This window comes from Aegilops tauschii, chromosome 2 (assembly GCF_002575655.3).
Source record: "Aegilops tauschii subsp. strangulata cultivar AL8/78 chromosome 2, Aet v6.0, whole genome shotgun sequence".
NCBI lineage: Eukaryota > Viridiplantae > Streptophyta > Magnoliopsida > Poales > Poaceae > Aegilops > Aegilops tauschii.
The window spans coordinates 586,249,225-586,308,621 of record NC_053036.3 but is presented as its reverse complement, the minus strand read 5'-3'; the positions used below and the strand labels follow the sequence as shown (position 1 = coordinate 586,308,621).

The following is a 59,397-nucleotide window of genomic DNA, read 5'->3' as shown; positions in this document are numbered from 1 at the left end:
CAATGCACAAGACCGGCATCACACGGACCACTGATTGCCAGAATTGGGACCCTCCAAATCTAGAGGCGAAGGCCAGCGGGTGCCCGCTAAGGGAGTCCTGGACTAAGGGGTCCTCGGGCGTCCGGCCTGTTATCCATGGGCCGGACTGATGGGCTGTGAAGACATGAAGACCGAAGACCATACTCGTGTCCGGATTGGACTCTCCTTGGCGTGGAAGGCAAGCTAGGCGACCAGCTGTGAAGATTCTTTCTTATGTAACCGACCCCATGTAACCCTAGATCTCTCCGATGTCTATATAAACCGGAGAGCATAGTCCGGATAGGACACATTCATTATCATATACATATAGGCCAGGCTTCTAGGGTTTAGCCATTGCGATCTCGTGGTAGATCAACTCTTGTAACACTCATATTCATCAAGATCAATCAAGCAGGAAGTAGGGTATTACCTCCATAGAGAGGGCCTGAACCTGGGTAAACATCGTGTCCCCCGTCTCCTGTTACCATCGATCCTAGACGCACAGTTCGGGACCCCCTACCCGAGATCCGCCGGTTTTGACACTGACAGTGGTGCTTTCATTGAGAGTTCCACTGTGCCGTCGGCAAAGGATTCGATGGCCCCTTCGATCGTCGGTAATGGCGCCGTTCAGGGAGAAACCTTCCTCCCCGGACAAACCTTTGTGTTCGGCGACTTCGTACTGCGGGCCAACTCGCTTGGCCATCTGGAGCAGGTCGATAGTCACGCCCCTGGCCATCAGGTCAGATCCGGAAGCTTGAACTGTGTCGCAGATACTCGCGGAGACTTGATCTCCGATGGATTCAGGACTGCGGCAGTCGCTCCCCCTCTCTCCGTTGAACATGACTTAAATCTGTCATCGGATCACACCCAGGAGATGGATCCTGCTGCAACGACCTCAAAACCGAAGCAGATCGTGCCCTTCGAGGCCACAAGGTCCACGGCGTTGGAGCCGCACACGGACTCGACATCCTGCAATACTTGCGTCAATGGAACTCCGGACTCGTTTTCGGCTACACGTTCCAGATCAGGCGCGCCTGCGGACACCGAGCTGGATCGGTTATCGATTTTCGAATTTGGCGCCGCAGACTTCTTCCAGCGCTCACCTTTTGGTGACAAGCTAAATTCTTTAAAGAACTTATCCTTGGAGGAGGACTCACAGCCGAACTATGTTCGGGTCGAGCTAGATACGGATGACGAGGAATTTTTCTTCCCACCCGCCACCCACTTCATAGCCACTGTCGATGACTTAACCGACGTGCTTGACTATGGCTCCGAATACATCGACGGTATGGACGACGATGCCGATATGGAGCAAGGCCAAGACCCGCCATTCACCGGACGTTGGACGGCTACCTCTTCGTACGACGTGTACATGGGTGATCCACCCAAAGGATCTGGCGATGACAACGTAGAGCCAGATGCGAATAAAACGTCTGAGACGCAGTCCAAGCGCCGACGCCCCAAGCGCCGTTCTAAGCCTCGCCGCTCAAAAGATAGCAATACTGGCACCGGAGAAAATAGTACTCCGGGCGACGCTGAAAACAAAGAAGACCCTGTCGGAGCTACATCCGAACAGGAGGAACACGACAACAGGCAAGACAACCCTGATGAACAGGCCATAGAAGATGACTCGGAGGACGATAGTTACCGTCCACCCTCCGAGGAGGAGACAAGCCTCGGCAACTAAGACTTCATCGTGCCAGAAGATCCTCTGGAGCAGGAGCGCTTTAAGCTTCAGCTCATAGCCACTGCAAAGAGCCTGAAAAAGAATAGCAGCAGCTTCAAGCCGAACAAGATCTGCTCGTCGACAGATGGACTGATGTCCTGACAGCCGAAGAATACGGCCCCAGGCGCCCAGCCAAGAGCTACCCGAAACGCAGACTGCTACCTCAATTCGATGAGGAAGCACCGGAGCGCACATCTCCCTCGCGTAATGCAGAACGACCACCACGCGGTCGAGACAGGGCGGCCGACCGGCCACCCCGTGGCCGGGATAAAGCGGCAACTCAGACCAAACAACAGCCTGCCCCACCGCTCGTAAAAATAGAGACAAAAGAGTTCGGGGTCACACATACGACCTCCGGCGGATCTTGGGCGATAGAGCAGGACATATAAGATCGATCTACGGATCACGAGGGTGCACCTCGAGGCACGACGACGGCTACCTATTCGGACGTGATAAATCTAACCACGCCCGGGCCGAATACCGCAGACGGACTCCATCAGAGCTACGCCACGACGCGACCCGATACAGGGGCGCCGCACACCCTCTCTGCTTCACAGATGAAGTACTGGATCACGAATTCCGTGAGGGGTTCAAGCCCGTCAATATCGAATCATACGATGGCACAACTGATCCCGCAGTATGGATCGAGGATTTCATTCTCCATATCCATATGGCTCGAGGAGATGACCTCCACGCCATTAAATACCTCCGACTAAAGCTCAAAGGGCCAGCCCGGCACTGGCTTAACAGCCTGCCTGAAAATTCTATCGGCAGCTGGGAGGACTTGGAAAAAGCTTTCCTGGACAACTTCCAAGGAACCTACGTCCGGCCACCAGACGCCGATGACTTAAGCCACATAGTTCAACAACCTGGAGAATCAGCCAGAAAATTCTGAACTAGGTTCCTAACCAAAAAGAACCAGATCGTTGACTGTCCGGATGCCGAGGCCTTAGCAGCCTTTAAACACAACATCCGTGACGAATGGCTACCACGCCACCTCGGCCAAGAAAAGCCGAAGTCCATGGCAGCCCTCACGGCACTCATGACCCGCTTTTGCGCGGGAGAGGACAGTTGGCTGGCCCGTAGTAACAATACAGCTAGCGAGACAGGCCCTTCCGAGGCCAAGAATAGCACTAGCAAGCTCCGGCGCAATAGACACAAACGCCGAAGCAGTGGCAACAACACCGGTGACACCACGGTCAACGCCGGATTCACTGGCTCCAAGTCCGGCCAACAGAAGAAGCCCTACAAAAGGAACAATGAAGGACCTTCCAGCCTGGACCGCATACTCGACCGTCTGTGCCAGATACACGGCACCCCGGATAAGCAAGCTAATCATACCAACAGAGATTATTGGGTTTTCAAGAAGGCTGGCAAGTTAAATGCCGAAAACAAGGAAAAGGGATCACAAAGTGAGGACGAGGACGAAGAGCCTCGGCAGCCGAACACTGGGGGGCAGAAGAAATTTCCTCCTCAAGTCAAAACAGTGAACATGATATACGCTACGCACATCACCAAAACGGAGCGTAAGCGAGCACTTAGGGACGTCTACGCGGTAGAGCCAGTCGCCCCAAAATTCAATCCGTGGTCATCATTCCCGATCACCTTCGATCGCCGAGATCACCCAACTAGTATCCGCCATGGCGGTTCAGCCGCACTAGTCCTCGACCCAATTATTGACGGGTTTCACCTAACACGAGTCCTAATGGACGGTGGTAGCAGCCTCAACCTGCTTTATCAGGACACAGTGCGGAAGATGGGCATTAACCCTCACGAATCAAACCAACAAAGACAACCTTTAAAGGAGTCATACCAGGCATAGAGGCCCGTTGTACAGGCTCAATCACGCTGGAGGTGGTCTTTGGTTCTCCGGACAACTTCCGAAGCGAAGAGTTAATCTTCGATATCGTCCCCTTCCGCAGCGGCTATCACGCCCTGCTCGGACGAACCGCATTCGCTAGATTCAACGCAGTGCCACACTATGCTTATCTCAAGCTCAAGATGCCCGGTCCACGCGGCGTCATAACAGTCAATGGCAATACGGAACGCTCCCTCCGAACAGAGGAGCACACCGCCGCCTTAGCAGCAGAAGTATAGAGCGGCCTTCCCAAGCAGCACCATAGTACGACTGTCGAGCCCTCGGACATCATTAAGAGGTTCCGGACTTCACTGCAACAGGACGGCGCGACTCGTCAAGAGCTTGACTAGCAATTCGGCCCCCGTCCCAGTTCCAATGAGGTAGTGGCATTCGTACCATGCGTACACAATTACGCACTCAAAATTCCATGGACATCGACGGAGGCACAAGATAACCCGGGATCTACAGTTCGGCCAGACAGATCCCGGACACACGTACTTTTACCTTTTTCTTGTTTCAGGTTCCTCTTTCCACGGGCCTGATCGCGAGTCCTTTGGAAGGATTGGCATACAACGGAGGCAAGCAGCACAGGTGTGTAGGGTAACCTTTATACGTTCTTCTTGACGGTATTCATACTTATTTCTCAGGACCCGCATGCTGTGCCCTACTGATTCCGGCATGTTAATAGCCCGGATACTTCTCACACCATCTGTACAAGATACGCCTTGACGTATCCATCCAGTTATAATCAAAATGGTTCGTGGCCCAGCTTCTGTGGTTTTCGCTTCTTACTCCGTTTTATTTCGATCTGCTTATTTGCCGCATCGATACTCTTCTGTATGTTTCATATTCGCTAGGGGCTGCTTATCGCCCCACAATACGGCAGCAAAGTCCGAACACTTCCTATACAAAAGTTCCGCACCCCGAATTTAGCATTGTATGCATTGGCTCCGAATCATGTCTTTGGTCAATAGTTGGGTTGCCCGGCTCCTGTGCTTGCTACCCTACGTTCCGCTCCATCGGCTAGGGTAGTAAAGGGAGAACTACTGCGATTGTGCCCTGGCCTTGACTAGATGAGCACCTCAGTAGAGAAAGCCGAAAACTGACTGTCATGATACGGCGAGAGCCGGTCAGCTGTTCGAGGGTTACAATAATCATTGGAGATTTTTTCCGCGTCATGCGAAGGATCGGCATTTCCTGATCAGATGCTGACAGCACCCTGGCCTGGACCAGGGGCTGCACACTTGCTTAATTATAAAACTCCTATGGCTAAGTGAGGGCGTTCAAGCCATACAGTCCGATTGCCTTGTTCGTTGCGCTAAACAACTCCTCCAAAGGACCATATAATTGGATCAAGATTGTTTAGAATCCATCCCGAACACCTCCGTACTACCTACGTGAGGGCAGAAGCCGACGACTGGCCAACCCTCATCATCGAAGCCAGGTTCAGGGGCTACTGAGGGAGTCCTGGACTAAGGGGTCCTCGGGCGTCCGGCTGTTATCCATGGGCCGGACTGATGGGCTGTGAAGAAATGAAGACCGAAGACCATACTCGTGTCCGGATTGGACTCTCCTTGGCGTGGAAGGCAAGCTAGGCGACCAGCTATGAAGATTCTTTCTTATGTAACCGATCCCATGTAACCCTAGATCTCTCCGATGTCTATATAAACCGGAGAGCATAGTCCGGATAGGACACATCCATTATCATATACATATAGGCCAGGCTTCTAGGGTTTAGCCATTGCGATCTCGTGGTAGATCAACTCTTGTAACACTCATATTCATCAAGATCAATCAAGCAGGAAGTAGGGTACTACCTCCATAGAGAGGGCCCGAACCTAGGTAAACATCGTGTCCCCCGTCTCCTGTTACCATCGATCCTAGACGCATAGTTCGGGACCCCCTACCCGAGATCCGCCGGTTTTGACACCGACACCCGCGAAGGTACTTCGCGCGGATAATCTCCAGCCATAGGCCTCCCTCCTCGGTCTGAATTCGCCAGAGCCATTTGGAGAGGAGGGCAATATTCATCCGCTTGGATAAAATGACCCCAAGGCCTCCTTGGTCGTTAGGCTTACAAATCTCAGACCACTTCACCATGTGGTACTTCTGTTTATTGTTCTCTCAAGCCCAGAAGAATCTGGAGAGGAGTTTGGTGACCTCCTGATGATGGGATTCATGTAGACTATAGAATCCCATGATGTACATCAATAGGCTAATAAGGGAGGAGTTCATCAGAATCACTCGAGCAGCCTTGGAAAGCCACCGTCCCTACCAAGGCTCCATCCTAGGTTGGATCTTGGCAATTATTGGGCGGAAGTCTTTCTCCAGCAGACGAGTGTCACTAATAGGCATGCCTAGGTAAGTAGTCGGGAAGGATCCCAAGCGACAATTGAAGCGGTACTAAAGCCCAATACCTTTAGTCCCGGTTCGTATACCAACCGGGACAGATGGGGCTCCACGTGGCCGCTGCGGCTTGCCCAGGCAGGGGGACCTTTTGTCCCGGTTGGTAGCACCAACCGGGACAAACATGCATCCACGCGTCAGCAGTTCAGGGGCTGGGGGTTTTTTTGAAAGGGGGTGGGGGTTTTGGGGGTTTTGTAGGGTTAATGTAGGGGTTTCATATATTGTGTTAGATAGCTAATAGAGAGAAGTGTCCTCTCTTATCTCCGTGCTTAGTCGATGCTACGTGCTATACGTATAGAGAGGACTCGACATGCTAGCTAGTAAGCAAATGAAGGAAACCATTAAGTACAGAAGATCGTCATGAACATATACAGAGAGAAGTGATCGACCTCTCCTTCTCCGAGAGATTGGTCCAACAACAAGTTTTCGTATATCTATCCGACGCTACTGGCTACATATATATACAATATAAGATCTCTTACAATATAATCCCCAAACATATGAACTCAAGTTCCACATGGTATTCTTCGTCTTTATTGATGACGTGGTCAAGAAAGAATCCCGCCAATTCCTCTTGAATTGCTCGTATGCGATCTTGTGCTAGGAGTTCATCTCGCATCTGGAACATCTAATTTGAAGAAGGGGGTCAATACATATATATGAATGAAACTCAACACAAATGATGGTAATAAAACAGAATATTATTGCTTACGCACTTCATATTGTTTTTTAGAGTAGCCCGCTCACAGGTCGTGTGGCGGATGGACTCGCAAACGTAGTATCCACAGTAATTATTCCCGGGTTCCTGCCACAACCACTTTACAAGAAATAGAGGTCAATCAAACTGATAAGCAAGCATGCTAAATGGTATTGATGGAACTATCGCTAGAATCACTGGGAGATGCGCGGAACTAGCTAGTAGTACTTACTTTCGGGTGTGTAAATCGCAGCTCCCCCGGCAGTCCCGGAGCTTGTGCGGTGAACTTTTTCCAAACCCTGCCAGAAAAAGAAAACAATTACTTGATATCAGGAAATGAACAAAGTTGCCGATATGGTGCGATAATGATCGATTGAACTTACTTCTCGAGCATTTTAGTCATGTCCGCATAGTCCTCGGGATCTTTTCTTCTCGAGTATAAGACGGTTACTAGTCCCTGCTCAAGCTTAATCTCTAAGAGAATATAGTGGAATCTGCGCACGCATGCATAACTCATCAATTACATTACTATAACCTCGAGTAATAAGGGAAACCGAATATGCACAAGACAGTAACACTCACTTGAAGTTGTAAGGAAAGAGTATTATATCTTTGTTTTGATTTATTACCAACGATCGTAGCAAGTTGGCATCGGCTTCTTTGGCATGAAATTTAACCGTAAATTCATCTATGAGATTGGTGTTGATGAACCCAATATCACTGATTTGTCTTTTCTTGCATTCGGCGATCTTCAATCTGCATAATATAGTGAGGATAATTATATATACATGCAATGAAAGAGCTGAGCTATATATAGAGACTTAATGACAGAAGTAGTACTTATAGACAGTAGCAAGTGACCGTTAATTTATCGAGGGCCTTTTGATTGAAAAACTGGAAGAACTCCTCAAATGGAACAGACAACAGATCAATTCCAACGAGGTCGTGCTCCTCTTTAACTCTCAGCGTCAAAGTATCCTTCCCAGACTCTCTGCAGGTTTTTATGTACCAATCATGGAATCTTCGCATCATTGTTGTTAGAGGAGGACTTCCATCTTTGACGAGAGGCTTCCCGTACTGGTATCTGAATTCGTCCACCTCCATTATATCAAAATGTGCATCGTCGTCGTGCATGTAGTCTGCATGATTGGTACCGGGCAAGATCCCCGGATGATTAGCGACGATATCGCTAGACACCTTGAGCGGGGGGCACGATTGGTTCGCTTGTTCGCCGAGCTGGGGAATTTTTCCCACTTCTTTGTTCTGCTAACATTCGATCACTGCAAGTACTTCCCGACCGGGACGCTTCCTTATATGTCCTTTCAATAATGCGCTCATAGTTGGTTTGCGGCGGAGATGGTGGTGGTCGCTTCAGGGCATCCAAAGTGCGCTTCGATTTCACTGGATCGATCTTATCCTCCAGAGGTGGATGTTTCTTAGCTCTTTGCATTTCAAAGAAGTCCCTCACTTGGGCCTGACAGATCTCCGCGTTTTCCTTCTCGGTCATCTCATATGGTAACTTCTCTAGAGGCTTGAGAGATGGACTGAATTTGTATTGCCTCCCGCCTCTGGGTGTACTGCTAGACGCCGGAGCGGCCGGAGCAGCCGGAGCGGCGGCGGCTCTCTTCCGCCCTTGCTGACGAAGCGGAGGAGGAGGCTGGCTGATCAGACGCGCCGGCGCTGGCTGAGAAGGAGGCGGAGTGCCGCCACACGCCGGAGAAGGAGGCAGAGTGCCCTGATCACTCGCCGGAGGAGGAGGCAGAGTGCCCTGACTCGCCGGAGGAGGAGGAGGAGGCGGAGGCGTCCAGTTCGGAAGGTTGATGAGCTCCTTCTGCCATAGACATGGTGTCTTCAGAGCGGAAACCCAGCCGAGTCTCCCCTTCACCGGTATGGTGGTCAAGCTCAAGCTCCTCAAATCCCTCCGTTATTTCATCCACCATCACAGCATCATATCCTTCTGGAATCGGATGGCAGTGAAAAGTTGCGCCGGGTTCAGGAGGTGCAACAGAGCCGACAGCCGCCTTGACTCTGAAGTTCTGCCATTGCGTCATAAGGTGGCAATCTTGAGACTCCGTGATAGCATCCACGTGGTAGCTAGCAGGAGCCGTGAAGACAGGCTCCTGAAGCAGCTCGGTGGAAGCCACGCTGCTTCTCCGCTGAGATGGCGGGGTAGCTTCGGCAGGTCGCTTGCTATGAACTACTTCTCGTTCCTCTAGCGCTTGTACCCTTGGGTGCAGCGCCTGCAGTTGGTTCTGCTCCACATTCCTCTTCCTCTCCTGGCCTTTGTAACCGCCTGCGTCGGGAAACCCATCCTTCCACGAAACGGAGCCTGGCGTGCCTCGTGTCCGTCCAGGGTGCTCAGGATTCCCGAGGGCCATTGTGAGCTCGTCGTTCTCTCTATCGAGAATGAACGTCCCTTGCTGCGCTACGGCGATATACTCCTGAAGCTTCATGACGGGTATTCGCAGTTGCTCGTTCATCCAAACGCACTTCCCTGTTTCAGGGTCCAAGGTTCCCCCAACCCCGAAGAACCAAGTCCTTGAACGGTCTGGCCAGTTCAATGTCTCTGGTTCGACCCCTTTATCAAGCAGGTCATTCTCTGCCTTCTCCCAGAACAGCCGGGCTTTAAGGTAGCCACCTGACCCCGTGCGATGGTGATGCTCCTTATTTGCAGCATTTTTCTTGTTTGTCGCTAACATCTTCTTACTCTTCTCCGATGTCTTGTGGGCCACAAATGCGTCCCAGTGATCTCTGATCTTCTCAAACTGGCCGGTGAATTCTGGAGTCTTGTCTTCGTCGACAACGTTGTTTTCAGCTCATTCTTCCACCTCCTGAATAGATCTGCCATCTTCTTAAGAGCATGAGCCTTGACCAATGGCTCTATAACTGGCTTCTCCGGATCCTCCTCTGGCGATAGGGTGAAATTTTCCTTTAGCGCGGTCCAAAGATTAGCTTTCTGCCTATCGTTGACATAAGACACCCCAGGGTCTTTGTTCTTAGGCTTATACCATTGGTGCATGCTGGTCGGGATCATGTCCCTAACAAGAACCCTGCACTGAGCAGAAAATGCTTCCTTGGTCCGGATGGGTGCAATCGGTTGGCCATCGCGCGCGATTTCTGTGATCACGAACCTTTCATCCTAGCGCAACTTTTTCTTCGGGCCTCGTCTCGTTACAGAAGTTTGGCTCGATCCGGAGGGCTAGAAAAGAAGAAAGAAGAGAGTTAATATGTGTACATATCAAAACAATTAATGCATCAATTAGCTATAGTCAGCACAGGCTTAATTAATATATATACCTGGTCGGACTCCGTTCAGTCATCGGAGCCATCATCACGGTGTGCTTCTTCCACCAGCATTCGGTCACCGGAGCCATCATAATCATGTCCTTCCTCCTCCATTGTTCGATCACCGTAGCCTGCTTCACCCTCTCCTTCCAGACCATCGGTGTCGTTGAGATAGTATGAGACATCACCTCCAGCTGCGATTATGTCCCCCAACACCTGTTCTGTTTCCAAGTCTCGGTGCTCCATAGTTTCTGCAAATATTACGACATGGCAATTATTATACAAAATATGATAGATGGATATATTAGTGGCAAACGTAGACCTAGCTAGCTAATCATAACAAGGAATCATATTAGTGGCCTCGACGCTTCTCTAGGGTTTGGGGTGGCCTCGGCAACACTTCTAGGGTTTGGGTGGCCTCGACGACAACGCTCTTTTAACTTGGTAAATTTGGGTGGCCTCGGCAGCGCTTCTAGGGTTTGGGCCGGATCGCCTCTCTCATGATTGTCCGACGTCCGGACCAACAAGGGATTTAACAAAATGGCGCCATTCTGGATGTGCAGAAAATGGTCTATATTTTTCCTGATCTCATCTACCCTTCTATATGTCACGTTGTCTAGTGTCAAAGAATTCAAGAAAACCATGACTTCATCATTAGCCGGAAATGATAGGCGCATAATGGTACGAAGCTCTTCAAAGTTGTTTTGGAACGGAGTCCCAGATAGGATAATTTGCTTTTTGGTACAAAGTTCAGCAAGAGCCTTCCGAATATTGCTATTTGGAAGGCCTTTGCTGAAATTCGTACCAAAAGGCGGATTATTCTATCCGGGGCTCCGTTCCAGAATAATTTTGGAGAACTTCGTACCATAATGCCCCGGTTACTTCTGGCTAATGATGAAGCCATGTATTTCTTCAATACTTTGACACTAGGCAACCTCTTGACCCCTCGGCAATCCTCGACCCTCGACCCTCGACGACCCGTGACCCTCGAACCCTCGGCCCCTCGACCCCTCGATCCTCGAACCCTCGGCGACCCTCGACCCCTCGGTGACCCTCGACCCTCTACCCTAGCTAGTTCCCGACCCTCGCCCCTCGAACCCTCGGCGACCCCTCCCCCCTCATGTCGAAGTTTTCAGGGAGGGGGTATATCGACAATGACATACCCGATAAAAAATAAGAAGAGAAAGAAGAAGAAAAAAAAGAGGAGAAGAAGAAAGGAATAGAGGAGAAGATCGAAGAAAAAAAAGAAGAAAAAAAGAAGAAAAAAGAGGAGAAGAAGAAAGGAATAGAGGAGAAGAAGAAAAAATAGAATATCTTTTTTTCTTCTTTTTTCCTCTTCTTATTTATTTCTCCTCTTCTTCTCCTTCTTCCTCTTCTTATTTTCCTTTTTCCTCTCCTTCTTTTTGTTCTTCCTTCTTCCTCTTTTCTTCCTTTTCCTTGTTTTACTGTTTCCTCTACACTAACCTAAAATCGATATCTACTAACAACCTAAATAAAATAATAATAAATATATGAAAAAAACATCATATGCACAAAAAAAAATCATATGATCAAATGAACAAAAACATCATATGAACATCATATGAACAAAAAAAATCAAAGAAAGGCCGCCGGACCGTAGCGCGGCGCGGCGCGGCGCGGCGATGGCGTCGGGGCAGGGGTGGCGCGGGGCGGTTACGGCGTCGGGGCGGCGCGGGGCGGCGACGGCGTCGTGGCGGCGCAGGGCGACGACGGCGTCGAGGCGGCGCGCGGCGACGGCGGGGTAGAAGGGCAGCTGGGTGGCGTTCGGAGGGATCGAAGAACTAACTAAAACGAAAATTTCACAAGTGTTGACTATATAGTCAGAGCATTGGTCCTGGTTCGTGCCGCCAACCGGGACCAAAGGTCTCTTTTCAGTAGCCCAAAGGGCGGGAAGCAGAGACCTTTGGTCCCGGTTGGTGGTACCAACCGGGACTAAAAGGGGGGGCATTGGTCCCGGTTGGTGCCACGAACCGGGACCAAAGGGTGGCATTGGTCCCGGTTCGTGCCACGAACTGGGACAAATGGCCTTGCACAGCGGCGTGGTGGTGGGAGTTTAGTCCCACCTCGCTATTTGAGAGCGCCCCGCACCTGTTTATAAGCTGCGCCGCCTCTTCCCTCTCGAACTCTAAACTGCAGACCTATGGGCCTAATCCGACACTGATATGCCTGTGGGCCTGCTGGGCCTTCTGCGGGCCTGAATCCTGGCCCAACTAGCTGGGTTTCTAGTCGTATTCACGCCATGGTGGCCCAGTAGGTGGCATTTTTCTAATTTTTTTTCATGTTTTTTATTTTCTTTTTTGCTTTATTTTTTGATTTTGTTTCTACTTACAACAAAATACTTACTGTTGCTATTTTTATTTATTTTATTAAAGTTTATTTTATTTTGTTTCTAATTATTTATTTTATAAAAGTTTATTTTATTTTGTTTCTACTTATTATTTTATTAAAGTTTATCTTATTTTGTTTCTACTTATTTATTAAAGTTTATTTTGTTTCTACTTATTTATTTTATTTTCTTATATATTTATTTTATGAAAATTCTTTTTTGCTTTTAATGTTTTTAACAGAAAATACTTTGATAATTTTAGTTGCATAAATTTTATATAATTTTAGTTTCAATAACACTAGAGGTTTATAAAAGCTTTTTAGTTGATTCCTTTAGTACCGGTTCTAAGGCTGTTACAAAGGCATTTCATTTAGTACCGGTTCTAAGCCTGGTGCCCCACGAGCACCTTTAGTACCGGTTCGTGGCATGAACCGGTAATAGAGTTTTTTAATTGATTCTTTCTGCAGCTGTCTTTTAGTCCCACCTCGCCAAGCGAGAGGCACTCGCAGTGGTTTATAAGCCCTGAGTGCAGAGACGATGAAGGAGAGACGCAATGCTCACCTACATGTTGCTTAGCTTCAGGCCTTGAAATGGTGTAGACTGCACGGAGGTATGTGTAGTTTCTCAAGGCCTGAAGCTAAGCAACGTGCAGGTGAGCATTGCGCCTCTCTTTTATTTTTAATAACTTATTAAAACTCCGGACTTTTTTTGCGTTCAGTATGCACCATGCAAAGCCACGTCATCAATTTTCAACCCTTTCTGACCTCATTTGTTATTTTTCATGCATTTACTGATTTTTTGAGCTATATGACCCTGAAATTGAAAAGCATTTCAAATGAACTCTGAAAAGGTTGAAAGTTGGCATGGCATCATCATTTCACCCACATAGCATGTGCTAAAAAGTTGAGATGGTTACGGCAAAATTGGATGCACTTCGTGTACAAAACGGACAATCTGTTTCGAGGTATCATGGTTTCATACGGAAACTCGTCTGTTACAACAGGCATTTCATTTCTTCACATGTAACTACACTGATGTTCTAGATCAAAGGCATCATCATAATAGTTGTGGAGAGAAAGTCTTCACCTTTTCTTCGCTTGAGTCCTTTGCTTATTGCGCCGTAACCATGGATAATCTTCATCGTTTATCAGGGTGCTTGGGTCAGCCTTGACTTTGAAGGGAGAAATTTCATGAAACTTTTCATAATCTTCGGACATGTATGTCTTGCCCTCCACTCCCACGATGTCTCTTTTTCCTGAAAGAACTATGTGGCGCTTTGGCTCATCGTATGATGTGTTCGCTTCCTTATCTTTTCTTTTTCTCGGTTTGGTAGACATGTCCTTCACATAGAAAACCTGCGCCACATCATTGGCTAGGACGAACGGTTCGTCTGTGTACCCAAGATTGTTTAGATCCACTGTTGTCATTCCATACTTTGGGTCTACTTGTACCCCGCCTCCTAGCAGATTGACCCATTTGCACTTAAACAAAGGGACCTTAAAATCATGTCCGTAGTCAAGTTCCCATATGTCCACTATGTAACCGTAATATGTGTCCTTTCCCCTCTTGGTTGCTGCATCAAAGCGGACACCACTGTTTTGGTTAGTGCTCTTTTGATCTTGGGCGATCGTGTAAAATGTATTCCCATTTATCTCGTATCCTTTGTAAATCAATACAGTCGAAGATGGTCCCCTGGACAATGAGTACAACTCATCACAAACAGCGTTGTCACCTCTGAGATGTGTTTCCAACCAACTGCCGAAAGTCCTGATGTGTTCACATGTAATCCAGTCGTCACACTGCTCCGGGTGTTTGGAGCGCAGACTGTTCTTGTGTTCATCGATATACGGGGTCACTAAGGTAGAGTTCTGTAGAACTGTGTAGTGTGCGTGAGACCAAGAATGCCCGTCCCTGCATATTATTGAGTCCCCTCCAAGCGTGCCTTTTCCAGTCAGTCTCCCCCATACCGCGATTTAGGGAGACCAATCTTCTTAAGGCCAGGAATGAAGTCAACACAAAACCCAATGACATCCTCTGTTTGATGGCCCATGGAGATGTTTCCTTCTGGCCTAGCGCGGTTACGGACATATTTCTTTAGGACTCCCATGAACCTCCCAAAGGGGAACATATTGTGTAGAAATACGGGGCCGAGAATGACAATCTCGTCGACTAGATGAACTAGGACGTGTGTCATGATATTGAAGAACGATGGTGGGAACACCAGCTCGAAACTGACAAGACATTGCGCCACATCACTCCTTACCCTTGGTATGATTTCTGGATCGATCACCTTCTGAGAGATTGCATTGAGGTATGCACATAGCTTCACAATGGCTAATCGGACGTTTTCCGGTAGAAGCCCCACCAATGCAACCGGAAGCAGTTGCGTCATAATCACGTGGCAGTCATGAGACTTTAGGTTCTGGAACTTTTTCTCTGGCATATTTATTATTCCCTTTATATTCGACGAGAAGCCAGACAGGACCTTCATACTGAGCAGGCATTCAAAGAAGATTTCCTTCTCTTCTTTGGTAAGAGCGTAGCTGGCAGGACCTTCATACTGCTTTGGAGGCATGCCGTCTTTTTCGTGCAAACGTTGCAGGTCCTCCCGTGCCTCCGGTGTATCTTTTATCTTCCCATACAAGCCCAAGAAGCCTAGCAGTTTCACGCAAAGGTTCTTCGTCACGTGCATCACGTCGATTAAAGAGCGGACCTCTAGGTCTTTCCAGTAGGGTAGGTCCCAAAGTATAGATTTCTTCTTCCACATGGGTGCGCGTCCCTCAGCGTCATTCGGAACAAATAGTCCGCCGGGACCCTTTCCAAAGATTACGTGTAAATCATTGACCATAGCAAGTACGTGATCACCGGTACGCATGGCGGGCTTCTTCCAGTGATCTGCCTCGCCTTTGAAATGCTTGCCTTTCTTTCGACATTGATGGTTGGTCAGAAGAAATCGACGATGGCCCAGGTACACATTCTTCCTGCATTTGTTCAGGTATATACTTTCGGTGTCAGCTAAACAGTGTGTGCATGTGTGGTATCCCTTGTTTGTCTGTCCTGAAAGGTTACTGAGAGCGGGCCAATCGTTGATGGTTACAAACAGCAATGCGTGCAGGTTAAATTCCTCCTGTTTGTGCTCATCCCACACACGTACACCGTTTCCATTCCACAGCTGTAAAAGTTCTTCAAATAATGGCCTTAGGTACACATCAATGTCGTTGCCAGGTTGCTTAGGGTCTTGGATGAGAACTGGCATCATAATGAACTTCCGCTTCATGCACATCCAAGAAGGAAGGTTATACATACATAGCGTCACGGGCCAGGTGCTGTGATTGCTGCTCTGCTCCCCGAAAGGATTAATGCTATCCGCGCTTAAACCAAACCATACTTTCCTTGGGTCACCTGCAAACTCAGCCCGGTACTTTCTCTCGATTTTTCTCCACTGCGACCCGTCAGCGGGTGCTCTCAACTTCCCGTCTTTCTTACGGTCCTCACTGTGCCATCACATCAACTTGGCATGCTCTTCGTTTCTGAACAGATGTTTCAACCATGGTATTATAGGAGCATACCACATCACCTTCGCAGGAACCCTCTTCCTGGGGGGCTCGCCGTCAACATCACCAGGGTCATCTCGTCTGATCTTATACCGCAATGCACCGCATACCGGGCATGCATTCAAATCCTCTTATGCACCGCGGTAGAGGATGCAGTCATTAGGGCATGCATGTATCTTCTGCACCTCCAATCCTAGAGGGCATACGACCTTCTTTGCTGCGTACGTACTGTCGGGCAATTCATTATCCTTTGGAAGCTTCTTCTTCAATAGTAGCTTCTCAAATCCTTTGTCAGGCACAACATTCTCTGCCTTCCACTACAGCAATTCCAGTACGGTACCGAGCTTTGTGTTGCCATCTTCGCAATTGGGGTACAACCCTTTTTTGTGATCCTCTAACATGCGATCGAACTTCAACTTCTCCTTTTGACTTTCGCACTGTCTCCTTGCATCAACAATGACCCGTCGGAGATCATCATCGGGCACAATATTGTCTGATTCCTCTTGATCTTCAACAGCTTCCCCCGTTGCAGCATCACCGTATTCCGGGGGCACATAGTTGTCATCGTCCTCTTCTTCTTCGCTGTCTTCCATCATAACCCCTATTTCTCCGTGCCTGGTCCAAACATTATAGTGTGGCATGAAACCCTTATAAAGCAGGTGGCTGTGAAGGATTTTCCGGTCAGAGTAAGACTTCGTATTCCCACATATAGGGCATGGACAACACATAAAACCATTCTGCTTGTTTGCCTTAGCCACTTCGAGAAAATTATGCACGCCCTTAATGTACTCGGAGGTATGTCTGCCACCGTACATCCATTGTCTGTTCATCTGCGTGCATTATATATAATTAAGTGTGTCAAAAACCAATACAGAACATCATGGATAGATAAGTGACCAAATTAATAGAACTTCATCATCACATTAAAACCAAAGTACATACATAGTTCTCATTGAACAACATATAGCTCTCCAGAGCATCTAATTAAACCATACATTGAAACTATGTAAAACATTTCAATGCAACAACAAATGCGATCATAATCGCAACCAAGGTAACAATTGATCCAACGGCATAATGATAGCAAGCCTCAGTATGAATGGCATATTTTCTAATCTTTCTAATCTTCAAACGCATTGCGTCCATCTTGATCTTGTGATCATCGACGACATCCGCAACATGCAACTCCAATATCATCTCCTCCTCCTCAATTTTTTTATTTTTTCCTTCAAATAATTGTTTTCTTCTTCAACTAAATTTAACCTCTCGACAATAGGGTCGGTTGGAATTTCCGGTTCACATACCTCCTAGATAAATAAAATCTATGTCACATTGGTCGGCATAATTGTCATAAACAATAAATGAACCAAATAGTTATAGAAGATAATATATACCACATCCGAATCATAGACAGGACGAGGGCCGACGGGGGTGGATACCAAAACCATCGCACTATATAATAACAAGCAATAACAAAAGTAAGAAAATTAGACAACTATCTATCTAAAGTAAGAATTTTTTTCTTTCAGAAAGAAGATAAGAACAAGAGGCTCACCACGGTGGCGCCGGCGACGAGATCGGCGCGGGCGATCGACCGCGGTGAAGACGGGGACGGGACGTGACGGACCGCTAAACCTTGACAAATCTCGGGGAAAATGGATCTTGGAAGTCAAGCTTCGAGAGGAGAAAGCTTAACTAGTGTGGCTCGGGCATTTCATCGAACACCTCATGTGCATAGGAGGTGAGCTAGAGCACCATAAAGCTCTTCCCTCGCCGGCCAGAAAAAACAGAGCAGTGTGGAGTGCTCTGCTGAGGCGAGGGGGTATATATAGCCACCTCATGGGTCCCGGTTAGTGCCTGGAACCGGGACAAATGGGTCCAGACGAACCGGGACAAATGCCCCACGAGGCCCGGCCGGCCCCCTGGGCGCACGAACCGGGACGTATGCCCCTCATGGGTCCCGGTTCGTGACTGAACTAGGACTAATGGGCTGGCCAGGCCCCAACCAAAGCCCTGTTTTCTCCTAGTGGGACACTCAATCATAAGAGAAACTCTACCAGAGTTGCCATATCGTCCGTTGTCACAACACATATAGAGCCCTCCATATATATTTGGAGACCGGCAGGCGGCACGCAAACTCAATGTTGTCGTATCCCAGCCTTTGTAAAATAATTTGTTTGTTCATTCAGACAATTTGATTCCCTTCGAATTTTAAATGTTTAGCACATCATGTAAACATGCACATAGTTTTTTACAAGTTGCATGAACAAAAACATTTAACCGACAACATATACATATCACGAGTTGCCGGCGTGTGCACCGTTCCTTTCTCTGGCGTGTGCATTGTCCCCTTCTTCGAGATTCATGGAGTGCATGACACCACACACGCTTGTCCCAAAATGCTCGCGCCACATTATCTATTGGGTTCGGATCCAACATGATGGACTGATTCTCCTCAGTTATGCAGTCAGTTGTCCTCTGACGCTTTGGAATTTTGAGCTTACGTGCCTCCATCTCATCTTGACGTGTCTCCTCTCTTACATAGCATCTCATCTTGCGGAAATCCATTGGCGGAGACTGGGTGTCATTCCCTGATGAAACTTGGCAAGCACTTAAAACATTTATCATTCTTTGCCACAATTTTTTTTTTGAATTTTTTGATTTCTTTTTAGATTTCACTGTTCATGGTGGTATCGTAAGAGCTAAAACTCGGATGGGCACTTACCAACACTTTTGTCATGAATGCAAGTGACATTGACATATATTTGATGTTTTTCCGAACATTTTGGTATCTTTTTTGCATTTTTCTGATTTAGTATGAATTAGTTATGAAGTTTTTAAAGTGACGGTCAAACGGTCAAAGGGCAAAAGTACAAGATGATCAAAATGGGTTGGGCAAGACCACGTGTTTTCAGAAGTTAGGGGCAATCCTGACGAGGGGGACACAACTAAGGGTATAAAATCAATTATCCCTTTTTTTGTATCAATCCATGTCATAAAAAATGTGTTAGGGGTTGGCTAGTATATTAGGGCATCTCTAGCGGATGCCCAAAAACCTATATATGCCAGGGGGATTCTTTTCTTTGGGGAATTAAGCACTAGCTAGCATATCCCATAATCGTTAATTCCCAAAAAATGTAGCCTTCTATCCCGCAAAAATTTCAACTCTAGCCTATATTGTCGTGAGAGACACATCTCATTGAAAATGGAGGATACTCCCACTCCACCACTCCCAAAAATTTAGCTCTCGTCTAACCACGTCGCCACTACATCAACCCGCAACGCCGGAGGTCTGTCGCTGCTCCGATGACCTAGAAAACTTGATCCTTCGCTTGCCCCGCACCTTCGGCCACCCTCACCAGTGTCGGAATCCCATCAGTCCCGACGAATTCGGCTCCGCCGACATGGTCTCCCCTCCGACCTCGTAGATTTGTGCAACACGTAGCAGGCACCGAGCACCAGGGGGGTCCCAGTGCTTCACCTTCGTGCACTTTTGCAGGCACACCACCGGCTCTTGAGCGCTGCGAAGGCATCCTCTACCACCTGCCAAATGTCGCTGACCTTCTCCTTGAAGGTGTGAACCATCCAGGCAATGTTCTGGTGGGTGTAGGGACGAGGCCCCAGTGGGCGAGGGAGTAGGTCGTGCCACCGCAAACACAAGACCCGGCCATAATCCCCTCCATGACACCCACCACGTCAGGCATGTCGGAGATGGACTTGACGACGGCGATAGCAACAGAGCTGCGGTCCGGCCACCGGAGGAACTGAGGCATGAGGATGGAGCAGATGGCGCCGTAGACGTCGAGGACCAGCGAGTAGCACGTGGAGAGATGTCGACGCCGAAGCACTTGGATACGAGCCAGAGTGGCTCGTCAGTGGACAGACAACACACGGACGCACGCACGCACGCACGGCCACATGCTGCTTTGGGAGAATCCGGTAACTAAGAAAAATTTAGTCCCCTAAAAATAACTTTTTAGAGGATGGGGGAGAAGATGGGGATTAATTTATTTGGATCTGCTATAGATGCCCTTAGGTACCTACTACGTCCCAACACTCTCGTAGGTTTGTCATTGTTTTTATCAATGATCCTTGTCTTACTGCAATATGTTATTTTAGCATTAATTTTGGTGTCCAAATAATATGTTGCTGGTTTGGAGATCCCTTTGATAGTACGGCAAGTAGAACATCGTCCCAATACCCTAATATGTTAAACATAAATCCTTAGGGACATAAAGATACTCCATTCCAACAACCTATTTCATAATTTTGAAGTGTGAGGCAAATTCAAGAAAAAATTGCCTCCGAAGATCAGTATGGAATAAAGTATGTTTTTAGTCATCACAAGTATCCTTTGGTTAATTGATAACATCTTGAAAATTTGTATCACAAATAAGCGCATAGACAAGTGAAGGCATCGTGACATTCGTTTGACATGTATTATGTAGACAATAGACCTAAGAAGATTTATTTATGGTTATTTGATAAATCGAATGATTTTACTCTTGAACTGCTATGTTACTGCTAGGCAGATTTTGGAAGCTAGCCTTTTCCAACAACAAACTAGTGTGGGGTGATGTTAGGACAAAAAAAAAATACCCACAAAAATATCTTGTGCGGGCACACAAAAGTAGAATCATACTACAAATAGAAACCCTCTACTAAAATCTTTAAAAGTAAGAGTATATCCACTAGCAGATGCAAACATAGTAATGCATATGAGAAAACCAACACGCCTCGCTCTTTGTGTGCAACATGGTTCCATTGGTAATATCTTTGGGTCTACTTATGGAGAAAGTGCTTATGAAAGCTGGTCAAATTTCGGAGTTTCCTCTTGTAATTTCCCCTTTATTTACAAATTCTCCCTCGCCCTTCTCCAACCCGAACATGGTGTCATACAATGGCTTGTGCATAGTCTCTGGGAGGCAGAACACGAGTAGCCCACCGATGATACCCAACATGCCAAACACCGCGAATGGCATCCGCTCCCCGAGTAACACTACCATGGGTGCTAGTATGGCACCCATCTTGGAAGCTTGTAACGTACATCCCATCGCCGCAGTACGCACCGTCGTAGGGAACAACTCTGCTGTGTATACAACCAATAGGTTATATGTCGCGGCCATTCCGAAGATTCCTACCACCCCACATGCCATCCTCAGCGCCCTACAATGACATGCAATTGTCTACGGTTAAAGCAAATCTTCTAACTCATCATGTCACGTACATGCAAAAACAAGAAGGATTTAATTACCTCATGGCACCGACGCCGGTAATAAGACTGGCAGATGTACAGAAAACACCGCTGAGAAGCATCGAGCCAATGGCGAGTGGCTTCCGACCCAAGTGTTGGAGGAGCACCGTAGTGAGAAGAAATGCGGGCATTTCGGCGAGAGAGTTAACAGCCACACTGATGTAAAGGTTAATCTTTAGATTGACCACATTGAGGCTCAGCCCGTAGTATACTACCGAACAAAGGAAACTGATGAGCACTGACAGCACCAGCCTGCCCCGCGTCGTTCGTGACCGAAACACGTCTAGGATTGACGACGACTCCTCGATATTCTTGTTGATGTCATCCTCATCGTCGATCTTGAGTGTGATGCCATCTGGGATGCTCTTTCGATTGGTGGACGCAATGTCTCGTATGATGCGCATTGCATCCTCGGCGCGCCTCCGCACAAGGTACCAACGTGGGGACTCAGAGACGAACGGCATGATGGTGAGCACGAAGACGAGGGAGGGCATGGAGGTCACGACATAGAGGAGGCGCCAGGAGGACTGGAACATCGCGGCGATGCCGGCAAGGATCGCGATGCCGCCGGAGAAGAAATAACATGTCGACATGCCAACAACGCCACGATAGGAGGGCCCTACGGGCTCTGTGGCAAGGATGAAGGAGCAAAGGCAAATGCTGCCAGCGCTAAAGCCCGTGAGGATGCGCAAGGCCACGTAGGCCCAATAGTTGGGGGAGAGCGCGGTGAGGAGGCCGAAAATGGCATTGAGGGAGCACACCGCCAAGAGGGATCCCTTCCGACCTAGAGAAGAGTCTGATAAGTGTCCAAAGATGCCAGCGCCTGCAACAAGCCAACCATATGGTTAAGTACATGAAACAACAATGCAAAATAAATTGATAAATAAATAAACAGTTTGACCAAACTTTTTTCGACAAAGGGGTGTATTTTATTGACTCGTAATGTAGCTCTTGGATTGTAATCTAGCTCTCTTTTTTAATGAAGAGAGCTCAAATTGGTGCAAAGTATAAGCCAATGCTCAGATTATGAGTACTAATATTTGTGGAGTTGTAAACGTCAATTTGCTACTCTAAATAAAATCAACATTACTTGCTCCACATACTAGTAACACATACGTTACTGATCTAGTTGCGGTTTAACTTTTTTTAGAGAAAAAGTATATATGCCCGACTTTATAAATAAAACCACCACCAAGAGTATAACAGACGCTAAAGCAACCACGAAAAGAGATGAGCAAATAGAGTATCAGGCCACAAACCTAGGCACGCAGGCCAACATAGTTCACGGCACGCAGGCCAGAGAAGGAACGATAAACAGGCACGTAGGCCAACAACCCACTACCAAAAGAAGAAACGCTGCTAAGATTGAGCTTGGGCGTCCGAGTTTTGCGGTGATAAGGAAACGGCAGAGGCTCAAACCATCCCAAGCAGCACCTCCAGAGCATCACGATCAGCAAGTTTACAATACAACTACAACTATCCTCTTGAACTAGTAATGCGTCGATCCAGTGATTCGAATGACTGAGGCAGACAGCATGTGATGTAGAGTAACGGCTATACGGGAGCATCAAAACGGCGGAATCATCCACATAATAGATCACCGACGGGAGCACAGCAGTATCGTACGTACGTACCGATCATGGCGCTGGCGAAATAGAGAGCATGGACGAGGCCGACCTTGTAGCTCTCGCCGCAGACGAGTCCCCACTCGGCCACCGTCGAGGAGCCGCTCCCCTGGTCCCACTCCCACCCGGCCGCGGCGCCGGCGCAGCGGTCGCCGCACCGGCCGTCCCCCGCGGGGCACGACATGGCCGGCTCGCGGTCGGCGAAGACCATGACCATGGTGTGCATCGCCTCCAGAATCCACGCCGCCGTCACCAGCAGGAAGTGCCGCAGCTGCCACCGCCCGAACTCCCCCGCGTGCAGCGCCAGCGCGTCGTCGATGCTCAGGCGCTCGCCGCCGCCGACACTGCCCGGGCCGGCGAGGAGCACCTCGGTGGTGGACATCACCGCGCGTACGTCGCGGAGCGAGCGTGGTGTTGGCAATGCTCTGGATTAATTCGCTTGGCGCCCAACGAGTGTGGTGCTGAGCTTGACCACGTGCTACTTATAGGCCTGTGGGCATCTGCGTTCATCAAATGCCCCACAGTACACACACACCTAATCCACTGTAGCGCCCAACGAGTGAATCATGCGTATCAAATCAAATTGAAAAATGGAGATGTGCATCCGCATCCGCATGGCATGTTCTTTTGGCATCCGTATCGACGACTGAATTGATTACGCTAGCTGCACAGATATGATTTGCCGCATGTAGGCATCACAAGACAGCTACTCCATTTCCATGATCTGTGCGTGGAATCGACTGGGTATTGGCAAGTCCTGCACTATGCTGCACCATGCCTACCCACAAACATCTAACCAATTTTATACTATGCCACCCGAGCTTTGCCACACTTACGTATTTTTTTTTTACTTAAGCACCTTACGAAAGCATCATGGCACCTGGCGATTTTTTTTGAAACTTTGGCATCTAGTGATTACGTAACAGGCCCGTAGGTGTAGAATTATTGATGCGACCACTAGTGTTTTTTTCGTCAAAAAAAAACCCCACTAGTGTTTTCTCCGTACAACCACTGTTCCTAATTGAAGCTTTACCTAATAGAGTACTACATCGAAGAGGCATTAAACTTCTCTCACATTCAGATCTGCTATCTGCTGCAACGCGGTCCAGCCTGCTGCCGCTCGTTGCCATGGCTGCGTCGGATCCACTCGCGTAGTACTCCTGCATTATAAGGAAGCAAGTCCACCCGATCCAAATGATGCATCGGCGGATCCTGCGGATCAGGGCTGCCGGGACCAATGAGTTGCCTGGCCTAAAACTGTCAAGGACTGGGATTGGACTCCACAGTGGGCAAGCTTCGAGACCTAATTGGGTCGTACAACCCAGCGGTGGTATTTCTGAGCGAGACCAAAAAAACGGCGAGAGCGATGGAGAGACTCAAGTGGAGTCTTGGGTTCAAAAATGGTGTGGCAATGGATTGTGTGGGTAGAAGTGGAGGATTAGCTTTGTGGTGGAGAGATCATCTGCAGGTTACAGTGAGGCACTGGTGCTAATATTTCATTGATGCAGAGATTGTGCTTGACGGCAAGCCATGTAGATTCACTGGTTTCTACGGGGAGCCACGCACGACCTCCGAAAGAATTCATGGGATGCTATCAGATACCTCAGAAGCCAGGACAACCTTCCACGGTTGTGTGCAGGTGACTTTAAGGAAGCAATGTTTCAAAAGACCAGCGAGGGGGGGGGGGGGCAACTTGAGAACATTTTCACAGATGGAGGATTTTAGGGACTGCCTGCCTTGACTGTGGCATGGTGGACCTAGGATTCTCGGGGTACCCTTACACATGGGATAACAAGCAAGATGGAGATAGAAATGTTCAGGTCAGGCTAGACCGGGGGACATGCAACGATGGTTTCTTGGCCTTGTTCCCGGAGACGACCGTGGAGCATGTTGTCACATAAGAATCAGACCGTATGGCCTTACTAATACCCGCCTTGGAGACAGCTCTGCTGCGTGGCTTGTGAGGAGAGAGGTAGTTCCGATACGAAGAAGCGTGGACGAGACATGAAGCTTAGGAAGGAATGGTTGCAGAAGCGTGGGAAGCAGCAGGGTCGGGTAGCTGGGCATTAACGCAACATGCACTAGTGAAAGTATGAACCCTAAGCCTCGTTTTCAAGCATTGCAATACCGTTTATGCTCCGTTTTATCACTTGCTACCTTGCTGTTTTTATATTTTCAGATTACAAAAACCTATATCTACTATCCATATTATACTTGTATCACCATTTCATTGCCGAACTAGTGCACCTATACAATTTACCATTGTATTGGGTGTGTTGGGGACACAAGAGACTCTATATTATTTGGTTGCAGGGTTGTTTGAGAGAGACCGTCTTCATCCTATGCCTCTCACGGATTGATAAACCTTAGGTCATCCACTTGAGGGAAATTTGCTACTGTCCTACAAAACTCTGCGCTTGGAGGCCCAACATGAGTCTACAAGAAGAAGGTTGCGTAGTAGACATCACTAATCGGACTTAGCCAAAATACATATTGACAGAATACTAAAGCAGTTTAGTACGTAAAATGTCAATAAGAGTTTCTTGTCAATTTCACATCGAAAGAGTCAGTATCCTAAGATACTGATGAGCGAAATATGATTTCAACCACACTTGTATTCCATGGTATGTAAACAACCAGATATTTCCAAAACTCCAAGTTAGTTGTATGTAAAAGTTACTAGTATGGTCAAATTGTTGATCATAGTACAATAATGAAAATGTTGTTAAGGATTAACGCCATGTTTCTCACACACGGAGAAAATGAAGAAATTGTTGTAATGAGTTATATCAATGAAGGCTCGTTGTAAGTAGTGCATCGATAAAATCTTCATGTTTTTCACACACGAGGAAAATGAAGAGATTGTTGTAAGGAGTTACATCAATGATGGCTCGTTGTAAGTAGTACATCCATAAAATCTTCATCTATGCTCCAAGGGATTTTTTGATTTCAATTAAAAGTGATTTATGGTGGCACGGTAAGTTGGAATTGGTCCAAAAAGTTACTGTGGTAGATTCTATAATAGAAGGCTAAGTATATTATTGCTTTAGAAGAAAAAATGAAGGGTGATGAATCGAAAGTTCATTTATGAGCTTGGTATGGTTTCTAGATGATTGTATCATTGGAACAATATTCTTACTAGTGGTTCCATAACTCACTCTAAGAAATCAAAGGTTCTACCAGTGATTCAATCTACCAAGCCGGTTTCACACAAATTATGAATTCTTGTGAAAGCATGATAGATGCATAGAAATGCAAATGATACACACGGATCTGAAGTTGTCAGATTCGATAGGATGAATTCTATTCACAAGCAAAGCATGGACTGGCACCGGATTGCCATTGGTGTTAAAGTTAAAAGTGCTAACTATATTATTGACTCTAGTGCTAGTGGGAGACTGTTGGAAATATGCCCTAGAGGCAATAATATTGTACTATTATATTTCCATTATACATACACTACTAGAAAAAGGCCCATTTGTCCCGGTTCTGGAACCGGGACTAAAAGCCCTCCAAGTGGCCGCTGTTTGGAGCTTGACCTTTTGTCCCGGTTGGTAACACCAACCGCGACTAAAGGATTTTTTTAATTTTTTTGGAAAAAATTGATTTTTTTCTTGATTTTCAAATTTCAGAATTATTTGTATTTAATCTCTAATCACCCCCATGGCTGCTCAATTTAATCTCTAATCTTTAATCACCCCTCTTCATTCCAAATCATCTAATTTCTCAGCTGGTCACCCATCCTCTCACTACTCCAGCCTGAGCACGCTTAACTTTCGAGTTCTATTCACCCTAGTTTCCAAGTCTGCACTTGTTGTTTTCCTGACAATAGTAAGCTGTCAATACTATTAACCCTCAGGAGTTTAGCTTGAGCATGAAGTCACACATTACACCGTTTGTGTTTGAAACTATTATTATTAAAACCAATAATTATTTAGTAACACTAATATGTCTTGAATAACTAGTTTGGCCATAGTTTGACCACTGTTTGACCAGATTTGACCAAAATTCAAAAAAACTGAAATAATTATTTAGTAACACTAATATTCTTGAATAATTATTTAGTAACCCTAATATTTCTTGAATAAGTAGTTTGACCACAGTTTGACCAAAATTCAAAAAAACTGAAATTTGAGCATATCTTTTTTTCCTTTTAGAATTTGAGGATTCTAAAAAATTGCAATACGGCCTATGGCGGTCAAAATTGGATGCGGATTTTCGTTTTGAACATTTTGATATATTATACTTTTTTTGACATCGTATGCAAAAGATATAGTCGTTCTACTTTTTTATCACATTTTTTTGCAAAACATGTCCAAATTTATGTTTTTAAATGTTCCTAACTAGTAGATGTAGTAACAAAACTACATCTCGAAGGATTTTAATTTTTGAAGTTTTTACCATTTTTTTCGTTTTTTCCAAAAATGAAATGGTGATACACGGGGGGGGGGGGGGGGGGGGGGTAGAGTTTGAACCCCTTTAGTCCGCGATGGTGTCCATCCCATCCTACCGTCGACTACATCTGCTAGCACCGTCCCAACAAGAGTCACAACTAAGGTTAACCAAGCCAGAGTCACGTTCTATTAAAGTCACTTTTTAATATAGCAAAACTAATTCTATCAACTATTATTATAGGCTAAACAACTATTAATACAAAATAGTAGCAAAATAAATATTAATTAATTATAAAAATTTATCTACTGTTGTCTAACAGAAGCCTACTACAACATGTTAAAATCTATAGAAAGAACTAATTTAAAATAATTGAAAACAACAATTAAAGGATTAAAACAACTATATAAGCAAAGCAGTACTGTTTTAATTAAAATCCTAATTTATATTATTCTAAAAATAACCAAATAAATATTACTGTGACAACAATCTGATATGTGACTAGGAGCAAAAAGAATTAAATTATAATCTATTTTAAACTCAAATTATGCACAATCTAGTGTTTGAAGCAAATTTAAAAAATTCTTATTTAAATCATTCAAATTTGAAAACTAATGGCACAAACAGAAACTAGACAAAATTTTGAATCTAATGCAAAAAGAATCACTCAAAAACATCAAATATCCTAAAAGATATAAGCAATTTGAAAAAGGAACTAAAAACAAAAAACAAATCAAAAAAAAAATCAAAATCCTTTAGTCCCGGTTTGTAACATTAACCGGGACTAAAGGACATCGCACCCTTTAGTACCGGTTCGTGTCTCAAACCGGGACTAAAGGTCTAATCTTTAGTCCCCGTTTGATATACGAACCGGGACTAAAGGGCATCGGACCCTTTAGTCCTGGTTCGTGTCTCAAAACCGGGACTAAAGGTCCCATTTGAACCGGGACTAATGCCTTCCCGACACCCTAGCCACTCGAACTGGGACTAATGCTCACATTAGTCCCGGTTCGTAATGCAACCGGGACTATTGCTCCGATCCGGCTGTGACGAAAGCCGTGTTTTCTACTAGTGATAGTTAAGAGTTTATATTCCATGCTATAACTGCTATGATCCTGGAATATGTGATTCAGTGGAAAACTCATATGCACGTGTGGAATAATAAACGGTAAACAATAGGTTCCCGGTCTCGCCTCTAAGACTGGCTCAAGTGTTGTTGGTGATCATGTTTTCCGGATTTTAGGATATCGTTAAGTGTAATCATAGTCCTAAAACAACATGAGGGTATGGTGTTAGAAGAACAATCATATTGAATCGACCCAATAGTTGTCTGTTATACTATGTGATTATATCGTCTGAAACCATCTGTTATAACACGGAGTGTTGGCATGTATTTTAGTTCCTCATACCATGAGATTGTATTGGTCACTTCCTACTGGACGGTGGGCTTTGGGGTTGCATCTCACCGGAAAGTGATCATAACGAGGTGATCATAACGACAACTTTCAGGCTCACCGGAAAGTTTGACAAGTGACCGGACAGCTCGAGAGTGAGATTTGCTCCTCCGACGATGGAGAGATAATCTTAGGGCCCTCTCTGTGTGATGGCATCCATCATCGTCTGGCCAGACACAAGTGACTACGTCACGGGGATGCCGGAACACGGCAACGAGAAAGAAGAACAAAACCGGCAACGGGAGCAACGGTATAGTGAGCATGGTGATGACTTTGGAGGATACCGATGCACACCAGGTTTTGTAAAGTATCGCGAAGCAAAGGAAACATCACATGATAACCAAAGGTTTACTCGAATATCATTCATGTAATCATAGGGACCGATATGGATGTCCACGGTTCTGCTATCGGTCATTGAACGAAGGGGTTTCGTGCATGGCTATGGTTCCCGAACCTACGAGGTCACAAGCTTAACGTAATCACGATCTACTGAGTATTAGTAGGACGGGATTGATGAGAATATATTTGTGGAAATATTTCATTAATATTGGAATAGTTCCGAGAGGTTCCGGAAGCGTATTAGGGTCACCAGAAGGGTGTCGGTGAATATCGGGTAATATCGATTAATATATATAGGTGGAAAATATATAATGCTTTGAAAGAGTTTATAACAAATATATATTTAATTTAATACCAATTGGCCTAAAAAGGCCAAGATGTGAAAGGCAACTTGGGCCACAAGGGCCCAAGTGGGAAGGCGCCCCCCTTTCCTTGTGTGTGTGTGGGGTGTGTGTGTGGGGGGGTATATATATATATATATATATATATATATATATATATATATATATATATATATATATATATATATATATATATATATATATATATATATATATATATATATATATATATATATATATATATATATATAGGACGGCAGTATGGGACACCTAGGTGCCCAGGCTCCTTGCATTTCCACCATTTGATTGCATTTAGATGCGTGTTATTGTGATAGGTATAGAAGGTAACTAGTCAATCCATTACTAATTGCCAATTCTCAAACAAGTAAATATGGAAACAATTATAATGCATATCATAAATGGATGTCATTAAACACGCCATGCATGGTAACATATATCTTTAGAAGGAAAAAATACTACACATTAGATATATTACAAATTAGGTATATATGAATTCATCTGTTTAGTATGTACCCGTTAAATTTTTATACATATATACCCAGAATATTTAGTATGTATATATGATTTCATGTGTTTAGAATGTACCCATTAAATTTTAATACACATATACCCAGAATATTTAGTACGTACACATTAGATTTTTATCTATGTATATACCCAGAATATTTAGTACGTATAGATTAGATTTTTATCTATGTATATACCCAGAATATTTAGTGTGTATCAATCAGATTAGATATGTACGGATTCATTTATTTATTACACACTCATTGATTTTTTAGTACGTATATACCCAGAATATTTAGTATGTAACACATTAGATTTTTTTATGTATATACCCAGAATATTTAATACATACCCACTAGATTAGGTACGTCTGGATTCACTTACTTAGTATGTATTGATTAGAGTTTTGTGTATGTATACACCCTAGAGTACTCAATATTTTTTTCTTGTATATGCATACTCATCGTATTTACATACCTTGTCATTAAATTTATGAGTATATACCTCGATACAATAAATACATAGAATCATGTGTGGGTATATGTAACAAACATTCCTTAAACTAAAAATAATCATCAGTGGATGTATGTACGTTGGAAAAAAAATCATGTCTGGGTATCAGCATGCATCATATATTCCTACAACTAAAACAATTTTTTATGATCGCATTTTATATTATTTGGTCACCTTAATTTGTATAGAAATATTAGCCATTAAAAGGTCCGACCCGGTCTATTTTTTTTAAATACTAGATACCTTGAAACATAAAACTTTAGAAAAATGCATAAAAACATCCTTAATATACATACGAACCATAGGAACGACGTTTCGTATTATTTGTCATATTTGATACCTTAAGAAATAAGATTATATATACATACCCTTTTTGTTTGGAAAGGAATCATACTAGGAAACCGTAGTATATTATTTTGTTGGAAAGCAATTATTGTCCATTTATGCTTGTAGTGCATGCAAACAAAATTTGGAAAGCCATGCACTACAAATATGACTTGCTATATTGCTACTTAGGTGCCCAGACACCTAGGTGCCCCACATAATTTACCTATATATATATATATATACACACGACTCCTCTTTTGTACTCCCAAGAGTACATACTCCCATCTCTTAACCGATACTTCAGTTTGGATATTCCTAATTGTGAGAAACAAACAGCCAGAGAAGATTAAACAGAACTGATGCATGCAACGACCACACACATGCATGCGTCTGGTGATCCTAAAATTAAGGGATGCAGTACCAGATGCCTAATCCATCCATGTGCATGCACCGTTCAACAAAAAAAGAATCCATAATTTTTTACGTCACCACAAGAAAAAGGGATATATAATGTTTTTATTGAGTATATACTACTTTTATCCAAACGAGTGTGTACTGTCCTTTTTAATTGAGTATATACTGTTTTTCTTTTGCATGTACAGTATATACCGCTTGGTTTCATAACATGCATACACAGGGTCTTTTTTCATTTAGAATGAGTAGGTATTAATTGCTTGTGATCAAAAGAGGTATGTACTGGTTTTATTGAGTATGTACTATTTTTATACAAATGAGTGTGTGCAGTCTTTTTTATCAGTATATACTGTTTTTTTGGGCGGGGTAGAGTATATACTACTTGGTTTCATAATAGGCATTCACTGGGATTATTTCCCTTCGGAAGGACATTGTACTACTAGTACTTCGTCGCCAAAAACTGAAACAAGTATATACTACTTGGCAACTTTATCCGTGTATGTAAATCTAATGGGTATATGCTACTTTCAAAACAAATGAGTATACTACAATTTGACAGAAAATAAAGGACTGGCCAGTTTTTAAGATCGGTTGAGTAAGCATACTACTTTGTAAAGTAGTGTATATTTACTTCTTCTTTTTTGCTAAGAGTGTATATTTACTTAGCAAACAGAGGATGGTCGATTAGTAGTATATATGCTACGTATTTTTGCAAGAAAGTAGAATACAAAATGGAATTTCTCTGAGATACTTCAAAAGGAAGTATCCATATTTTTTGAACTGAACAAAGGGTATCACAGTACTTCTCACTCTGTGTGTTATATACATGTAAACAAAAGTCACTGCTTCTTCAGAGATCTATCAAGTGGCACCATGGTTAACAAGATACTCGATACATTGGTACATCATGTACAGAAATTTGCTTCTTGATACATGTACACTGCCTAAGCAAACTGGACTATGCAGCTACTTTATTTACATCTTCAAAAAGGGTTAATGCTAAAAAACTGAAGAAGAAGAAGAAAGAGGTATTCTTCCAGCAAGCTTCAGATAACACCACATGTACTTCTGGAAGTGCTCCTCAATCAAACAAATCTACAAGTTTTACATACATGGATATTCAAAGGAAAACAATTAGCAACATAAGTTAGACTTGATTCAAGAAACATTGTACAATTGTACATACCTAATATGTAGCTATATATACAAAAAATACTGAACTGGGTACAAAGAGAAAAGAAACAAAAAAAAAGAGCTTAAAAATTGTTTACACCAGGAACTGTAAGTAATCTGATCTTCAGACTTTATTAAGGTGTTTAAGGATAAAAAAATAATTAGGTAGATTGGGTGAGACAAGGTGCTTCTCATCTGGTTCTACAATCAGTTTGGGCGGTGGCTGTGACAATATGCTCAATATACTGACGAACATACTCACTTGATTTACTAGAATTTGCACTAACGGGATGATGAATGGGTCTCATATCCTGACTAAACTTGAGATGAATATACCCATTATTTGGTGTCGCTAATACATTGACTACTCCATTATTAGAAGAAAAAAAATGCAGAAAATACTGCACGCAACCAATTCGTACCAGATCTATGATGGTATACACACTGTTGAGTCAAAGAAAGATTTGAAAGAAGAGTGGCTAGATCTAACTAGTGATTGCTGGACTCCAAAGGTGCTTGCGGTTGGAGAACTTGCAGTACACTTTTACGTCCACCAGTAAGAACTGGGTTCCATTCCATTGTTCTCATGGATGGCACTCGGTTGTTGGAACGCGGAAGGCAATGATCGCCGGACTCCAGCCACCTACAAACCAGCAGAAAAAGAGAGTTGATTGCCTTGTCGATCTGGTTTCACACATCAGAGTCACGCACTGGAAACAAACCTGGTCAGTCAGGGCGTTGTTGGCCGGTGAGCAGATGAGCCGCTGCCAAAGAAGGCTGCTGCCGAGCGAGCTCCTTCTCCACCAGGCCGATGTAGTTCCAGCCTTGCGAGCCGCCGCCACATAACGCCAATGAGACGGGAGGGGAGATGGATAAGCGCAACGCAAATAAAAGCACCTAAAAAATCGGACCAATGACCTCTGTTTGTTTTAGATTGATTTTTTTTCACTCATCATTTCTTTAACTAAAAGCTAAATAGCTTTGAGCGGTAGGATTTCTATGCGCCAGTGAACAAACCAGCCACCGACACGTGCTTAGGAGTACGTACTCCTAAGAGTACCAACCCATTTTGTTATTCTGCTAACACCCATCCCACTTCTCCCCTGACTGAACACACTACCCACTACCCACCGCCCCACCCTTCCCACCTTCTCCGGTGTGGTGCAACACACACGAGCGGCCGCCCCCACCCTCCGGCGTGTCCCGACCAACCCGAGTCGCTGCCCTAGCTCCCGACCTTATCCGGCACGGTGCGCCCCACCAGAGGCGGAACCCCAACCTCTCCGGCATGGCGCGCACCATCGGAGCCATCGTCTCGCCCTCCGCACCTTCTCTGCGCTCGTCGCACCCCACGCGACATGCCGCACCACCTGGAACGGATCCGGCCGCCTGTGGAACGGATCTGGACACCCTCGACTGCAGCGCTCCTCCGGCGACCAACGAACACTCTAGCGCCGCCCCAGGCCTACCGCGGCCCTCGTCAGGGTCCTGGGACTACCCAAGCCCTACCACCGTCTCCCTGCAGTCCCTCGGTGACCTCACCATGCCATAGCAGGGGGTGCTCCACCATGCCTCCGGCAGCGAGATGCAGGTGGTTCCCCCTCTCTCTGTAACCTCTCTTCCACCTACCTTCTGTCGACGATGATTCAGTGGACGAAAACACCACGGCGAGCAGAGGAGGGGGTCCACCCCCAGCCCCTGTGTAGTTCACTTGATGCGTTCGTGCTGTGCGGAGTGCATCTGCGTGCATCACCGGTCGTGCGGGCAGTCCGCCTCCCCCTCCGCATGCCTGCACTAATTAAGGTTCCCACTATGGTGTCCTTCATTGTTCGACCAGCCTCCCCCCTATTTGTAGCTCCTTTGAATTTGTTTGCTGCTCACTGAATATTATTTTTTGCGTTTTTTCAAGATGGAGCTCCTGCCTGGGCAGCTAATCCTGCACCCGCCTGCACCGTGAAGTTTAATTGAGCCTGTAGTTCAGCGCACCGGCGTCACTTTTGCAGTTTGATCATGTGGCATAGCTTTTTGTTTAGTGGCCGAGCAGTTCGGGATACGTAGTCGTGCGGTTCAGCAGCAGGGGTAGGTTCGCTGGCTTCGATCTTGTAGTTCACCGCGCCTCCCTCCTGTGCGGTTCAGAGGGACCCAAAAGAGGGTTGTTTGGTATCTTTAAAAGGCAGATGCAGTTCACTAACCAGTATCGAGGATTTGGTTGTAATTTATTATATTTTTATTTGTAAAATCATTGCAGTTCGTTGTACGATTGTTTGTGGTTCATTCTGTAAAAACTTAAAATGCGACAGAACCCATGTGGCCATGCAGTTCGGACGCTGTATCTTTAAAACATTAAAAGAAAATTATGCAGTACATTTGGTCATATGCTTCAAATCATTTCCCTCGTCTCTGTGGTCCCTTGTCTTATGCATTAGACACCTTAACTATATTTTGCAGGATAAGACGAAGACACACAACAAAATTTGATGCAGCTTGATACGTCTCCAACGTATCTATAATTTTTGATTGTTCCATGCTATTATATTATCCATCTAGGATGTTTTATATGCATTTATATGCTATTTTATATGATGTTTGAGACTAACCTATTAACCTAGAGCCCAGTGCCAGTTTCTGGTTTTTCCTTGTTTTCGAGTATCGCAGAAAAGGAAAACCAAACGGAGTCCAATTGACCTGAAACTTGACGGAGCTTATTTTTGGACCAGAAGAAGGCCATGGAGTAAAAGAGTTGGGCCAGAAGAGTCCCGGGCTGCCCACGAGGGTGGGAGGCGCGCCCACCCCTTGGGCACGCCCCCTACCTCATGGACAGCCCGGAGACCCCCTGACTTGTTCTCGATGCCAAAACCTCTTATATATACCCAAACTTCCAGAAAGAAACCTAGAACGGGAGTCCCACCGCCGCAAGCCTCTGTAGGCACCGAAAACCAATCTAGACCCGTCCCGGCACCCTGCCGGAGGGGGGAACCCTCACCGGTGGTCATCTTAATCATCCCGGCGCACTCCATGACGAGGAGGGAGTAGTTCACCCTCGGGGCTGAGGGTATGTACCAGTAGCTATGTGTTTGATCTCTCTCTCTCTCTCTCTCTCTCTCTCTCTCTCTCTCTCTCTCTCGTGTTCTTGATTTGGTACGATCTTGATGTATCGCGAGCTTTGCTATTCACTACAAAAAAATACACTTCCGTGATGATACGTGTTTGTCACAGTAGGTCACGTTTTCCGTCATGCATGTACATCCATGACAAATTTATGACAGAATCAAGATAGTCATACCTGTGCTATCGTAGAAGTGTTCCATGACATTACCAAAATTATCATCACGGAAGTGTCCACTTCCATGACGATAAATCGCGCGTCACAGAAGTGCTTTCGTCAAGGGTGACCGACACGTGGCATCCACCGTAACGGAACACCATTAAGCTATCAGGTCTGGTTTTGGATCCGTTAACCCCTTAACAGCCCCGACGACCAATGGGGATTTTCCACGTGTAAACTCATCATTGGCTGGAGGAAACACGTGTCGGCTTGATATGTCTCCGTCGTATCTACTTTTCCAAACACTTTTGCCCTTGTTTTGGACTCTAACTTGCATGTCTTGAATGGAACTAACCCGGACTGATGCTGTTTTCAGCAGACTTTCCATGGTGCTATTTATGTGCAGAAACAAAAGTTCTCGGAATGACCTGAAACTCCACGGAACGTCTATTTGGAAATAATAAAAAATCCTTGCAAAAGATGAAGACCAGGGGGCCCACACCCTAGCCACGAGGGTGGGGGGCGCGCCTGCCCCCCTAGGGCGGACCCCCTACCTCGTGGCCCCCCTGGAGCTCCTCCGACCTCAACTCCAACTCTATATATTTGCTTTCGGGGAGAAAAAAAACAGAGAGAAGGATTCATCGCGTTTTACGATACGGAGCCGCCGCCAAGCCCTAAAACCTCTCGGGAGGGCTGATCTGGAGTCCGTTCGGGGCTCCGGAGAGGGGAATCTGTCGCCGTCGTCATCATCAACCATCCTCCATCACCAATTTCATGATGCTCACCGCCGTGCGTGAGTAATTCCATCGTAGGCTTGCTGGACGGTGATGGGTTGGATGAGATCTATCATGTAATCGAGTTAGTTTTGTTAGGGTTTGATCCCTAGTATCCACTATGTTCTGAGATTGATGTTGCTATGACTTTGCTATGCTTAATGCTTGTCATAGGGCCCGAGTGCCATGATTTCAGATCCGAACCTATTATGTTTTCATGAATATATGTGAGTTCTTGATCCTATCTTGCAAGTCTATGGTCACCTACTATGTGTTATGATCCGGCAACCCCGAAGTGACAATAATCGGGACCACTCCCGGTGATGACCATAGTTTGAGGAGTTCATGTATTCACTATGTGCTAATGCTTTGTTCCGGTACTCTATTAAAAGAAGGCCTTAATATCCCTTAGTTTCCATTAGGACCCCGCTGCCACGGGAGGGTAGGACAAAAGATGTCATGCAAGTTCTTTTCCATAAGCACGTATGACTATATTCGGAATACATGCCTACATTACATTGATGAATTGGAGCTAGTTCTGTGTCACCCTATGTTATGATTGTTACATGATGAACCGCATCCGGCATAATTCTCCATCACCGATCCAATGCCTACGAGCTTTTCACATATTGTTCTCCGCTTATTTACTTTTCCGTTGCTACTGTTACAATCACTACAAAACACCAAAAATATTACTTTTGCTACCGCTACTTTTGTTACCGTTACCGTTACTTCCATATTACTTTGCTACTAAACACTTTGCTGCAGATACTAAGTTATCCAGGTGTGTTTGAATTGACAACTCAACTGCTAATACTTGAGAATATTCTTTGGCCCCCCTTGTGTCGAATCAATAAATTTGGGTTGAATACTCTACCCTCGAAAACTGTTGCGATCCCCTATACTTGTGGGTTATCAAGACTATTTTCTGGCGCCGTTGCCGGGGAGCATAGCTCTATTCTTTGAGTCACTTGGGATTTATATCTTCTGGTTACTATGAAGAACTTGAAAGACGCTAAGACAACAATTTATCCCTCAACTACGAGGGGAGGTAAGGAACTGCCATCTAGCTCTGCACTTGATTCACCTTCTGTTTTGAGTAAGCTTGCGACACCTAAACCTGCTTCTGCTATTCGTTCTGATATGTCGCATGTTATTGATGATGCCACTTCTGCTATGCATGATACTTATGATGAGACTACTTCTATGCTTGATACTACTGTGCCACTTGGTGAATTTCTTGATGAACAAATTGCTAAGGTTAGAGAGAAAGAAATTATTGAAACTGATTATATTGATGAAAGTGATGATGAAGACTTGCCTGTTATTCCTGAGGGTTATGTTTTTGATAAAGAAGCTACTTTAGCCATTTTAGCTTGCAAAGATAGATATGAACTCAAGAGGTTATTAGCTAAATGGAAGCAACAATCTCTTAATGATAAAATGAAACCTGACCCTGCTTTTGCTACTTCACCTATCTGTGTTACTGATAAAGATTATGAATTCTCTGTTGATCCTGATATAATTACTTTGGTTGAATCTGATCCTTTTCATGGCTATGAATCTGAAACTGTTGTGGCATATCTTACTAAATTAAATGATATAGCCACCCTGTTCACTAATGATGAGAAATCTCGCTACCTATATATCCTTAAAATATTTCCGTTCTCATTAAAGGGCGATGCTAAGATATGGTTTAATTCTCTTGATCCTGGTTGTGTGCGTAGTCCCCAGGATATGATTTATTACTTCTCTGCTAAATATTTCCCTGCTCATAAGAAACAAGCTGCTTTGAGGGAAATATACAATTTTGTGCAAATTGAAGAAGAGAGTCTCCCACAAGCTTGGGGGAGGCTTCTCAAGTTACTTAATGCTTTGCCTGATCATCCTCTTAAGAAAAATGAAATACTTGATATCTTTTATAATGGACTAACCGATGCTTCCAAAGATTACCTGGATAGTTGTGCTGGTTCAGTTTTCAGGGAAAGAACACCGGATGAAGTTGAAATTCTATTGAATAATATGTTGACAAATGAAAATAATTGGACACTTCCTGAGCCAGCTCCTGAGCCAATTCCTGAGCCTATTCCTAAACCAACTCCGAAGAAGAGTGGTGTTCTATTTCTCAGTCCTGAAGATATGCAAGAGGCAAAGAAATCTATGAAAGAAAAGGGTATTAAAGCTGAAGATGTTAAGAATTTACCTCCTATTGAAGAAATACATGGTCTTAATTCACCGCCTGTTGAAGAAACTCATGGTCTTGATAACCCTACACAGGTAGTAAAGGTAAATTCTCTCTATAGATTTGATGAAGGTGATATTCCTCACTATAAGTCTGCTAGACAATGCTTAGAAGAGTTTGATAATTTTATTGTCAAACAAGAAAACTTCAATGCTTATTTTGGTAGACAATTGAAATACAATTCCGATACGCTTGAACACTTGAGTAATTACATGGCTAATGTTAAAGGTGAGCTTAAACTTATTAGTAAACATGCTTCTATGGTTACCACTCAAGTAGAACAAGTACTTAAGGCTCAAAATGATTTGCTCAATGAAATGAATAGTAAGAAAAATGATTATGCTGTTAGAGTGGCTACTAGAACTGGTAGAATGACTCAGGAACCGTTGTATCCTGAAGGCCACCCTAAGAGAATTGAGCAAGATTCTCAGAGAAATAATATTGAGGCACCTAGTCCTTCTAAAAAGAAGAAAAAGAAAAATGATAGGACTTTGCATGCTTCTAGTGAACCTATTGCTGAACCACCTGAGAATCCAAATGATATTTCTATTTCTGATGTTGAAACACAATCTGGTAATGAACACGAGCCTAGTGAAAATGCTAATGATGATGTTCATGATGATGCTCAACCTATTAATGATAATGATGTAGAAATTGAACCTGCTGTTGATCTTGATAACCCACAATCAAAGAATCAACGTTATGATAAGAGAGACTTTGTTGCTAGGAAACATGGTAAAGAAAGAGAACCATGGGTTCAGAAACCTATGCCTTTTCCTCCCAAACCATCCAAGAAAAAAGATGATGAGGATTTTGAGCGCTTTGCTGAAATGATTAGACCTATCTTTTTGCGTATGCGATTAACTGATATGCTGAAAATGAATCCTTATGCTAAGTATATGAAAGATATTGTTACTAATAAAAGAAAGATACCATGAGCTGAAATTTCCACCATGCTTGCTAATTATACTTTTAAGGGTGGAATACCAAAGAAATTTGGAGATCCAGGAGTACCTACTATACCAAGCTCCATTAAAAGAAATTATGTTAAAACTGCTTTATGTGATCTTGGAGCCGGTGTTAGTGTTATGCCTCTCTCTTTATATCGTAGACTTGATTTGAATAAGTTGACACCTACTGAAATATCTTTGCAAATGGCTGATAAATCAACTGCTATACCTGTCGGTATTTGTAAGGATGTGCCTGTTGTGGTTGCAAACGTTACTATTTTAACGGGCTTTGTTATTCTTGATATTCCCGAGGACGATAGTATGTCTATTATTCTTGGAAGACACTTTTTGAATACTGCAGGGGCTGTTATTGATTGCAACAAAGGCAATGTCACTTTTCATGTTAATGGTAATGAGCATACGGTGCACTTTTCGAGGAAACAACCTCAAGTTCATAGTATCAATTCTATTGGAAAAATTCCATCGATTATATTTGGAGGTTTTGAGTTTCCTCTTCCTACTGTCAAAAAGAAATATGATATTCTTATTATAGGGGATGTGCATATACCCGTTGAGGTAGCATAGTGTTATTCGAAATTTCTCCGATTCCACGTTATTCGGAATGAGTTTGTTAATAAGACTTGATCAACCTTGTTAGTGGATTCCTTTTGATGAGCATGAGATGGATGAAACTAGAAGGCACAACCTTCTGTACCCTCTCTTTACTTTCTGTTATTTAGTTGAAATAAAGTAATAATAGTATTTTTCTGTCTGTTTTCTGATTTACCTGTGCAATATAAAAATACCCCGAAAATAAAAGTTCTCCAAATGCCCTGAAAATGGAATATGATTTTTTCTAGATTTTTTGAGAATATCTGGCACTGAGAACACAGCAGGAGGGGCAAGCACCTGGCCACGAGGGTGGAGGGCGCGCCCTACCCCCCTGGGCGCGCCCCCTGCCTCATGGGCCCACGGTGGCCCCTCTCGACTTATTCCTGCACCCACACACTCATTCTTCCTCCCACAAACACCAATATCCAGCTCAAGCACGTGTTCTAGCTCATTTTGCTGCGATTTTCGATCTCCTTGCTCAAAGCACCTCTCACAAAACTTCTTGGGGAGATTGTTCCTTGGTATGTGACTCCTCCATTGGTCCAATTAGTTTTTGTTCTAGTGCTCTATTCATTGCAAATTTGTGCTGCCTAGGTGACCATGTTCTTGAGCTTGCATGTCAAATTTATATGGTTCCAAGTAGTTCTAATGCTTGATATAGGCTCTAGGCACTTGTAGGAGTAGTTGCTATCAATTTTATTTAGCTTGGTTCACTTTTGTTTGAAGTTACTAAAAATTTCAGAAATTTTTCACAGGAAGAAATATGCATAGGAAAATGTTCCAAGGTGGTTCTTCAAGGAAGCAAGGACCCAGGCTTGCAATGCGTGATGCTGACGATGAGCCACCAAGGGACGCTCCAATGCGGCCTTGTGAATGGCCTTCAGAAAACTTTATGGATCGAGCGGGAATCAAGGAAGAATTTAATGCATATTTGCGTAACGCTGATCTTGTGAGCTTCGAGGCAGAGAAGTGCCGCCAATACCACTATCTCACTAGTACATTTGTGAGGAGGTTTGAATTTTCATCTTCACGTAATTCTCCAACTGTCCAGTTTGATCTTTATGAAAAATCTTATACCATGGACTTAGAGGATGTTACCGCTGCTTGCAAACTTCCACAATGGGGTAGTGCTAGTGAACCCCGTAAATCTGAATTTAGAAATTTTCTTGCTAGTATAACTGCGGGGGAATCTAGAGATATAGCACAAGCTACCATAGGGAGCATCCATTTTCCTGCTATACATTATTTTGCTCTCTTCATAGGTAGGTGCATAAATGGTAAAGATGAAGCATGTCACATGTGTGTCCCTGATCTCAGTATTCTTAGGAGTGCTGTGTTAGGAGACAAAACTTATAACTTGGGAGCCATTGTTGCACGTAGGTTGCACCATAATAGATTTAATGGAGATTTCTTTGGAGGAATTTATGCAACCCGCTTAGCTGATTTTCTTGGTGTGGACATTCGTGAGTATGATATTGAGTTGCCTCCTACTTATTTAGACTATAATGCTATGGTCCATCACCAGTTTATCGAGAGGAATGAATCACCTCTCCGGTATCGCTTAATCTTTGACAAACGTCGTGCTGTCCGTATTACTCTCCCTGCTCCTGCCTTCTTTGATTATCAGGCAAAAGGAAGATATGTTATTACCAGAGAGGAGGCAGATGAGTACGAGAGGAGGGCGGAGGCAGCTCGCCGCCACGCTGCAGCTCAGGAGGCAATAACTGCCGCAGCTCAGTACGACCCTGGCTACAACTATGGATATCCGCCAGGCCATCCGTGGCAATAAACCAACTTAGGCCAAAAGCCTAAGCTTGGGGGAGTACGTATTTCCCACCGACATTACATTTATGTTCACACACACTCATTGCTAGATGTCGGTGCTCATACTCTTTCACTGTAATATCCATGTTGGCTTATTTTCTTTTTCTTGCTTTCTTCTTGTGTGTTTGTTAAACCTTAAGAAAAACCAAAAAATTAGTAATACCTTTTAGTTAGTTTACTTTTCTTGCTGTAGTAGTAATAATTAAAAAGAAAACCCAAAAAGAATTCCCGTTCTTCTTTTGCTTGTTGGGAGCTTTCCCGTGTAAATAGTTTTATTTCTTTTCTTTTCTTTGGGGGTCGATAGGAGAAGACCATAATTAAATTATTGAAGTGGCTCTTATATGCATTATTGTTGATTTAACCAAGAGCCCATATTGCCTTGTCTTCTCCTGTTTATTGAATGCTCGCAGATTCCAGCTTCGTTCAATGCACGTGCACTCTTATTATTATTCACTTCGTTCGGTCGTGCAAGTGAAGGGCAATTATGACGATATATGATGGACTGACTGAGATGAGAGAAGCTGGTATGAACTCGACCTGTCTTGTTTTTGTAAATATGATGAGTTCATCGTTCCTGATTCAGCCTATTATGAATAAACATGTTTGCAATGACAATTAGAGATCATAGTTGCTCGTGCCATGCTTTATTAGCTATGAGTTATAATGGTTTACCTTGCGTGCCAACATGCTATTAAAATGGTTGTGATGTGGTATAGTGGGGTGGTATCCTCCTTTGAATGATTTAAGTGACTCGACTTGGCACATGTTCACACATGTAGTTGAAACAAATCAACATAGCCTTCACGATATTTATGTTCATGGTGGATTATATCCTACTCATGCTTGTACTCAATGTTTATTAATTTTAATGCATGTTCATGACTGTTGTCGCTCTCTAGTTGGTCGCTTCCCAGTCTTTTGCTAGCCTTCACTTGTACTAAGCGGGAATACTACTTGTGCATCCAATCCCTTAAACCCCAAAGTTATTCCATATGAGTCCACTATACCTTCCTATATCCGGTATCTACCTGCCATTCCAAGTAAAATTGTATGTGCCAAACTCTAAACCTTCAAATAAACATTCTGTTTTGTATGCTCGAATAGCTCATGTATCAACTGGGGCTGCCCTTATCTTCCATGCTAGGCGGGTTATTCTCAAGAGGAGTGGACTCCGCTCCTCACTCACGAGAAAATGGCTGGTCACCGGGATGCCCAGTTCCATGCTTTATGCAAATTAAATCAAAATAATTGCAAACAAAACTCCCCCTGGGACTGTTGCTAGTTGGAGACACTCGTTGTTTCGAGCAAGTCATGGATTGATGCTTGTTGGTGGAGGGGGAGTATAAACTTTACCATTCTGTTTGGGAACCGCCTATAATGTGTGTAGCATGGAAGATACCACCATCTCTTGGTTGTTATGTTGAGAATGAAAGTATGCCGCTCAAAATATTATTTATCTCTATTTCAAAACCGAGCTCTAGCACCTCTACAAATCCCTGCTTCCCTCTACGAAGGGCCTATCTATTTACTTTTATGTTGAGTCATCACCCTCTCATTAAAAGCACTAGCTGGAGAGCGTAGCTGTCATTTGCATTCACTACTATTAATTTATATTGGGTATGACTATGATTGGATCTCTTTTACCATGAATTACAATGTCTAGTCAGTCCTTGATCCTTAAGGGTGCTCTGCATTTATGTTTTGGGGTCTCAGAAAGGGCTAGCGAGATACCATCTTGTTATATCATATTATGATTGTTTTGAGAAGGTGTTGTCATCCGAGATTTATTATTATGGCTCGCTAGTTGATTATGCTATTGATATGAGTAAACATGAGACCTAAAAGTTATTGTGAATGTGGTTAGTCATAATCTTTGCTGAAAACTTGAATGCTGGCTTTACATATTTGCAACAACAAGAGCAAACCGAGTTTGTAAAAGTTTTTCTTTATCACTTTCAGTTTATCAACTGAATTGCTTGAGGACAAGCAAAGGTTTAAGCTTGGGGGAGTCGATACGTCTCCGTCGTATCTACTTTTCCAAACACTTTTGCCCTTGTTTTGGACTCTAACTTGCATGATTTGAATGGAACTAACCCGGACTGACGCTGTTTTCAGCAGACTTTCCATGGTGTTATTTATGTGCAGAAAGAAAAGTTCTCGGAATGACCTGAAACTCCACGGAACGTCTATTTGGAAATAATAAAAAATCCTTGCAAAAGATGAAGACCAGGGGGCCCACACCCTAGCCACGAGGGTGGGGGGTGCGCCCCCTACCTCATGGGCCCCCTCACTACTAGGAAAAGGCCTACTAGTGGCGCACCAGTTTTGCCTTCTAATGGCGCACTACTGGTGCGCCACTAGTACCACGCCACTAGTATTAAATACTAATGGCGCACCAGTGGTGCACCATTAGTATCTGGTATACTAATGGCGCATCACGCCGTGCGCCATTAGTGTAGACCAACATGCGCCATTAGTGTGCCTCCCAGGGGGCGATATTTACACATGTGCTTTGCCATACTAATGGCGCACTCTGGGGTGATGCGCCATTAGTATCCTTTGGCATACTGATGGCGCACGTTGGGGTGATGCGCCATTAGTATGAATATTAGGGATTTTTTTTCTATTCTGATATTTGCACAGGTTACAAAATATATTATTGGATAGAATATAGACATCACCACACAGCAACAGCAGATTCATCGAATACAATATAAGATTAGTCTCCGAATACAATTCATCATATTAGTCTCCGAATTCAAAAGACCGAACAAAGATAGAACATTACAAGTCTCGAGACCGCGAGTAGCGAGTTTGTCTTCACATTACAAGTCAATATCGATCATCTAAACTACCATCACATAGAAGAGAGCTGCGGTCATCATGATGAGCATCATCGCGATGAAACTGGTCTTCATCCGGTTCCTCCAACGCTCCCTCCTCTCTCCCGCTAGATAGCGCGCGTATCTAGATTCCGCCCCCGCCCTAGTGGTGTACCCTTTGTAACTGTTACCGCTGAAATGGTGAACCTGTCTCCGACACTCCTCCCAGTCGTCGTAGACTCCGGGAACCTTACCCTTGTACACGACATACGACGGCATCTCTATGCACTAGCCAAACAACAGACAATACATAAGCAATATATAAGTATGCAACAAAAGGATCGGAAGAGAAAAGCAAGACATTAATAGCACGATTCATGGTCCTACTAATAAATAGCATCGATTACATCTAAGTTGAACGACTGCCCAAACCAAAGAGACATACAAGTTCATTAAAGTTTAATTACAACATGAGCTAATCGATGTTTCAGAACTACACATAGCATCACTACTTTCGACTCGACTCATGGGACCGGAGCGTGGATGAAGCCGCCGTCTTTCGTGATGGTCATGAAGTCGCGGGCGTTGTCAGCCTGCATTTGTAGCGTTGTGTCTATCTCACTGTTGGATGGTTGATATTTGAGGTGGAACTGCCCCGAGGTACAAAGGACATCTTGATGGATGATTTCTGCAAACTCCGACTGGATGCGAAACAAATTCTTGTCGGATGTCCGCGTCCTGGATTGCCGCCAAGCTTGCGGCCCAATCTTTGAGATTATTTGGTAGCAGAAGGTGATTATGGTCCCGTACGATCGCCCGCATGTGATGGAGGGCGTAGTAGGCATCCTTCTGACCGCCGGGTGGCTTCTTGACGCAGGGCAACGTCGTATTGTGGGTGAACACGTGCCTGCCGTACCTACAAACTGGCCTCTTAAAGGTGCCTCCAGATGCGGCGTAGCCGGGGAGAGCATCATCAAGAACTTTCTTGATATTTGTGTAGTCTATCTTCGAGTCACGGCCCGGGTCGAAATACGTGGGCATGGAATATTTCGGGCTTAAGAGGATGAGTGTGCAATGTGTGTCACTGCACAGAACACGGAATGTTAGAAAAAAAAAGAACGATCGAAATCTAAGAAATCATATGTTACGGGGCGGTTAGGGGATGACTTACTCGGGAAAGTAAGGCACGAGGAAGTTATCCTTATCTGGGTTTGCCAGAATGACGCCTTCGAGGTGTGAACTCGCGACTTTCCGGTCCCCAGCGCTGCCCAAGATCTTGGCATGCATGTAGAAGGGGTCGACTATCACAATGTCCGGGGTCTTGTCTCTAATGATCCGCATCTCCATACTCAACGAAAACAGCCGAACGAAGGTGTAGTGCAGCGGATGAAGGTTAAACATAGCAAAGATGTCATCAAACCACAGGATGATCGTACCCCCGACGGCGCTATCCACAAAGCCCTTGCCCTCTGGCACCTTGGCCACGAAAACCGGGTATGCCACATCATTCTCTCTGGGACGCCACTTCTCCAAAGAAAGAACACTGTCATGCAGACTCCGCATAGCACCGGTTGCAGCATTGGCATATTTGTCGGTAGCATCGCCCTACCCGCCACATGCACCCTCCTCGAGATATCCTTAGGTGAAGGTGGCCCATCCTGAGCACGGATCGTACTCGGTGCCGGCAGGCTCGCACCGGCGCCCTTGTTAGTCTTTTGTTTCCGTCCCTTCTTCTTGATCTGCTGTAATGGGATCGAGTTCTGCTCACAGACCGCCTTCTTGAGCGTGTTGGGGCTGATAATATTTCGCACCTCAGCTATCTGAGGCTCGGTGAAGGCGGCAGCTGGAGGCGTCTCCTGAGAACTGAACGCCAGACGACGCCTGTTGCAATTGGGTTTCTCCGCCGTACCAGCTAGATCGCGGTCGTCTTTTTCAGGGTTGGGTTCTTGAGAAGGAGGCCCGCAGAACTCGTCACCGTACCCATGTTCGGCAAAGTACTTATCGACGTTGGTAAATGTACCGTCGTCGTTGTCGTCGTCGTCCGGATCCTGTGCCATATGCATGTCCGGATCCTGTGCCATAGGGATGTCCGGCATGTCCGGTAGCGTTGCGGCGTTCTTGCCATGGCTTGGCGCTGGCACGACTGGCGGTCTTGTCTGTGGGGTGGTGTCCCCCGCCCCCAAACGAATCTGGCTCTTCGGCCAAAGCAGGGGCCAGCTTACGCAGGCGCTGAGGGTCATCACATCATCTTCGTCGGCCCCAGCGGGTCGAATCGGAGGTAACAACTCGTCGCAGCCTGGCAGCACCCGAACCAGTTCAACCCTATACAAGGTGGGTGGCATCGGATTACCGTGGAACACGCGGTTGCCCGGTTGAACGATTCTGCCCTTGGCGACATCGACCAACTCGCCGCCCACGAAGTGCAGGAGAGTGCAAGGAACGTCGGCGGCGCCCTGCGAAAACATGTAGGGCGTCAGGGATGCCCAGTCAAAGGCAAGGAGATGAAGTCATTGGCCGAGAGGCTTAGTTACCGTGATGCCGTCGAGCTCGGCTAATGTCGAGGCACCGCCAACGGCGGGCGTGCAACTGACGGAGGGGCCAGTTGCTGGCGAGGTGCCGGCCGGCGTACACCCGGGTGCATTAAGCTCCAATGCCCGTGCCGGCGCCGGAGACACGAATACCGCCTCCGCCGGAGACACCAATGGCGCCGCCTGCGCGTTGTGCGAGTTGCTGGCCGTGAAGCTGGGAACCGGGGGAGGCCCCTGTTGGCCGCCCGCAATCCACGTCGTCAGCCCCTGAATCAAGGTAGGCACCATGGCGGTGAGCGTCGTTCCCAGTTGTTGTTGCACTTGCTCTTGGACAATCTCCGGAATCAGCGCCACTTGTGCCTTGAGTTCTTGAACCACGCGCGACTGGCTTTCCAAGCTGGTCTTTTTCTCCTTTCGCCCACCAGCGGTATAGTATGACGACCATTTTGTGGACAAGCCTTTGCCGGCCACACGACCAGCTGACGACGGCTTATTGAGCTTATCCTTGTTTTTCATTACGTTCAACGCCCTATTTAAAGGGGTGTCGAAAGGGGAGCTCTGAGACGACCCCGCGCTACTGCTTTCAGCCTCCTGCGGAAGGAATGTGAACCATTTAGAAGTTTGGCTTCGTTAATTAGAATGCAACCATATGGAGCTAATTACGCGGGGGTGTATTCCTTACCAGAACAAGCTCAAGCGCCCTGGTCTTCGGATCCGTGGTAAGCTCCTTTGTTACCGGGTCCTCCTTGTACCGGGCCCTGACAAAGTTCCTGGTCTGCTTGTCACGGTATTTCTCGAAGCTGGGCGGTAGGCCTTGCTCGGCACGCTCCGCGTCCTCCTTGTCCCATATAGGCTTTGCCACTCTGTAACCGCCAGGACCGAGTTGGTGGACCCCTAAGTTCAACTGCCGCATTTCTTTCCCCCACTGACTTGATTCGGAGGTTGCGCTGCTCTCGCACTTGATCTTGAACTCCTTGTAGTCATCTTCGCTGATCAAATGATATTTCGCCTTGATCTTCTCATAACTATCACCTTTTTCAATCATTGCCTTCGCCGTGCTTCTCCAAGTAGACAGGGCCGTGATCATCCTCGTGAGGGCGGCACTGTTCACTTTATTCCCTGAGAGGCGTGTGTTTGCAAAGTCAGCGGGGAACTTGTATCATTCGTGCAGCTTTGTGAAGAGGAGGCTGCGCAAATTCCCTCGGTCCTTATGCCTTAGGTTCTCGGTGTTGATCGAGACGGTGCTCCGGAGAATGCACCTGAGCTGAACCGAGTACCCCTTGACTAATTCTTTGGGCGCCGTTGGATGCCCGTCGGACTTCACTTCAGTAAATTCCTCCTTGACGGTGCCGAGCATGCTCGGGCGCCGGTCCTTCCGTTGCCTCTTCGGTTGGCTGCCATCTGTGCGTGCGCCGCTATCATCAGTGGTGGCATCCTCGGTGGCACCATCAGTGGTGTCATCCCCGATGCCACTAGGGGTTGTGTAGTCAGGATTGGTGTCTTCCACGGCGTCCTCATAGCGGTGAGGTTCTTCCTCCAGCTCCTGGGACAGCTCCCAGAATTGCTTGCCGCCCGAACCGCTGGCCTCATTGTTGTGGGCCATGTTTCGCTCTAAATAGGAAAAAAGTTTGGTCAAAGAGTTGGTTATTGTCAAGGAACAAGATCATGGTCTCATCATTTAGGGTTTGTCGACACCGAGGCATCCTAAAAGCTAAGCTTTTATCATTTAGGGTTTGTCGACGCCGAGGCACCCTAAAAGCCTAAGCTTTCATCATTTAGGTTCTTATCGACACCGAGGCACCCTAAAAGCCAAGGTTTTATAATTTAGGGTTTGTCGACGCCAAGACACCCTAAAAGCTAAGCTGGGAAGGAGAATTCTAAGTTGGGCCTAATCACTTGGCTCTATTGCCACCTATGGTTTAATGCAGCAAGAATAAAGGGGCAGTTGATCCTACTTAATTAAGTACTAAGACCCCGGCCCATGCATTAGTCACAAGTACCCCATATGTCCTATTTTTAGCAAAGTCATGCTAAAATTCACGGAAAATTTCAGCATGACCTTTGCTGAAAATAGGACATATGGAGTACCCGAATTTGCCGGAACGGAAGTTAATCGACATTCCAGCAAACTCAAGGGCCTCTCGGGGTACCTGCAAAATCATCACGACACGATGGTCGGAGACAAAACCCAGCAAACTAGCAAAGTAACTGACGTGTTTACAGAAATTGTTTTCTGTAAAAGATGATCATCATCTTTACAAGTCTTTCTCAATGTGATCACAAGTAATTCAGAGGCATCACAAGTAATTCAGAGCATCACAAGGCATTAGTAGTTCAGTACATGAACAAGTTTACAAAGCACATCAATATGTACTGTATTTCATTGTGGAGTGATATACAGTATGTTACAACAAAGAAACAGCTTAATCCATGCCTGTTGATGCCCTGTTCTTGCTGAACTTTATGACAGTATATACAACAACTTATCCTAAGTGTGGCTAGAACTGCAGATTTACAAATTAAAGGACACAAACTCAAGCAAGCTTCCTGAACAATACCCTGACAGAAAACATAGGACAAGCAATGAATTTCTATAACCAGTAAGAACAAGGGGATGATTTTAGCAAGTTAAGTGCAGCTCTAGCACCCTGTGAACCAACAGAGTGTGGGTCACCACAGATTCTGTAGTCAAAAACCTTCAGGACAGAGTGAAAATAGTTACAATATGCTTGCAAGTAATTTTTCTGTAACTAAGGCACAATATGCTTGCAAGTAAATCACAATATGCTTGCAAGTAATTTTTCTGTAACAGTCTTGCCCCTATTTGAAGGACAAGCAAATAGATACAATGGATAACTTTGGCACAATCCTAAGGCACAATCCTCTGACTAATTCATCACTATAGGCCAGCATGAAACACACTCCTCCAAAAAAGCCTAAAATTCCACTATTATGCCAGTAAAAAAGCCTAAAATCCACTAGTATTGCCTCTAAAAAAGCATTAAAAGTCCACTATTATTGACAATCAAAATATGATCTGAACTGTAAGGAGTTAACTGAAAAATGAGTGTTAACTGAAGTTTTCCAGTACGGATCATAACTGAAGTTATTCAGAGAATATAGTGACATCAAATGCAGTTAATTAGTCTTAATTGAATCTTAGTTTGTATTGCTGTCAGAGATTCACACATGCTCCCCTAATTATTTTGTCTGTATCTTTAGATTATCTACTTTAGGCACAATCATACACAATTCTGACTGTACTGTAACAATTGTACTCCATCAAAATGATAAACAGAAAAACACTTTGTGGATAAATTTGTTTTCCTATGACTGAAAACTAAATGCAGAGTTTTTGCTGCCCTTCATCAGAACTTCATAAGAGAGCTGCTACAATTTTGGCAAAGTTTCTTTGCATAATGCTATGACTTCTGACTAATTAACATAAATTCAGTTCTCATGCAATTAACGAATTCCAACAAAGTCTATTTTATGATTTGTGACTCCGGATGGTCTGAAACTATCACTGAATTTTGTGTTTGGTTTTCAATTTTCTGGAGGCAGACAAAGTTGTAGAGAGGGGAAACTGACTTAACCTCGGGAGGGAGGAAGGAGGAAGGAGGAGAGGTACCTGGGCGGGCGCGGTCGGTCGCCGGAGGGGTCGGCGTCGGCGGCGGCGGCGGCGTCGAAGGGATGGCTCGAGGGCGTCCGAGCTCATCCGGGTCCTCGTAGTCGAAGAGGAAGACGGCGGCAGTCCTCCTGGGCGCCTCGGTTGGTCGTGGGGAGGCCGGCGGCCACGTGCTTCGCGGGTCGGCGACGGTCGTCGTCCCGCACCCCGTGCCCGGACTGAGGTAGAGGCGGCGCAGGGCAGGGGCCGACGCGGGGAGGCTGTCGGCGACGGCAAGGTCGCGGAGGCGTCGGCGATGGCGGAGCTGCAGTGGTGGGGGTCGCGGGGTCGCGGGGGCGGCGGCGTCGTGGGTCGGGGCAGCGTGCGGGGGGGAAGTGGATCTGGCGAGAGGGAGGGACGAAGGGGTCGGGCGAGTTAGAGCTAGGGGGGAAGATTACTAATGGCGCACCCCCGAGCGGTGCGCCATTAGTATGTTTTTTTTGATAGCAGTGGCGCACCCCCTAGCGGTGCGCCATTAGAAAGCTTTTTTAGATAGCAATGGCGCACCACCCGAGCGGTGCGCCATTAGTATGTTTTTAATATTTTTTTATAAAAACGGTAATAATTTTTTTATAAAACCAGTAATAATTTTTTTATGAATATGAAAAAATATCATCAAATTTGTTATTTAAAAATATCATCAAATGGGGGTGCTCGGCGGCGGTGCTCGGCGGCGGTGGAGCGGGCTGGGGAGGGTGCGGGGGATCAGCGGCGACGGGGGAGGGTGCGGGGGGTGCTCGGCGGCGGTGGAGCGGGCCGGGGAGGGTGTGAGGGGTCGGCGGCGGCGGTGGAGCGGGGGAGGGTGCGGTGGGTCATCGGCGGCGGTGGAGCGGGGGAGGGTGCGCGGGGTGCTCGATTGGCGGCGGTGGTGCGGGCCGGGGAGGGTGCGGGGGGTCGGCGGCGGCGGTGAAGCGGGGGAGGGTGCGGTGGGTCAAAAAATATCATCAAATTTGAAAAAATATTCATGAATTCAAAAAGTGCCCATGAAATTTGAAAATATTCATGAGTTCAAAAAGTGCCCATGAAATACAATCGAGCAATGAAGGCTACAATTTAAATACAATCGATCTTAGCTAGCTATCTGTTCACAATCTTCTTGCCCTTATTTTTCGTAAATGGAGTTCTTCTCTTGAACGGACGTCCTTTAGGTAGGGTGGTCCTGCTTCTTCTTGTGGTGTATGCTGATACTTCATCGTCGTCGTCATGTTCCATCTTCGGGTCGCCGTACTTGTCGAAGTCTTGCTCATTGGCGACTCCATCCATTCCGATGATCTTCGTTTTGCCTCTCCTCACGACAACATGACTGGGCTTTGACGGGTCGGTAATGAAGAAGCATTGGTCCACTTGGGAAGCCAGTACCCATGGCTCATTTTTCGCGGTGACGTTCGCGCCCGCGGTCTTGGATTTGGCTTCGGGTATAACCATGGTGGTGAAATACCGGTCTTCTTTTATGACGCTCTTGGCCCATCTGACATGGAACATCGGGACCTTCTCTCCAGCGTAGCTCAGCTCCCAGATCTCCTCGATCCTTCCGTAGTATCTGTCCTTGTCGTTACCGGTGTAGGATTCCATCTTTACCGCGGAGTTCTGATAACCATCGCTCTTCATGTCCTTGTCCTCGGTGTAGAATGTGTAGCCGTTGATATCGTACGCCTCATAGGTCATCAGGTTGTGCTCGGCGCCCTATGACAAGGCGAATATGAGTTGTTCTCCCGCGGAAGAATCCTCATGTAAAGGGTACGACAGAAGCTTCTGCTTGAACCAACGCGTGAAACATGAGTTGTGCTCTTTTATTATATCTCCGTCCGTCCTCTGTTGGCCTCGGTCATTGTACGTCTTCTCCATAACGGTTTTGTGCTCTACCACCCAAGGATCGACCACGTCTATGTGTTGTAGCGCGACTAGGTTTTCTCTTTCAAAGTCGGCAAGTCGACCCTCGAAGTTGACATGCATTTCGCGGAGACCCTCCCGGTGACCCCATCCAGCGAGCCTGCCGAGGTGCCTGTTGACGGGCAGACCAACGGGGTTCTCGATGCCTAGATAATTCGTGCAGTAGGAGATGCACTCTTCGGTCAGAAAGCCCCTGGCTATGCTTCCCTCTGGACGTGACATGTTGCGAACGTATCCTTTGATGACACCATTCATCCTTTCGAACGGCATCATGCTGTGCAGGAACGTCGGCCCGAGTTGGATGATATCCTCCATGATATGGACCAGCAGGTGCACCATAACGTCGAAGAATGCGGGCGGGAAGTACATCTCAAGCTCGCATAGTATCACCACGATCTCTTCCTGTATCCTTCTGAGTTGCCTCACGCCAACCGACTTCCGAGAGATGATGTCGAAAAAGTTGCATAGGCCAAATAGCGTTTCATGGACGTGCACGTCCATGATCCCACGGATTGCAACTGGAAATATCTGCGTCATCAGCACGTGACAGTCGTGAGACTTCATCCGCTGAACTTCTGCTTCGCTGAGTCTAGGTATCTGCTTATCTTCCCGGCGTAACCGTAAGGAAGTGTTACTCCTACGAGGCAGGTGAAAAACTGATCGATCACCTCCTGACTTAGAGTGAAGCACGCGGGAGGGAAGTCATTTCCGGTCTTCTTGGCCTTTTTGCCTTTGCGACGACTTTCCGTGTCCTGCTTCGCATCATCATCATCATCATTAGCGTGAAGCTCCTCCCTGATGCCCATTGATTTCAAGTCCGCCCTTGCTTTCGGCCCATATTTGGTCCTCTCTGGCATGTTGAGCAGGGTACCAAGCAGACTCTCGCACACGTTCTTCGTGATATGCATGACATCAAGGTTGTGAGGCACACGGTGGATCTTCCAGTACGGCAAGTCCCAAAAAACAGACCTTGTTTTCCATACCTTCAGAAGTGGCTCTGGCGCCTTTCGCTTCTTTCCCGGCTCTGGCGCCTTTTGCTTCTTTCCCGGCAGTGGGCAATCTTTCCAATTTTTCAACAGCTCGTCTATTTCCTCGCCGCTCCTCGTACGCGGGCGTCTTCGGGGTTCAGTTTCACCATCGAACAGATCTTTGCGTTTCCTCCACGGGTCATCATCGCGAAGCCACCTTCGATGTCCCATGAACACGGTTTTCGAAGACCCGGGATCTCTATCTAGCTGGCGATACGTTGTGTCATCCATGCACCTGACGCATCCAGAAAATCCGTGGACCACCTGCCCCGCGAGATATCCGTAACCGAGATAGTCGTGCACCGTCGTGAGCAGTGCGGCTCTCATAGGGAAATATTCTTTCTCTGCGGCGTCCCACGTATTGGCTGGCGTTTTCCACAGCGTGTCTAGCTCCTCTTTCAGCAGCCCCAGATACAGATTGATGTCGTTCCCTGGTTGTTTCGGCCCTTCAATTAGCATACTCATGTGAATGTACTTCCTCTTCATGCACAACCAGGGGGGAAGGTTGTACATCCACACAAACACAGGCCAGGTGCTATGTGTGCTTCTCTGGCTGCCAAACGGATTGACTCCATCGGTCCTCGCGCCCAGCACGATGTTCCTTGGATCCTTCCCAAATTCTGGGTGTTCGAAGTTCAACGCTTGCCACTGGCTCCCATCCTTAGGGTGACTCAGCATCTTGTATTTTTTATTTATCTCCGGATCATTTGCGTCATCTTCTCGCTTCTTCTCCTCCCTATCCGCGTGCCAACGCAGGAGCTTTTCTACCTTCGGGTCCGTGAAATACCGCTGCAGACGAGGAGTGATCGGAAAGTACCACACCACTTTTCGAGGAGCTTTCTTCCTCTTATTGTATCGAGTGACGCCGCACACCGGACATATGGTAGACTCCGCGTGCTCGTCCCGATAAATGATGCAATTGTTCATGAACACATGGTATTTCACGTGCGGTAAATCCAGAGGACACATGATTTTCTTTGCCTCCTCGAAACTGGTCGGACACTTGTTCCCCTTGGGAAGCCGTTCGTGCCAGAATGACATGTTCTCGTCGAAGCATGCGTCGGTCATTTTGTGTTTTACCTTCATCTCCAGAGCCATGAGCGTTACTTTCAGGCGGGTATCCTCGGGCCTGCATCCTTCATACAATGGAGTAACTGCGTCTATCTCCAGTTGATCCAGCATGGCTTTCTCTCGGGCGGCAGCTCTTGCGTTATCCGTCTGCTTGAGAAGCAGCTCTTGAATATGAGGGTCCTGCACCCAGCCCATCGATGGTCCATCGTCGTCTGCTCCGCCGGCATCTTCATCTTCATGATCATGCCCTTCGTCTGCTCCGGCATCTTCCTCATCATCATGTCCGGCATCTTCTACATGATGACTGTGTACAGCATCACCGTCGTGATCATGTCCTGGAGATTCTTCGTCTTCTCGCCCGCCCTAGCCGTGGTGGCTGTCTTGCTGCCCTTCCTCATTTCTTGCCCGCCCCCCATGGACGACTTCATAGTCATCTTCATCACCTTGCCACCGATAGCCATCCATGAAACCACGCAAGAGCAGGTGGTCCCGCACCCGCCCGGAATCCGGGTCCGCAATAAGGCTCTTCAGCTTGCATCTTCGACATGGACATCTTATCTCCGTCTCGTTCTTTTGAAGCATCTCGGCCTTCGGGGAGCTCAAAAACCTATTCACGATGCCTTCGGTCATCGTGCGGACCATGGTCACCTGCGGGGTAGAGCAAAACGATATTTTAGAACCAAGAAAAAATTTGGCATGACTTTCCCTAAAAATAGGACCAAAAAGAATGCATAGTGCCAAAATTCTCGCCGAAACGGAAATGAATCAACATTCTGGCAAAATATTGGCAACTATCGCATTTCAAATACTGGTACCTGCAAACACAAACATATATGCAACACCACAAACATATGCAACACCACAAACATACATAGATCTAGCTAGGCCATAAAAAGTGCATGTGCACGTTGTTGGAGGGAGAACAACATAAAGATAGCTTCCCCCTTACTTACCTATAAAAAAAAGGTAATTTAACCACTTAATTTGGATGAATCTATGGTGCAAATGAGGTGAGGAGGAGGAGGCAGCCGAGACAAGCGTGGAGGAGGAGGTGGAGAGAATGAAGTGGGGAAAGTGAGTGGGTAGGTGTGGCTGTCCAAAATATCTAGCTGGTCCCAGGTTACTAATGGCGCACCACCTACAAATGCGCCATTAGTAACCTTGGTTACTAATGGCGCACCTGCTGGTGGTGCGCCATTAGTAGTTTTGCAAAAAAATAATTACACTAATGGCGCACCGGGGCACAGTGCGCCATTACTAGTTTAAACTAGTAATGGCGCACTATACCCTTGTGCGCCATTAGTAGTTTTGCAAAAAAGAAAATAAAAAAATATAGTAGTGGCGCACTATGTGGCTGGTGCGCCATTACTAGTTAGAACTAGTAATGGCGCACTGTGCCCTGGTGTGCCATTAGTATGTTTGGAAAAATAATAAAAAAATTGTTACTAGTGGCGCACCGTCTGTCTGGTGCGCCATTAGTGTCTTTCACACTAGTGGCGCACCAGCACATGGTGCGCCACTACTATATAGTAGTGGCGCACCACATGTCTGGTGCGCCATTAGTGGCCATTTCATCTATAGCCCTTTTCCTAGTAGTGCCTGGAGCTCCTTCGACCTCAACTCCAACTCTATATTTGCTTTGGGGGAGAAAAAAAATCAGAGAGAAAGATTCATCGCGTTTTACTATACGTAGCCGCCGCCAAGCCCTAAAATCTCTCGGGAGGGCTGGTCTGGAGTCCGTTCGGGGCTCCGGAGAGGGGAATCCATCGCAGTCGTCATCATCAACTATCCTCCATCACCAATTTCATGATGCCCACCGCCGTGCGTGAGTAATTCCATCGTAGGCTTGCTGGACGGTGATGGGTTGGATAAGATCTATCATGTGACCGAGTTAGTTTTGTTAGGGTTTGATCCCTAGTATCCACTATGTTCTGAGATTGATGTTGCTATGACTTTGCTATGCTTAATGCTTGTCACTAGGGCCCGAGTGCTATGATTTCAGATCTGAACCTATTATGTTTTCATGAATATATGTGAGTTCTTGATCCTATCTTGCAAGTCTATAGTCACCTACTATGTGTTATGTTCCGGCAACCCCGAAGTGACAATAATCGGGACCACTCCCGGTGATGACCATAGTTTGAGGAGTTCATGTATTCACTATGTGATAATGCTTTGTTCCGGTACTCTATTAAAAGGAGGCTTTAATATCCCTTAGTTTCCATTAGGACCCCGCTGCCACGGGAGGGTAGGACAAAAGATGCCATGCAAGTTCTTTTCCATAAGCACGTATGACTATATTCGGAATACATGCCTACATTATATTGATGAATTGGAGCTAGTTCTGTGTCACCCTATGTTATGATTGTTACAAGATGAACCGCATCCGGCATAATTCTCTATCACCGATCCAATGCCTGCGAGCTTTTCACATATTGTTCTCCGCTTATTTACATTTCCGTTGCTACTATTACAATCACTACAAAACACCAAAAATATTACTTTTGCTACCGCTACTTTTGTTACCGTTACCGTTACTTCCATATTACTTTGCTACTAAACACTTTGCTGCAGATACTAAGTTATCCAGGTGCGGTTGAATTGACAACTCAAATGCTAATACTTGAGAATATTCTATGGCTCCCCCTATGTCGAATCAATAAATTTGGGTTGAATACTCTACCCTCGAAAACTGTTGCGCCCCCCTATACTTGTGGGTTATCACGGCTCACCGTTGGGACAGATGTCATCCACTCATTGGACCCAAAGCGCCTATGATACGTCGACACGTGGCACGGCCCAACAGAGGCCCATATAGGTTAAAAAGGCCGGCTCAGTGAAAGGCCCGTAGTACTTACTCAGGTACTAGTGGGCCAGCCCAATACCGGCCTGCTTAATAAAGGCGTATTTACGGCTTGAAGCCAGATCTGGCACGTTAATTGTTCGCCGAATATTTGGGCCCATTTACGGCCCGAAGCCAGATCTGGCCCGTTAATTGTTCACCGAATATTTGGGCCCAATTACAGCCCAGTGACTTTCGGCCTGTTAGAGGCCCGATGTAGACATGGGCCCATTTCAGCCCGGTGTGACTTTCGGCCTGGGAATGGCCCGTGCTGCCCATGGGCCATATATGGTCCGACGGGACATCGGGCCCACTAACAGCCCGTGATAAAGGTGGCAACAGTTAAGCCCAACGTGACTTTGGGCCTGTTAAAGGCCTGTCGCATAATTTGTCCCGTTGATGTCTGTAGTAAGCTTTCGGCCTCTTAAAGGCCCATGATATCAGTGGGCCAACTAAGGCCCGAGATATGTTTCGGCCTGGTAACTGCCCGTGATATAACTGGGCCCAAAAAGGCCCGGTCTACATTTCAACCTGCTGAAGGCCCGTCGACGACTAGTGAAAATTGAGGCCCAATATGCATTTCGGCCTGCTAAAGGCCCAATATTCAGCCTGTTAATGGCCCAACGCTACCTGGGCCAAACTAAGTGCTGGGTCCACAAAAGGCCCAACTAAAATATAGGCCGGTGTAAGTTGTGGGCCTCGCGCAAAGTGTGAAGGCCCCAATGATTCGGGCCCAAGAAAGATGCAGGCCGGCCCAACTGTGGCCCGCTAAACACCAGGCCCGTTAGAGGCGAATATTTCGGCCCGGTCGACTACATCTGATTTTTTTTCAGATAGCGAATGATGGCATTAACTAGTAGGAATTAAGAACAAACCTACTCTATATAATAAAGAAATTACGGCATAGTAACTAAGAATAAACCTACACTATACAATAAAGGATTTATGGTATATTACATCCACTGGCATCGAAGTTCGCCACCAGTGATCATAACGCGCAACGAAGAAGCAGATTACAAAAACTGGGCACCACTGCAACGTAACAAAATAATACTGAACCGAGACCACTTCCAAGATAGTTCAAGAAAGGTTAGCCTTGCGTGGGAACTACTGCGCAAGCTGCTGAGCAAGGCTATGAGACCGGCCTAGCATGTCGGTCATAGCTTCAAGGTGTAGCTCTTTAGCGATGAGGTTCTCATTGGTGTTCTATGCAATCTTTCTTAGAGATAGGACTTCAAGTCGAAGTTGAGTTGCAGAATGCCTTTCTGCTAGAACTTGGGACTGAAGAAGTCGAACTGATTCAGACAACGAATTTTGTGAGCTTGTCTGACTGCTAGTCTCAAGTAACTTGAACACTGCATCAAGACAAGACTTTGGGGTTGTTTCTCTATCTTCAAGTTGTTTTGCCTTCTTTGCTGCAATATATGTTGGGTTTGTCTCACAGCCTTCAGCAGACTTGTGCATGCCATCAGGCATATCACTCTGAAACAAAGCAGAGAGATGACAGGTTTTTCACGTGTATAAACAAAGATGATCACTGTGCTGTCAATTCCATCCAATTTCAAATTAGAAAATAAAGAGTAAGTTCAAGATATCAATAGCATAATTTGGCATTGTTCATAATGCGGGGCG

General features: G+C 45.8%; 1 protein-coding gene across 1 annotated transcript; it reads right to left on the bottom strand.

The window, feature by feature from the left end:
• Positions 1-20,589: 20,589 nt before the first annotated feature.
• On the bottom strand, positions 20,590-23,225 carry LOC109747028 (organic cation/carnitine transporter 4-like). The gene is made up of 3 exons (XM_020306122.3): positions 22,780-23,225; positions 21,146-21,968; positions 20,590-21,057 (listed from the first exon to the last, which is right to left on the bottom strand). Exons 1-3 carry the CDS (start codon positions 23,150-23,152, stop codon positions 20,706-20,708), a joined length of 1,548 nt encoding a protein of 515 aa, XP_020161711.1. The 5' UTR covers positions 23,153-23,225; the 3' UTR covers positions 20,590-20,705.
• Between the last annotated feature and the right edge of the window lie 36,172 nt (positions 23,226-59,397).

Bases quoted from the DNA above. Each gene is read 5' to 3' on its own strand.
- LOC109747028 (XM_020306122.3), bottom strand. From the start codon at position 23,152: ATGTCCACCACCGAGGTGCTCCTCGCCGGCCCGGGCAGTGTCGGCGGC. The intron at 21,969-22,779 runs GTACGTACGTAC...GGCTTGTTGCAG, and splicing joins TTTCGCCAGCGCCATGATCG to GCGCTGGCATCTTTGGACAC. The intron at 21,058-21,145 runs GTAATTAAATCC...ATGTCATTGTAG, and splicing joins ACCGGCGTCGGTGCCATGAG to GGCGCTGAGGATGGCATGTG.